The sequence below is a fragment of the Pararge aegeria genome, chromosome 9 (genome assembly GCF_905163445.1).
Source record: "Pararge aegeria chromosome 9, ilParAegt1.1, whole genome shotgun sequence".
Lineage (NCBI taxonomy): Eukaryota > Metazoa > Arthropoda > Insecta > Lepidoptera > Nymphalidae > Pararge > Pararge aegeria.
Window position 1 is genome coordinate 1,650,023 of NC_053188.1, and position 72,089 is coordinate 1,722,111.

At 36.4% G+C, this 72,089-nt stretch overlaps 1 protein-coding gene across 1 annotated transcript; it reads left to right on the forward strand.

The window, feature by feature from the left end:
* Nucleotides 1–11,121: 11,121 nt before the first annotated feature.
* LOC120626594 (zinc finger protein Elbow) lies at nt 11,122–15,461 on the forward strand. The gene is made up of 2 exons (XM_039894151.1): nt 11,122–11,374; nt 13,544–15,461. The coding sequence occupies exons 1-2, from the start codon at nt 11,315–11,317 to the stop codon at nt 14,726–14,728; spliced, it is 1,245 nt and encodes a 414-aa protein (XP_039750085.1). The 5' UTR covers nt 11,122–11,314; the 3' UTR covers nt 14,729–15,461.
* The last annotated feature ends 56,628 nt before the right edge of the window (nt 15,462–72,089 follow it).

A 72,089-nucleotide genomic window follows, 5' to 3' on the forward strand; every position in this document is an offset into this window, starting at 1 on the left:
ATACAGATAAAGACCAAGACACTGAAAACATCCATGTTTATCACACAAATACTTTCCAGTTGTAGGAATCGAACCCACGGCCTTGGACTCAGAAAGCAGGGTCGCTTCGCACTGCGCCAACCGGCTGTCAATGATACAAATTTACACAAAATCTTTGTGACAATAAAGACATCTTTCTTCTTTTCGTCATCATCAAGAGCCTATAACGGTCCACTGATAGACTAAAGGCCTCTGCCAACAAGAGAGTTTGCCCATAATCACTGTTACTGGGCAGAGGGGTGGATTATTGCAAAAGATGGAACTACTGGCCCAAAAGGCGTTGCTGCTCGCTCTACGTTATATTCGCTAAGTCGCCTCGTACGAATACCGCGGAAGAGGAGTGATAGCAATGTATACTCTCATTTGTCGTCTTTCTTCCTTGAAGCTAAACTTAAAATAATAGTTTGCCTTGCCTTAATAAGGCATGCTGGTAAAGGATTACCGTTTCGCGAGTGCGCGCTGCATCCTAAGTTGTTAGATTCTCAGTACGATCATGGGACGAGATTACAAACTGATCGCATCGTGTTGAATCGTTAAGTTCTGATGTAACATTTAGCGAAGGCTTTGTAAGATTGATTCCTAGTTTCGATTTCGAATGTTGCTTACAACACTGTCAATATTTGACATAAATAAAATTACTTTGCCGCACAAAGTCACTTGGCACCGAATTCAAAATTATCGATAGGTATAACATACAAATAAAAGTATAAAAGTTTTTTAGTAAGTATTAAAGGTTTGCATAAGAGGTGTATTAAATTAATTCTTTGTTAAGATATTTTATACTTTTGATGTCGGTTTTCTTTTACGTAGTTATTTTTATTAGAGGTTGGTTGGTTTTTTTTTTTTGAATAGTTAAGGGTAGGCCTCCAAAATGTGCCCGCGTTTTAAACTATAAAGATCCAAGGAAACGGGAACTGCTAGTAATCAATCCACGTTTTCGATTTTTGAAAATCTCAATAAAACAGTTAGTTTTTTTTAGGAATGTAAAGTCCTATTTATTTTTATATAATATCATCGAAACCAAAGCAGTGGCTGAGCAGAACGTCGATAGCAAACAAAGAAACATAATTTCGCATTTATAATATTCTAATAATATACTATGCAACTGCCTCGTTGATCTACTGGTTAGCATGTTCAACTGCAGGTCACGAGGTCTTAGGTTCGATCCCCGGATCTCGTCAAAGAATAGTATTGGGTTTTTTTTTGTGGTCAAGCGGTAGTCTATTATAGTTAAAAAAAAGGATGTGGTCATGAAAACTGTGTGTATGTGTGTATTACTAGAGATACCTATAAATGTCTAACGAGGCACGTTCTCACGGCCCATCGATCATCAACAGCATAACTGAATGTATTAGCTATTGTGAAGTGGCACTAACAATATAAACATGACAGTGCAAATTATTAAAAAGCAATCCCGTCGGCGGCTCTTTGAGCAGCGGCGGTAGCGGATAAACGTGACATGCCCGTCCGTACCGATTACGTCGGCTTGTTTGATTTCATAGGGCTGCCAACCAGCAAAGCGAAGGTCACAGTGGAATCTAACAAAACTCCATGGGCTTCTGATAGCTTATAAATATAAATACTACGAAAATACATAGGTACATCGCCATCTAGCCCCAAAGTTAACGTAGCTTCTAATCATTATCATTTACTTGCAAAAAAACATGTGAAACTATAGATATTAAAAAATTATACAGAAGAATGTTTTAGCCCATTTAAAGGCATGCAAATCTTAACTTCAACATAATTAAAAAAAAACAGAATTAGATTACGTCAATTATAATATAAATAAATTAATTACAATGTCAATTTTATGTCCGATGCTATATAATTACAATTAATTAAATTTAGGCCTTAAGTACCAGCAAAGTACTCATCTACGGAATAATAACATTTTTCAATAAGATATTGTTTTAATTTGTGTTTCAGCTTATATGGACTAAGATATTATCAGTCAGCTCTTCCGGTAATTTATTGTAAATCTTAGCAATGGCATAGCTTTCTTAAAAATATGGCACATATTAAAAATACTTTAAAGGTGCCATACTAAAAATATTTTAGTACTAAGATGATGATGTATATTTTTATGAATAATATGACGACCGAGTGGCACAGTGGGCAGCGACCCTGCTTTCTGAGTCCAAGGCCGTGGGTTCGATTCCCACAACTGGAAAATGTTTGTGTGATGAACATTAATGTTTTTCAGTGTCTGGGTGTTTATCAGTAAATTATAAGTATTAACTTGTGTTATATTCATAAAGATATTTATCAGCTATCTTAGTACCCATAACACAAGCTATGCTTACTTCGGGGCTAGATGGCGATGTGTGTATTGTCGTTAAAAAAAATATTTAAATATGTTTAAAAATATTGCACTATCGGTCTGGAGGAGATCGCTTAAAGCGATAAAGCCACCTTTGGGCATTTTTATTTTATCCCTTTATCCCTTAATTGTGTGCAATAATGAATTTATCTATATATCTATTTATAAATAAAAACTAAACTCTAAGGTACTAACGGTAATTCTAGAAGCTATTTTATGACCCTCACTCGATTGTTCATTCATACACCTAGAACGTCTTTCAAAATAGAATATTTATTTGCCAAACATGGGTAATGACGACATAGAAAACAGGTTTGAAGGCCCGCACATGTTTAACTCCAGTTAGGAGTAGAAATATTGTAGCTAATGCTAAAACCTAGGCGGTAGGCGGCCTGCTAAGCTTCTGGAGTGAGCTCGGCTGGCTCGAGTGATCCAGCGGAGAGCTGAACCAGCGGCCACACCTACAACGGACAGTTCCGGCAAACTAAGCACGGAGACAGGCCCGGGAACAGAACAAGAAGAAATATTGTAGCTTGCGATGAAATATTAAATACTTTCGTGAGCGCTGTCAGGCTCATTCTGACTCTTCATTTAATAGATAAATAAATAATAAAGCAAGCAAGTGTTCCAAATTTTAAAACACCTACTAGGTTTTAAAATATTTCGTAACGTAGTTAACATAATTATTGTGTTGATTGGACTAGCTTGGCAGGCTATAAACAGTCCGCATTATCATCTTATTTAGCATATTTTAATTTTAGGCCTATTTTTTTGTATAGAACTACCAGGGGAACAAAGCTTATGTGGAGTAATATAATGTTAGACATTAAATATACAAATCATTTACATAAGTCAGTGCGTGACGACGTTAACGTCAGAGACAACTGTTATAAATTCGACATTGATGAATAAAAATGTTATTAAAATTAGAATAATATTAACTAGCTGTTGGACACGACTACGTCCGCGATTGTTTTTGTTTTTAATAGTCTCATAAGAGCCGCTAAAAGTAAGTTTTGCAAGGGTTATGATTACGATCCGGACTGATTTTCCGGGATAAAAGTATCCTGTGCCTATCTCTAGGATAAACGCAAAATTTCCCAAGCGTTGGTTTCTTTTTTACTCCCCTACAAGTTAATCCTTGACTGCAATCTCTGGTAGGTGACTTACACTGGAAATAATTAATCAATCTAATCTAATTTTTTCAGATAACAGATTGAATTTATTAGTACTATCCCTTTTCTATTTTCATTTGTCGATAAGGATAGCTCTACTTAATTCTGGCTTAGTTCTTTTTTTCTTACTTAAATCAGACATATGTTAAATTTGGATTGGATTAAAAAAATAAACTTAGGGCTGGGCGTAAAAGAAAACGAAGATGAAAAAATGCTTTATTTGTCATAAAAGAAAAACAAGAACAGAATCAAATGTTTAAGTACTTTTACATAACACATATATTTATACAAACTTTGTTTTATTTTGCACAGGTAAAAAGTGTACCTGTTTTCCCAACTAGTGGAAACTGTGTCTCGGAAAACAGGGCTTACCCGTTCGATAACATAGCTTAATAATAAGAAATTAAGATCACTTGTATACCCTAGTACTCGTGATTGTGTTTGTAAGAGTCATAAGTTTTTATGTGTGCATGAGTGCGTATGTGTACGTGTGTGTGTGTGTGTGTGTGTTTGGCCATTTCGGAAAACCTGTTAGGAATATGGCAGTTAGATTAAACGCATCGCTCTAGACAGTTTCTAGGTGGTAAAGCACCAAATCGCTAGGATATCGTTGGGCGATACGTTTTCAGCGGTAGGGTGGTAACTACCCACACCGAATCCATAGCAGCTATTCTGTTAAAGATACCTTATAAATCAAGTTCGTTCGAAAGCTCAAGTTCGATCGTGCATGGATTACTGTTCCCATTTATGGGATGGCTCTGCCAAGTATCCGCTTGATGCCCTGGATTCGTTGGATCGCCGTGCTAGAAGGCTCATCGGTGATCTAGCAAATAAAAAACTTTAGAGTTTGGAACATCGTCGCAAGGTTACCTGCCTTTCGGTATTCTATAGGATATATTTCGGAGACTGCGTTCAAGAACTATATGATCTAGTTCCCCACTCGCCTTTGTACCATCGAACCGCGAGGCACCGTAAGGATCTGCATCCCTACGTGGTCGATATACCGCGGACGCGTACGAAGTGCTTCGCATCTTCGTTTCTGATCCGCACCGCTAGGATCTGGAATGCCCTTCCAGCTACCATTTTCCCCAGTGCCTACAATATCAAAAGTGAATAGGCATTTTATAGGCAAGCGCGCTCCACCTTAGGCTGTATCATCGCTAACCACCCGGTATGATTGCAGTCAAGCGCTCGTCTATAATAAAAAATAAAAAAATAACACAACCCTCAAATTTCCGGTCAAGTGTCAACCCTGACAGCTAGTGTAGTCGACGATTATACAGGTAGCGCGCAACGCTCCGCGAAGCGAGTAACTAGCCCAATTTTCGATGAAAACCATTACGAATTTACTGTACGCCCGTCGCATCAATGGTTTCTGATTGAAGTGTATTAAGCATAAGTATTTACTTTTCTTTTAGTTGAAGCGTTGATAGCGTAGTGGTTAGAACTTCGACTTTGCTTTCGGGGTGCCGAGTTCACATCCCAGCACGCATCTCTAACTTTTCAAGTTATTTTTGCGTTTTAATTACTGAAATCTCACTTGTTTCGACAATAAAGGAAAACAACGTTCGGAAACCTGCATGCCTGGTAGTTCTGTATAATGTTCTTAAAGGCGTGTGAAGTCAACACTTGCACTGTGTTGACTTCACACGCCATTTCCCGTTGAACTATATTTAAAAAACTATATTTAAAAAATGAAAATATTAGTTTAAAATGTTTAAGAAGAAGAAGTCTTTATTGCACATACAAATAGAAAGCAAGGTTAATAAAATAAGCGATACAGAACAATGAGTGTATAGCGTCTTGGCATTTAAGTTATGTACACTAATGTCTGGTAAGTGAGAAACCATCGCCTATTAGCAGCAGCTTCGCAGGGTATGCAATTAACACGTACAAAGCCCTGTGTCCACCAACCTGAAGCTTAGATGTTAATGCTCTATGTCCCTCTATATCCCCCATCATGTCAGACCGCAACAAAGCCATGCTGCTTCGCGGCAGAAATAAGCAGAGCGGTAGTATTTCCCGGACGAGCTCTGTCACAAGAAACTGCTACAATGATGAAACAACGCCAGATGTTGATGTTAACGCATTAGTGTGCACACATACTTTAGGTTGTATCGAAAGAGGTTGCTTCTTAAATATTTTCAAATGATAATGTGAGATGGTGATAACAAAAAGAACACCAGGCTAAGTTTGTTGTGGGCTTCTCCTCAGACCAGGACGCATTCGGAACCCTCGTAGCTTTAGTTTTAAGTTTACGAATGTAGTTTTCGCCATCACTACTCACTGCTATGTATACATTTTGTATATAATCTACGCATCAAAAGTGCCATCTATGTGCCTATTTGAATAAAGAAATATTTGTCTGTGACTTTGACTTTAATCCAATCTGACACATTCTTTTAAAAACCGAATAGTGTATTATCTCATATCTATTACCTTTAAAGTTATTAAAAAGGGATTTCAGGTTATTATAAACGTCCCTTTAGATAACTTAAGGAATAAAAAACGCTTAATTAAAGCTGTTCACACACCTGTCAGCAAGACCCGTGCCGCACTTAATTAAATACAATTTTCGTCACGGTTACATCCCATTCACATTATAACACTAGGTACTTCGTAAAATTAACAACACGAAACCAATAATTTTCAAAATTAAGTAGAAATAATAAGGATACTACAAAGTGAAAAATAAACGCAATATGCATTATTAGACCATCTTGCTATGTTTTCACATCTTTTTTCCACTGTTGCTATGGTAATTAATTTGTGAAGTTTACTTGAAATGAATGCTGGGTTACAAACACGCCATTTTTAAGAATGCTTTAATTTAATTTAATATGCCGTTGTACAATATAATATATCATTACTGAAAATGTGCTTCAGCAAAAAACTGTTGCGCACGGCTCGAATAAATGAACGGCCAGCTTTAAGGTGGTTATAATGTCCCCGGAGATAACTTTAAGAATAAATTAACGTTTAATTAAACCGCGTTATCTGAATCTTTTACGGGTTTTTAGTTTCCAAGATACGTTCGCCCGATACGGGGATATGGGTAGACAGATGCACCTACGTAAGAAATGCGATTTTAATTAGGTAATGTGGGAGCTTTTTGCTAACGAAACCTTATTAATACTATTGACGTTACGTTTAACGTTACCGAAGTTAAGCACATGTAGGTACCTAACCGAAAAAGTGAACCTAAAAGTTCACTTTTAGCCTATTAACGTCCCACTGCTGGACACAGGTTTCAGAGCGGGTTTTATATAGATAGGTATACATAGACCCACCTTCGACCTGTGGGCTTCAATAACTATTATCACAAGTAAGTGATAATAGCCGGGAACGACGACTTCACGTGTTCCCCGTGGCACGGGGGCTGACAACGCCAATTTCCAAACTCCGAGCACTGCGAATTCTTTCCCAGAAATCCTTATAACTAACACGCTTTTGGCCTGACCCGGGATTTGAACAAGGCTGAAAACCTAAAGGTTATCGCACTTCAAACTTAGCTCTTACTTAAGTACCTCAGTAAACTGATAAAAAATAATAATTTAATTAGTCAATCAAACGTATCAAAGGATATTGATACAGCCCATACAAAGAAACCGGCCCGATAGGAAAGGTAAAAAATAATGGTTTTTATTATATATATGTAATATCATTGGCTGCTATATAATATAAATAATATAAAACCCTATTTTTTCCTTCAGGTGACGTGGATTTAGTTTGTCACTCTGTATTTATTACATTATTTAAATGCATTTTAAACAAAACATATTTACTGACCTATATTTACTAAATCATAACATGTTCATTTATTTACTAAACTGTATCAAAAAACATTCATATTTTTTATTGCATATTAGCTGTCCCGGCGAACTTACGTAAGCGTAACACGGATAATTTTATTTTTGAATGTTGTATTTTAATACTTATCCTTTTCCGGTCTAAGAGAAATCCAAAAAATCAAATATCAAAAAATTGGCCCAGCCGTTCTTGAGTTATGAATGGTGTAACAAACACAACTTTCTTTTATATACTTATATAGAATTTTATTAAGATGGATGGAGATGTACCTAATCTCCAGATTAATCCTAATGGTTTCAACTTACAAATCTTTGAATATTTACTTGTGTATTTTAGAAAAATAAACTCTAGATTCTATACATAATGGAATTAAATTATAATTATTATTCATTTATGATAATTCATGTTTTTTATTATTATATTTCGAACTACACAATATGTAAAGACAACTACATTCTGCATCTAGCTTAAATCCCAAAGTTACAATGTCATATACAAAGGCTGCTATCATAATTAAAGTAACATAACAAACAGAAATATCCCGTGACTATTAAAAAACCAAAAGTCATTGTACACAATCGTTTTTGAGCACAAATAAAGGTTTTTTTGAGGGTTAATAATCGCAACCACTTTGTGTGCACAGCAAACAATGAAGGTGCGCTTTTAACCCCACGCCGGTGGTCTGAAAGACAGACAAATCCCTGGAAGACCTACCTGGGGCATTTCATATTCGAAATTATAATATTTTAGTGAAATTTCGTTTTTATTGGATTCAAAATCAACATTACTCGTACTGTCTCTTCACGTCGTACGTATCTTTCAATAAATAATAATAAATAAATATACTACGATAATACACACATCGCCTTCTAGTCTCAAAGTAGGCGTAGCTTTTGCTATGGGTACTAAGATGACTGATATTTTTATGAATAATATACATAAATACTTATAATATACAGATAAAAACCCAGACACTGAAAATTGTTCATCACACAAACATTTGCCAGTTGTGGGAATCGAACCCACGGCCTTAGACTCGGAAAGCAGGGTCGCTGCCCACTGCGCCAATCGGCCGTCGAGTCGGTTTTAAGGTTGACTTATACGCGGATGTATACGTGAGGGACCGCTATAAGTCAAAGTAAAAGTCAAAAATATCTTTATTTAGGTAGGTCCATAAGTGATACTTTTGATGCGAACATTACACGGTAGTGAGATGATGGCGATCACCTCGTAGGGTTTAGTTTTAAGTTTACGTAAACTTAAAACTAAACCCTACGAGGGGACGTCTTGGTCTAAGAAGAAGCCCACAACAAACTTAGCCGGGTTTTCTTTTTTAAACCATGTCACATTGTCATAAAAAATATTAGAAGAGCAACCTAGTTGGGGCAATAATTAACACCCAAGCTTTTTTATCGATTACGTAGTCCTTTATACTATAATAGGACTTTTCTATAAGCTTACGACACCCGCGGGAATAGGATGGGTGTGGACAACTGTATTCTGATCCAAAACCACTCCGCTAAAAATACTGGTATTGGTACGATGTAAAAATATAGAACTACCAACGCCATCTATGTTACTTTCCCGTAAACGAGTTTTTTTTCAACTGTAATTTTATTGTTACATTAATATATTCTTTATCACACCAAAGAATAACATTCACATATAACGAATTAAAGGGATATCCCATAGGAGCTCGACCTCACTTTCAGGGCGAGTTCGAATCCCATCACGCACCTCTAACTTTTAAAAGTTATGAGCGTTTAAAGTAACATCGTGAGGAAACCTGCATGCCTGAAATTTCTCAATAATGTTCACATAGGTGTGTGGAGTCCAGTCTACCAATCGGCCCTGGGCCAGCGTGATGGACTACGGCCTTAACCCCTTCTTATTGTGGGAGGAGACCTGTCCCTTTAGTGGGCCGGTAATGGGTTATATTATGATGATGATAACGGCATAAGTCGTCTGTGGACTAGTAGATAAGTTGAGGATTTAACATACTTTACATATATATTATGATTAAGTATTTATTGTTCCTTGTGTTGATATTTTAAATTTGTTCTGTAATTTTTTGATTGATGTGTAATACAAGTGTATTCATTCATTCATTCAAGAAAGGAAAGTCAAGAATGATAGAGTTATGCGCGTTTTTTCGCGACAAATCTCACCTGTTTTAATTTTGAAGCAAAACAATCCTGGGAAACTTGGCCAGCATGGTAGATGAAGCTCTAAACTCTTCTCATTCGGAGAAGAGTATACTGAGACCAGTGCGCTGTAAGTGACCCAGTAAGGTTACTATGATGACGAATATTCAATACTTTCCTCTCTCATTCATGTTGCAGTCAATTAGGAAAGCAACCAAGCTTAAAAGTCCCAGCGCAAAAAATTGTAAAGCGCATGAATCAACGTGCCAATGTCAATAATAAAGGACGCCGCTGAAAGATGACGCTAAAACTAAATTATTAGTCAGCGACCGTTTAACCGCTTTGTGGCTATTGAATTTTCCGCGCTATGCATCTCTGTCACCGCATCGCCTTTGACTGCGCTTTGCATATTTTATAACAGAGTGACGTTTCGGGAGCGGCCGGTGAGGAGACTTTGTCCTTTACTGTCCTTTACACCTTTAAACCGTATTTCTTTCTAAATCTGGTTAAAGTTGATCTGGAAAATCTTGATCGATAAATATGTAACTGAAAATATAAAATATGGTTTTTTTTATTCATCCAAATTTTGGGATAGAATAAAGAATACTGTTTAACCATACTAAATTATGGTTTTGTTTAATTTCGTTGTGTAAAGAAATTGCATCCTAAAATAATATTAAAACAGACATGTATAAATGCTGTTTTCCAATCAATTGTTAGCTACTAGTTTTCAATTAAATTTACAAAGGTATAGTAAAAGATGACATGGCGAACTGGAAATTCCTGTGCAAAAACAAACTCTAGAGTAGAAACCAATTAGGAGTATGGGTTTAAATTAATCTTCCATACTCCCTAATACGTTAACCCGCTACCATCTTAGACTTCATGCATCATCACTTATTATCATTTGGATTGCAGTCAAGGGCTAACTTGTAGTAGAATAAAAATAAAATAACAAGTGTGCCTTTGCACAGGGATTTAGGGTTAAGATTTTGTCATTACCAGTGTTTGTAAAATCTACAAAACTCTAGCAAGGTCCTATCAAGCAATCCACCGGTCATTCTTTAAATAATAATTCTAATTAGGCTGTTTATTGCGTTTTTTTTTACAAATCTCGAAGGAACTGTTTTTTTTCTGGAATATAAAGCCTGTTACCCTCCGTCCTTTCTATATTCCAAAAATCAAGTTGGTTGGATGCTTGGTTAAGGCGTGATGGAAGGACAGACAAACAAAAAAACACACTCTCACATTTGTAATACTACCTAGTTAGGATATAGTTCTTAACGCCATAGTCGCCAAATGTCTGTTTCTAAAGTCTTAAGTAAGGGATTTTGTGATAACAACCTTGTCACTGGCATTAATCTGTTAATCGAGGTACTCGACACCGTAACTAATCAGGCAAAAAGTTACGTCAGGGGCTCTGTTTACGCCTAACTGACCGCATCGAAAATCTCACCCCGCATAATCCTTTCATCAAAAACACCGCGGCTGGTGTGCGGCGGCGTTCTGGTAATTTTTCCCGCGCGCGAGCGAGACGCCACATGTAACAAACGGGGTGTCAAACGGCGGTGGGGATAAGACGGCAAAGCTCCCGCAAAGTACACAAAATGCAAAAATGGCGCGGCGACGAGTGACAACGTGTCAGAGAGGGGGGGCGCGTCAGAAACAAGCTCAGTTCAACGCCAACCATCGTGGGTGTTGCACGTGTGTTACCCCGCGCCCGTGTCTGTGACTTGTGAGTGATGTGCTGACAGGCTGGATCGTGAAGTGTTGTGTGACTAAAAGTTTTTAAGCTGGAGAAGGATACACTGTTGTGGAGCAATATGCTCACGTCCAGCAATCAGTATCTGCGACCGGATTACCTGTCGCCTTTACCTACCACGGTAAGTTTTTACTACATCGTCTTCTTAAACTTATTATCTACCACTCTTCAAACAAATTTTATTTAAAAAACATCTGATATAAGTGAGGTTAGTAAAACCCATTAAAATAATAAAGTATAATTTTAAAACAACTAGGTATTATGTGCAATCACTTTATCTAAAAATCGAAAACTTTTTAAAGATACATTTTTAACAACATAAAAATCTTTTTAAAACTTGTTTCATTGAAAACCTTTTCTAATTTAATCAAGCATTTTATTATGAAAACAAAACGCAAGCGACAGCTTGCGAACACTTAAATCAATAGATTTAAATGAGTATGAACAGAAAATCAAAACTAGATCAAATGAGTAAAAATACCTAAAAATAAACAAAATAAGAAACTAAAGAAAACAAAAGAATAACTAAGAAAACTTTTTTTTTTCTTAGTTATTTGTAGTCCACTTTATCATATCAATTATTTACACTTCGTATATTAATAAGGCAGCAAATTGTTATAACCGCTTAAAGTAAGAACTGGAAGTGGTCCAAGGAATTAATAAATGTGTAATTCAAAATCGAAAAACATGGCTATAAAACACGCAATGCTCCGAGTGAGACATTCAATTTAAAATGATGGATTGTAAACGAACCGTTCCTTTTGAAATAATAAATTACGTTGACGGCAATAAAAATTGGTAATATATATCTTACTCCCACGTATGTATTTTATTTTATATCAGCGATTCGTAAAAATATGAAATTAAACAAATAAAAAAACTTCCGTACACCATTTACGAATACTTCTTGCTCTTAGACTTTTAAATTAAGTTTTTCAGTTTTTAATAATAATATTTAGGTTTACCAATTCAACTTTATTTATCATTATTTTTTTTGTTAAAAACTGAGCGTTTCCTTTTAAAAGTGTAGGCACATATTTTATAGATGCTCCGAAAGTATTTCTTTAATATGAAGTCATTATTTATTCTTGCATTACGCTACAAAACCATTAGCTCAAACGCATAAATAAATATATATTAAGGTTTCATTTAAAAAGATAGTGATATATAATATTATCTTTTTATATATCATAAATAATAATTATATAAAATATAAATTAAGCAGACAAATATAGTACAAATATGGTATTATTGATGAGGCGAAAGGTAAATTAATATACTTTGCCATTTTCTATATATTATTCAATCAACTAAATTTATCACTTTATTTACTTACTGATGCAGTTATGTTATTAACTTAATATCAGTTTAATTTTAATTTGTACTTTCAAATAATCATAAGAATGAGACTCTTTCCCAAACTATCGACTTTGACTTTGACTTGCAGTAGTACCTAGTGAAATAACTATAATTCACACAAATGTATAAATTCTTTTGGTAGTTAATGTTCTTTAAAAAGAAACTTACCAAATAATACCACAGTGATAGTAATAAATTAGTAAATATTATATTTAAGATGATCAAATTTTTATTTAAAAAATGATTGATTTTGTTTTTTAACTTAAAATTTCAACACTCCTAATTTAAATCTATAGTAGAATAAATGTATATTTTCATAAAATCATATCTATTCAACAATTATATGTCACATTGTTTCCGTTATTGAAAGGCAGTTTTGATATTAATATTCATTCGATGACTTAATTCTGAACCGGCGATGATTCCTAACGTGGAAGAAGCTTATGAGAAATTCAGTTCAATGTTCAATGTTCAATATTGTAATCAGCGAATACAATGAATAGTTCAGCAAATTGATTAAGTTACTAGGTCTTTGTCAATACTAGGTCTTATACGATTCATATAGGAATATTACGAAAGTTAACGGGCCCACACAAAGTGCGAAGTAGAGTTGACATGCTCATAACATAAAACAAAATCCTCCCCCGAATGCTCGTTCAAACTAACGCCGCGCCGTGATAATAGACGTGACAGCGCGGCAAGTACAGGCGCGCCGCAAATTCAGCGGCACAAATTGGCCTTTTCACTGCGAGATTACATCATGCGGGAACCGAGTGAAATGTCAAGCGGGGCCGAGGGCTGCCAGACGCGCGGATAATGGCGCGTCGGCTGCGTGATTGCACTCCCACCCGCCCCTCGCCCCCGGCACCCTCGCTCCCTTTGTGCCGTCACTCGCAACCGACGTTTCATTTCATAAACCTCTTTGTTGCAGCTCGACGCGAAGAAAAGCCCCCTGGCACTCCTGGCGCAGACCTGCAGCGCGATCGGCGCCGACACGCCTAACCCGAAACTCATCTCCGCCGCGGAGAAGGCCAGCAAGAAATACGACGATAAACCTATTCATATGGACAACAAACCGAGCTTTAAGCCTTACGAGTCGTGCCTGACGAGAGAAAAGACTAGAACGCCTGAAGATAGAGCTTCGTCCGTGAATGCGCACTCCAAAACACCTTCGTCGAAAGGAAGTGCTTCGACGACACCGGTCCAGGCGCGATGTAATAGCAACCAAAGTTCATCTTCTCAGAGGACACCCCCACCGACGCAACGTAAATCACCGTCGGAAAAATCGGACGAAAGATCCAGCCCTCTACACTCACCCGCTCAAGCCAAATCGTCAGATTCTTCTAGTTCAGCGTCCAAGTTACCATACCCACCAAGTTCATTATCATCATCTATAGATACCAAAGAATCGTCCAGTTATAAGCATAACGTACCTGTTTCTTCGTCAGCATTTCTCGGAGGGTTGCCTCCTACTGGATTTCCGCTACCTATGGATTTAATGACAAGCAGTCTTATGGCAGCGCAACATCATGCGTTGAAAAACGGACTTAATCCGTATCTTGCGTACGCAAGAATGAAAGCTCCGGGAAGTGATTTAGGTATCTGTAGAGACCCTTACTGCACTGGATGCTCTTTAAGTTCGCACTTGCTCAAATCAGCAGTGTGCCCTGCTGGCTGTTCTCAGTGTGACCACGCAAAGACGCCTTTTCATTTACCGGCTGGTCACCCTGCTGCGGCTGCGTACGCCCACGCTCAACTGGCTGCTTTGGCCGCCGCATCACAACTGCCTTTTGTATGCAGTTGGATGGCTGGTGACTCTGCTTATTGCGGGAAGAGATTCGGAACATCGGAGGAATTACTACAGCATTTAAGATCGCATACTGCAAGTGGTGAATCGAGTCCTAGCTTATCAATGTTGAGTGCAACTCATCCGCTCCTTCAGAGGACGTATCCTACTCCACCACTGTCGCCATTGACGCCTCGTTTCCATCCATACAGCAAGCCTTCTCACATGATGTCATCACCTCCTTTGCCATTCCACCTAGCACCTCACCCATCGCTAGCGGCGTACTTCCCTTCGTATCCGTTGTTCGGACCGCGGCCCCTGCACCCTTGAGGACCGTCGGCGCTCCACGCTCACAAGAAAGGGGGCGCCGACCACTAACGCCCATGCAACAGGACATTCGGAACTGAAGAAAGTGTAAATATAAGTTAGTGTTCTTCATGTTTCTAGTCGGCTCATATCAACGACGGACTTGAACCCCAGCGGGGTGCGACAGCTGTGATCTCTAACTTGTAATATTCGTAGCGTTATTTGCACCGCATCGGGAATGCTATCGCTTCGTCCCGCGACTGCGGCTTTTATTTTCTAGTTAGATTAACTGAATTTTTATGTACCAAATCTATAGTAATTTAATTTAATTAGTTTTCTAACTTAAGTTGTTGCAATTAATTAGTGAGGATTGTTAATTGTGTTTGTATTTTTTTTTTATTAATCGACTGTATATTTTTAATATTCACTCTGCAAAATATTAAACATATCTTTGAAGTAATGGTATCCGCTAAAAATTGCCTTGAATTTAAATTGAGTATAATAATTCATATACTCGTATTTACTAAAGTGATAAAATCTTGATTGTTCAAACTCATTTTGAATTCAGAATTTTAACATAAAAGCTTCAGCAAAGTAGCACTGGTCTGCTGGAAATGTTAATAAGATAAAAGTATCATCGTTAAATGTAAATTTTAAACAGAAAATTGGATTAAATTGAGTGTAGTAGAATATAAATCACTGTAATAGCTGCAATGAGTACCTATCTGTTAACAAAAAAATGTTGTTATAAAGTGCATAAAAATGAAAAAATATACGTAAATATTTAATTTCAACTGTCGTTTCACTTGCGTTCCGAGCATACTTCCTCGCGGCCAACTCTGGCTGTTTTTTTTTATTGCAGATACTTCCACTTACGGTAGATAAAATATATATTCTTAATGTTCCATAAAATATTTTTCCATAATTCAATTAAGAAACATTTATAAGCGCTCTTGTATAACGAACATTTCTAAATAAAACGTGAGAATTTACATTTCTTATTTACAACATAGTTATAGCAACAGCTTGTTAAAACATTTATATGTGTTACTGAAAATAATATTTCCTAAAGCATATTTTAGTACACTACAATTACAATATATTAGTTAGTTATAATAATTAGTTTGTTTTAAGACAAATTTTTGTCGCTTTTTGAGTTCTACACACTGTGGCTGTTTTTTTTAACAAGTTTTCTGCTTTCTGTAATAGAATTACGCGATAAATATATCTAACCTTATATATGACAACTGAATAGTTTTGTTTACAGAAACTACTACATTCGTTGATCATTATTTAACCAATGCAGTTTTATATAAAATTTAGCAAAAAAAAATAGCTTCTGTTTCAATTAATGGTTATGTTTTGTGTGTTAAAAGTATTGACTATAACTTATAATATTTTGCGTCCTCACCTAAAATAGGATTATCTGTCAATTTGATGAACTTCTATTAATTCTCAATTACAAACTAAGGTTATGTGCTACAAAATGGCTTTTAATTCGTAGGTAAGAAATTACTTTTCCCGGACACATTGACGAATAGCAATATTATAAGTGGTCGAAGATTTCGGAATTAAATTTCTATATCTTTTCGCTAGCCCCTTAAACATAAAAGGCCACAGTTATTAGTATTATGTCTATTTCAAGAATTAATAATATAAAAAACAAAGAAAAAACCAAAGAAAAAATTAAAATGAACGTAAAGCTGAAGATAACAAAACCAGCCAAAGTTCGTAGAAAGATTCAAATTTTACAAGTATGTCGAACAATGTCAACTTTCAGAATTGCTCCGGTATTAGAATTGCCTTTGTGTTGTTTTCTTTAACAACTTCGAGCCGGTGTATGTTGTTGAAACTCTTCAAAGAATATTGTATTGCAGTTTTATGTTGCACAGCAAACATGGTCTGAAGTGTTACGTTATATAGAAGGAAAAATTATGAAAAATGGATTTGTTTTATTCAAAAACTTGTTATTGTGTATCATAGGTCTCCTCTCAATAATAATCACTTATTATTCAAATAAAATATAGGTAGAGAAAGGCAAAATTACTCTAATTCGAAAGGTCGGTTTAAGAAATAACTTTATACAAAACTTTCTAAGTCGTAGATATATATTTTTTTCACTTATTTGATAATTATAAATTTTGTTACCTTAAACAATCAAAGCTTGTTCAAAAGTGAATAAGCCTCAATAAACTTAGCTCAAAAAGCAATCAAAACAAAAGTAGCACTAAACAAAATATACTACGTAGATGACCTAAAATAACTTCTGTTATTTTTGGTGTTTTATACTGTTGATTTAGGTGGAATATAGAAGACCGATAACTTAAATTCAAAAGATGCACTATATACACCGAATAACTGAGGTGTCCCTCGGTTACTTATCAGAACTTGCTGGTTAAGTGGGAGTCGATTTCCGACATTATGTATGATTTGGAATATGTACAATAATTTCTATATTGTCTCAGGACTGGTTAGTTAGGAAACTCCAGATTATTCTGTTTACAAACATACTATTCTGTTAGCAAACTTGGATTTGGCCAGCATTTAAGGATCTATACGGTCATGGTGCTGCAATATCTGAAGGATCTGCGAAGTTGTTCTACTAAGTCTGCTGTTTCGATTTTCAAAATTCTTCGGAAATGTATTAGGTAGACGTCCTAGAGTCTTTAGACCCTACGCAATAATCCACTAACGCCCCTACGCCAATATCACGAGCGAAGAGGAGAGCATGTGTAATAGAAATTACGTTAGAGGCTCCAAGTATAAGTATAGGATTTCAAAAATTGGTGTTAGAGTGAAAACGCTTTGGCACATGTACATGTTCAAAGGACGCTTGATAGGAATACACTGCTATACAGGTTATCACGCTTCCATAGACTACATCATCAGATGAGGTTTGACCTCAAGCTCAAGCGGGAACTTTTCATTGAATAATCCGTTTTGCATTTATGACAATGTTCTTAGGTTTTTGAAATGAAAAATATGCTATGCAAGCGTGAATCAAAAATCAATACTTTAGAACCAAATTTCATCAAAGTCTTCTATTAATAGTAGTATACAGGTAGAAACGGTATTGCAATTAAAAATCTATGCTATAAAAACCTTGCATTTTTGGGTTAAATGGTAGTACTAAATTAAAAATCAATCTAATCCAAAATGTTCAGAAATCAGTTTGAATTTAGTAGTGCTGTCCTTTTAATACTACCTATTTTAGCTAAAGAAAGCACTATTAAAGTCAATCTGCCATCTTTAGATTTTGGATTCGATCGATTATAATTTAAATAAAATAATTAAATAATTTTATTATGACAATGCACACATCGCCATCTAGCGCCAAAAAATCGTAGCTTATGTTATGGGTACAGATAGCTGATGAATATTTTATGAATTTAATACTTATAATATACACATAAACACCCAGACACTAGAAAATCGAACCCACAGCCTTAAACTCAGAAACTAGGCTCACTGCCCACTGCTCAATCGTTCGTCATATTAGTTTAGCATCGGATGCTAGTAACTCTTAAAAACTAAAAAATGTCATCAGTGGGTGCTCTGTTGCCGAGTGAAAGTAGGGCAAACCAACAAACAATTTTGAATTTGTAATATTAGAATACCAATGTAACATGCAATACAAAATCCCAGATATATAAGATCCCACTTCTGCAACTATATTACACAAATATGAAGGCATCAACAAATTGCGCCTCCGACTGTACCAGCTCATAATATTTCAACGCCGGCGAGTGCAGCGCGCAACATGATGTATGGTGACAGACGGACAGATAAATTGCTCATAATTTATTGTATGGAAGCCGCTGCGAGCCTAATTACGAGTGTTGCGAACCTGACTCACACTGCTGAGGAGAGAAATGATTTGTGATTATTGTCTTTAGCTCGAGGCGGTCAAGTCATTACGGGTATCGGTTTAGCTGGGGATTTCAGCTTTTTATTTTTTTACCATAACCACATTTAATTTATAAATTTAACATGCATATAAAAATTTCGGAACTGCATAATTTTAAGATCTTGAACCATTAGGTTAAACACTTTGGCCTGAACCGGGAATCTTACCTAAGACATCTTGATTTGTAGTCAAACATGCTAACTACTAAACCAACGAGCGGTATATAGCAATTTGTTGATATGTATGTCTGGTAAATAACGCTATTAATAGTTAGATTATATACATATATATAGTTATATAATACCATATTTTAGAAATATGCCAAAGAATATTTAAGTTTGTTCGCTCAAATAGTGCGCACGATTGGTTAAGAAACAACGTGGCCACTGCCTCGCATCGAAAAAACAGCGTCGGCTACTTCAAGGACTCCGCACTTGCTGTACACCCGCACCCGTGTAGATACATAAATGTATCTCGCTGAACTGCTAAACTTTTATAATAAAGAATCAAAATGAGTAGATACCTAAGTAGTAATTTCCATTGTTTTGGTATTACAAATGTAAAAAAAAGGTTCCATAATAGCCTTTACTTACTTTGTACTGCAAGCGCAAACAGGCTGTGAGTTGATGGCAGATCAGACTACACTTGTCACACTCTCTCCCGCGCGTGTCGTGTGAGGCGACTAAGGAGATATCGGAGAACGCCCGGCAGCGTCTTCTGTGCTACGACTACTAATATCTACTGCGATCACCAACGCGTCTGCCAAGATTGGTGATTAGGTGAATACCCTCTCGTTAGAAGAGGTTTTTAGTTTAGCAGTGGACAAGCGTGAACCTAGCTCATGTTTAATTAATCAACTTAATATAATTATTAAAATTAACACTGTCTGCTTTAGTTTAAATAACTTATGATTGATGTGGTAATGATATCTGTAAATGAAGTAAACAAATACAGTGTGTTGACAGGATAGTCTTTCAATACCATTATTTAAAATTTGAAAAGAAACCCCGATTCTCAATATCGTGTAAATAGTTCTACAAGACACGCCGTTTCATTTGATACCCATTTTGAGGAAATTGTGAAAAAATATGTAAACTGCCATTTTGTGGCGGCTGCCATCTTGGAGCGATTTTCATCGTACATATCTAAGAACACTCCTGACTAAATCACCTTTTAAAAAAAATACGAAATACGAAATCAAAATCGGTTCTTTATAATATGAATATGTAGCTTAATTTGCTATATTTACTTAACAATTATTCACTGTAAAGTCAACATCTTCTGAGGATGCTCCGGTTTCGGAGCGAAACGTGCGTAGCGGGTACATTGCCGAAGTTCTGTTTGATGTGGAGTATAAGGATGGAAGAAATTATAAATTACACCACATACAGATTCTCCTGCTTTTCGCGGAGAATACAAATTAAGCAAAATTTTCATAATATATCATGGATTTCCGCAAAGAAAATCCATTCGTGCGCTACAATGCCACAGACAGACACACACAGAGAAACGTCAAACTTATAACAACCCGTCATTTTTGAGATACGGAACTAAAACCAGCTGGTTTTATAGGTGTCAGTGACGTCACCGTTTTAATGTAACGTAATAATTTACTCAGATAATTATGCGGCACTGGAGTTGTAGTGACATTGATTGCTTTGTTTACAAACTCATTCATACAAACATTGTATGTGTAGTTTGTATGACTCAATGGCGCTATAACAGTGTGATATGGGTCAATAATATGTTCAATAATAGATGCCCGTCTGTCGTTATCTAACCTTAGTTCTAAACAGTGTTTGGCGACAGTCTGGAAGATCAGGGGTTTAATCCCACGTTTATTGATATACAATTTTAAACAAAAAAGTGTTTTCTGGTTAAAGAGCTCTCAAGAAGAGGTTTCAAAGTAGAATTTCTCACTGAGTTAGATATCAATGTAATTCAGTAAAAGAGCCTCGATTGCTTTTGCGACAAGACCGCCTTTGCACGCCCCATTGTCTATTCTAAGTTTCTTCTGTGTGTGTGTTTAATTTGTATAAAATATGTGTGTGCAATAAAGTTTACAAACAAACAAAGTACTTGGGTACCCTTATACCAGCAATACATTTTTATGTATATGTTCTTAAGTATTTATGTATATAATATGATATATGAAATAGCAATAGTGGATAGTGCGGATGTTTAGTTCCATTTCGAGCTACATTCATTTGTACACCTGATATTAACTAATTTGAGTAAAGCCAGAAGGAAAAAACATAGTATCTTAGCATTAATTGTAGGTATACTTAGATCAGCGTCCTTCCTACGTCGGAAGCTACTAGCCGAAATCTAGTCTGGCATTCATAGCTTTGTTTTAAAAATCTCTCCTAATTAACATTCAAAACCGTAACGTTTATAACATTCTAATGAATTCAAACAGTCACTTAACACTTCCCATTTGCAAAGGATATGGACGATAAATTTTTGGTGGAATAGTTATTTTTGAATGTTGTGGAAACATTTATATTTAGATGGTAATAATTTATAACTTTCCTAAACATTTAGATAAGATCAGTTTACAGCAGTAATATGCCTAAAAAATATATTATTTAATTTTATAATATCTCTTTAAACATATATGTACTTACTTACTCTTACAAAAGATATTAATATATGAAGACAATCTTTTTATTCCACTTTTGTATTAGGTAATCAAAAATGAATAGAAAGTCGGGGATATTTTAAATTTTTAATTGAATTTTAACTTATTTATTTAGGTATAGGCTTTTATTCTTCACATATTGATTAAATTCTTATGTACGAAAATAAATAAACTAAACTAAATTTACATGACATCTATAATGGCACGTCGTGTTATTCGCGAAAATGGAAAGTCCTTCTTCTACAATTGTCAATTCAGTTTAGTTAAGATTGGCACAAGTTAAATTCAGTTTGTTAACCGAGATTCAAGCGTTGAGTTACTTATTAGCGAGAATGCTCATGTTTGTAGGTACTACTACTTTGTGAAATGAAAACGTAAAATCGATTAGATACTACGGTTTCTCTAAGATTTCTAAACCAATTATATACAATTAGGTACCTACCTAGGTAATTATTTTACTGATAGACTCGAATTTGTTTTATTCCATTTCGTTTTAAAGAAGGTCCAATTTTAGACACTATGGAACAGTTTCTACATACTTACCTAAGAATACAAATTAGTTTCGAAAACAGCAACAGAAAATAAAATCATCGGTATTCTAAAAATATTTTTACAGTGTGTTCAACGAATTTTCCCAAAGCAACAGTTTTTTTACGAATAAAACCACACGTTTAACTAGTATATCAAAATTTAAGCCGGAGCCACATCCTGACTACCGACGCAGCTTCTTGATACTTGAGAGCCGGCACATCAAAGGCGACGCCGCTTTGATGTGCCGCACGCATCGAGCAACACGAAGGGAGCTGACACCGCACTCTCGCCTGATACAAAAAGGTTTAGTTTATTTTGCGGGGCGACTATGGAATTCAACTGATTCATTCGCAAATATACAAATTTTTCTTTAGATCCTTATATTATGATATGCATATATAAAACTATGTTATTTTATCTGTTGAGTCTGTTACAGTTTTTTGGAGTAGATCTATTTATGCATAATCACGCAACAGTTGGAAGTAACAGAGTTGGTACTTCGTATGGTACCTGTTTTGAGACGAAATAGTAAACCATACTGACATCTTAAGAGCTGACAAGTTAATTATTATAATACGTCGAATGGTATTTTAGCAGGAAATGTTACTGCATTAAGGTATTTTTGCTTATTTCACAGCTAAAATTAAGACATAGTCCTAGGTAAATGTCATGAAGTGACTGGGCACTGTATCAAATGAAATAGCTTGAGGACAGAGTCGAAGGAGGATAATACAAAATAATAAAAAATGTGAAATAAATATTATTAAACGATATAAAAACAAGTTAATCGTTGTTTCCGGATTATCAATAACATTATGTTACTGATAAATATTGTGTCAATCAGAGACGAAGAGGTTTTTAGAGCAGCGTCAGCTCTAAAACTATCTCTCCTGTGAGAGAGTAGGTCTGTGCCTAGCTATGGATCCTTAACAAGCTAATGATGCCTTCATTTATTTAATTGACCCAAAGGTCTTGCACTACGGTAAAGAAGTATGATGCGTTACAGCTCTCCTCCCTCGAAGACCTCCTTGATCTTAAGAGTTTTTTTAAAGTGTCTCTTTATATCCATTTTTATTTTATTTATGTGTCACTCGGAGCGGGTCCTGGCGAGATAATCGCTTTTAAAGAGATGTTTTGTCAGAATACACGTGATAAAATTGAAATGAATTGTGCCTATTTTGTATGGTGGTTGATGTGTCACGCTTTAACTTTTAATTCGTCATTCATTCTGACGTTCATGAAATTCTTTATTTTTTTTAATTTACAAGATAATTAAGTCTTGTTGGAATTTATAAAAAACGCCTCAGCCGGCCACATGCCTTTTCCGTCATTGGAGGTAGGAATACATAATTAAAAGTCATTATTACTAGTGCGTTAATTATCAGTTATTAGTACAGATAATAAACGGGACCGAATGGATTATTTCTTTGACCCAAATTATTGATAAAGTTGTCAATAAGATTTTATTCACCGACGCGAAAAAACAGAGTTGTTTGTATAACAATTATAGAGCTGTTGAAACAGAACTTTTCTCAGCTAACTTAACTGTCCTGTGGTCATCGTCATCATCAATATGACACCAATGAACGTCCACTGCTGGACATATGTAATTTGGGAGTATCAAATTCCACGGTTGTGTGCCGCATGCGTGCAGCGGATGATGTCCATCCTGTCCCGCCTTTTGGGGGGTCTACCAACGTTGCGTTAACCAGTGCGAGGTCTTTACCAACCAGGGCCAGGGCGAACGAGGCCAATTAGGGACAACTACTACTTTACCTATAATTACGCATTAATCATAAATGAGAAAAGCATTTCGACGGAGATAATACGTCATAAATCCATTCGTGCCGAATTTAAAGAAATAAGTATAATTACAGTAGCTTCGCAATATATTTCTAGAAACGGACATAAGATCAGAAGTCCTTTGTGGAGATGGGTGTATGCTTTTATAACATGATACCGAAGGTAATACTAGATCTACCTTTTTACCTAAGTAATGTATTAAAACCACAAAACACATTTAATCAATCACAAATCGTGTGGTGAAAACGTACACGATTGATAAACGACTTTAAACGACAAGGCTGCCAGGATAAATACTAAAGATTGTTAAACTGTAAAATATAGTTGAAAAAGACCAATCTGTGTGCTCTTCTTGGTAAAATCTGCATTCCGAACCGATGGTAGAGTCAATACAAACAGACTAACTTGACTTTAAAAAGTTGCTTATAAACCAGGCTTCCTTAAAATGAAAAAATTTTGAATTTGAATTTTGAATTAGAATTAACACGACGGGATAAAAACCACGCGTCGAAACAATAACATCCTCCTATTGGCAGCCAGTTGAAAACGGGGGCTACTTCAAGTGGATGTAATAATATCCGAGGGCCCGTCAGAGTCAATATAATTTGATGCACAGCTACACACGAGGCAGATAAGCATCGCACAGTGGCGCGGAACAGTGATTATAGCCGGCTCTTTGAAGCCGCCACGCGGTGTCGGCGCGACTTAGCCGCCGACTCACTGCATCCTTGCTCTTTTTACAAGAGTCTTGTCAACGACGCTTTTCAATACCCGAGTGAGTTCTCATCAGTTCATATTTGGCTATGAAATGCGGAACGCCTGCGAAAGAAACAGTTTTTCTTATGATACAAAGGACGATCAATGCTTTCTTTCATGCCGCCCGCGCCACGCGGTGTCGGCGCGACTTAGCCGCCGACTCACTGCTTCCTTGCGTCGTCGGCCGATTGGCGCATTGGGCAGCGACCCTGCTTTCTGAGTCCAAGGCCGTGGGCTCAATTCCCACAACTGGAAAATGTTTATGTGTTGAACACAAATTTCCAGTTAACAGTTTTTCAGTGTTTGGGTGTTTCTATGTATATTTTAAGTATTTATGTACGATTTTCATAAAAATATTCATCAGCTATCTTAGTACCCATAACGATGTGTTTATTGTGGTAGTATATTTATTTATTTATTTATATATTTATCTTATTACAAAAGTCTTGTCAACATCGCTTTTCAATACCCGAGTGAGTTCTCATCAGTTCATATTTTGCTATGAAATGCGGCACGCCTGCGAAAGAAACAGTTTTCTTATGATACAAAGGACGACCAACGCTTTCTTTCAGGCCGCCCGCGACACGCGGTGTCTGCGCGACTTAGCTGCCGACTCACTGCTTCCTTGCTCTTTTTACAAGAGTCTTGTCAACGACGCTTTTCAATTCCCGAGTGAGTTCTCATCAGTTTATATTTGGTTTTGAAATGCGGCGGTGGACTTTGCGAACATGCGTATTTTAATAACTTAAACTATAAAGCTCTTTGAAGTCGCCATGCGTCGTCGGCGCAACTTATTACTGACCAACTTACTACTTCCTCGCTCTTTTGTAGAGCCTTGTCAACGATGTTTTGAACGCTTTTCGGTACCTTAGTGACTATTTCTCATCAGTTCAAATTCGATCATCAAATATGGCACCCCTGCGAAAAGAACCAACACAGCCAACCAAGCTTATCAAGCAGTTATGCTCTGGAACAATCTGCCTGCTGAAATCCGTGGAAGTAGTTCCCTTCCGATATTTAAGAGTCGTCTGAAGGACTACTACCTCTCTTTGAGTGATGAAATTTGAAGTAGATTCTTTATATTCTTTTTTTTTTTTTTAACTTATATATATTATGGTTGTTATATTTTTATATATATTATGTATATTTTCTATTTATATATCATGTAGGTATATTTTATATATTACGTATATTTATTTAAATTATATATGTATTTGTATCTTTACATTTTGGTATTTATGTATATCTATCAACACTCTTGGCACTATCCCGTTCTCTTACTGTAAGTCCTATCTACAAAGGTTGCCTGTAAGAGATTGCTTGCAGCAATAAGGCCGCCTTTGCATGTCTACATTGTGTACTGTATACTCCTTACTGTTTCTTTTCCTGTATGTTATACGTGCAATAAAGTGTTTCTTCTTCTTCTTCTTATCGACTTGTTAGAACTGTTACTGTGCTGTCATGTAAAGTGTAAGTTACACTCCAGGAATGTAAGGATTGAGGAGATGGTAAATTGCACCATACAGATGATCCTGCTTTTCTCGGAGTATAGCTAATTAAGCTTGGTTTTCATGGTTTATTCATCATATTACATTCAAACTTTTAACTAAACTAATTACTGAACAACTCATGCCAAATAGAATGCTGCAAAGAATGCTATCTGCATTTCGGCGCCGAACAGTCAGGCTGATCTTTTACAAAACTGCGTCCTCTGTCACAATATTTACTTATGTAGAGTAAGTGTATATGTATGTTTATGGCTGAGATACCGCTAATGTAAAATTTCATTGATATATCGCCAACCTGCATTGAATCATTGTGGTGAGTCAAAGCTTTGTAGGTCGCTCTCTTTTAAATAAGAGGAGTGCCCTGATTTAAGACAACAATGTTATGTTATCGCAGGTTCTAAAAAATAAGATTTGCAGTCTAGCCAGCTTTTTATTCTATTCAATAACACAAAATTACACAACATTTTGGCAAACAAAAATATTATTTTAACGTTATTGAAGACCAAAATGTATCTTGCGATTTTATCAGTCAAATGTTCCAGACAAAATTTCTCATCAGAACAGCATTCACGCTGACAAGCTTGTTTGTCAGTCTGTCTGTCACAGTGGAGGCCGTCTTCATCTAATGGATTTGGCCTGTGAAATGTTTACATAACATCATCAAGTTTCTTTGAATAAAGCGAAGGACTTTTAAAAATATGTTTTCTTAAAATCACGGCTTCTCGTTCAGTAGTACTATGTTAAGTACCTACTAATCTAAGTTTATGAAAAACTTAGTTGTAACGATAATGGAATACTCGTATAAGTTTGTAATGAGCTTTTTTTATAGAAAAAGACGTACTTGCATGTTATGTTAGTTAGTCTTAAGCCAGGGGAAGGAAAAGGGTGTGATTTCTGAAGGAGTCATTTACCACATTTCCTTAACAAAATTGGCAACCATAACTAATCCGCATGACATCACCTTTACACGTACATGTGTGTGAATAATTCTTTTAATATAATCCATATCATACTGTTGTCGTAGTAATTCGTGACCCCATTTGCTCTTAAAAGTGAGCTCATCTGATGTTATGGTTTTCACCGCGTATGTTTTTTACAAACCTAGGTTTCTTTTTCAAGTATTGATCCGTGGAAAAAGAATATAAAAAATGTTTAATTGTTGTACTTTTTATAAGGTTTTAGAATACTATAACTCTTTCTCGACTATCGATTTAAACTAAAATGCGGCAGAAAATAGAGAATAATTAAAAGATGGCACGTGATAAGGATGATGATGATAACTCTTGTAATTAGTATATTATCTTTCAATAAAGTTGGTTATTAAAGTATATCTCTTGCTTATAGCTAAGTATAGTAAGTTTATTTTACAAAAGTTGTTTTAAAAATCAAACTAATCCTCATAATTCCGAGCTTTTGGCGGAATAGGTTTTTACTCAAGCGTGATAGAAATATTATCAGCATAAATTTATAATGTAGGTTACAGTAATCTACACGAATATCTCATGGCAGGTATGACTATTTTTTTAGAGTTGGTTAAAAAAGTAAACTGTATCTCTTGCTCTTAGTACAGTAACTTTTATTGAAGTTGTTTTAAACAATAATCTATATATATCATGATATTAATAAAGTATCTGTTATTGATGTTGTGTAAAACAGTAAAAGTAATCTCTTGCTATTAGTACAATATCTTATATTGAAGTTGTTTAAAAAAGCAAGCTATATCTCATACTATATGTATAGTATATTTTGTTGCAATTAGTTAAAAAAGTATATATCTTGCTATTAGTAAAGCTCACACTAAAGAAATACGCTTATCACTTGTAAATAAAAAAAGAAAAAAAAGGAAACAAAGCGGTATAAAGTGCCCTATACAGGGTGAAGCATAAAGGAAGTCGGAAGCACATAAACCCCGCTGTTTACGAGCTGCTTGCGCTGATAAGGAGCATCCTTTATAGTCGAGTTCATGATAGCGCGGCGAATCAGAAAGGTAAGGGCTGAGACGTCCTTTCAAGAGTTACTTGGTGACGTTTTGTTTGTTTACACACGCTTTTATTAAAAATCGCGTTTTGTCATCCATTATTTATGCAACTGCTGGTGTCGGAATGAGTTGAAATTAATCACAGCTGCCTTGTTGGTCTAGCGGTAAGCATGCAACGGACAACGAGAGCCTGGGTTCGAATACCGGATTTCATTAATCATCGTCATATCAACCCATTACCGGCCCACTACAAAGCACGGGTCTCCTCCCACAATGGGAAAGGGTTAAGGCCATAGTCCACCACCCTGGCCCAGTACGGATTGGTGGACTCTACACACCTTTGAGCAGACAACATTAACAGAACAGAAGAAAGAAAAGAGGCGAAACTGAAGTTGAGCTCCTACCTAAAACGCTATCGCCGCTTCTTCATCGGGTTTCATTCGTGTTTTTTTTTTGTATATAGATTGGCGCTTGTCTGCAATCATATTAAGTTTGATAGTAAGTGATGATGCAGCCTAAGATAGGCGCGCTTGTCTAGAAGATGCCTATTCACTCTTTATTAGAAGTTACCTAAACTGTAGCTATAGGGGAAGACAGAAGATAGAAGGGCATTCCTTTGCGGTGCGTAAAAGAAAGGACAAAGCAAAGCCGTTGGAACGCATTGTTGGTACTTCACCGACGTGACGGTGCAGATTCTTTCGGTGCCTCGGAGTTCGATGGTAGAAAGGAAATGGTTCAACCAAATCGAATAGCTCCTTTCTCTTAAGAATGTTTGCCTTCACATTAAACTCCAAAAAGTTAATGGTGCGATCGAACTTGATCACGCTAAAGGGAGGCGAAACTCTTATCCATCGCTCGCTATTAAAAAAAACATCCAACAAAATGTCTGACTTTTCGGCTTACCGAACCTCATCGTACGTGTATTTACAGGAATTTCTTGAACAAACTCCATTAGGCGCATTAAATCGTTGATTAAACGCGAATGCCCGTCATTATGAGTAAACGAGCCGTCCGTCCGTCCGTCACGTCGCGAGTGGGAACGTGGAAAGAAACAGATCAGTTCGGATGTTGTTTTAATTCAAATTATTACTGTTTTCGCAATTCAGATAAGCAATGTAGTGTAAACCCATATATTTTCATTTTTATTGAACTTCTAGCTGTGCCTACCCGAGGATATATATAGTAATATTAGCGGTCGCCGGCGACTTCGGCCGCGTTTGAGTCAACTTTTAAAAATAGCCATATGGTGTTGTGGATTTTTAAGAACCCTTAAAAATATACAACTGTATGATACATTACTTAACTAGAGCTCAGTGGGTGGGAGCTCAACTTCACTTTCGGGGAGCCGAGTTCGAATCTCAGCAAGTAACTCTAACTTTTCTAAGTTATGTGCGTTTTATGCAATTAAAATATCACTTGCTTCAGTGAAGGGAAACATAGTGAGGAAACCACCTGAGACTACATAATGTTTTCAAAGGTGATTGGAGTCTACCAATCCGCACTGGGCCTGTACGGTGGACTATGGCATTAACCCCTTCTCATTGTGGGAGGAGGCCCGTGCCCTTTAGTGGGTCGGTAATAGGTTAATATCATGACCGCTCCTATCTTTTTGTAGAATAATGTTATATAGCTTAGCTTAGCTAGCTATAGTCTTATTTTATTATGGTTTTTAACAAATGCCATGAACCTTGATTTTACTGGGATAAAAAGTAGCCTCCCTGCCCTTCCAACTGACTCCATGCCAATCAAGTTGATTGGTTGCTAACTTAGGGCGTAAGGAGAGGACAAACAAATAAACACAGTTTCTCGTTTATAATATTATTCCTTACTAAGTAAGTAACGATAGCCTTACTCGATAAATTGCCTATCCAACACAAAAAGTTTTTTTTCCAATTCGAAATATTTCCATATATTTCGAATTGGAAAATATAGATAGATTAGATTCCAATAGTTCCTGAGATTAGCGCATTTAACCAAAGCTTATAATATAAGTAAAGATTTCAGCTTTATAATGTTCACCATCATCATCATCATTTTAACCAAGTGATGCCCACTGCTGGACATTGGTCTTTAGTCGGGAGTTCCACAATACACGGTCCTGGGCCGCTTGCCTCCAGCGGCTCCCAGCGACTCGCCTGATGTCATCTGTCCACCTCGTTGGGGGCCGAACTACGCTGCGTTTATCGGTGCGTCGTCGCCATTCCAGCACCTTAAAACCCCAACGTCTATCGGTTAATAAATGTAATGTTAGTAAAGATTATCTGTTTTTTAACCGTCTATCAAAAATGTTGAATTTTCTTTTGTTAAACTACAAGTTAGTCCTTCAGCGATCGCCTGGTGGTAAGTGAAGATGCAGTTTAGCACGGTGTCGGGCTAACTTGTTACGTGTGTACAGTGGCGTGCACAGAGGGTATGCACAGGGTATGCAGATGATATAAAATGAAGAAAATCCTGAGTACGACTTATTAATACTTAAAGGTAGGCTTTTTTTAACTCTTACAATGCCTATCCTTAAGTTTTTGATAACTCTTACTGGAGATTTTCTTCATTTTATATCATCTGCATACCCTGTGCATACACTCTATGCACTCCACTGCGTGTGTAACAGTTATATAAAACGCATATCCATAATCCGCACCGTATACGAACGCGTTTTAGCTAAGACGCAAACAGTGTGCGGTGTAAATAAAAATTCGTACCGTAGTCGTTATAATGGACAGGAAAGACAGACAGACAGTTTATTATTTAAAAATGACACGCGCTCGTGTTAAATCAACGTCTCAACCTAATGGAGTCTTGATGAATGAAACCTGCGGGTATTTCTTAAAAATGAGTTGTACAAACAAATATAATAATTTCTGCTAACTAACCAGTCAGTTTTAAACAAGGGTTGTCGCATCGCGTTGTTATAGATTTCATAGACTTATTTCGCTGTTTTTTTTAATTGGAGGTCCCGGGTTCTATCTCCGGCAGGGGCAATTTGGAAATTTATAATTTCTGAATTTTCTCTGGTCTGGCCTGGTGGGCTTAATAATAAATAAATATAAATGTACTACGACAATACACATATCGCCATCTAGCCCCAAAGTAAGCGTAGCTTGTGTTATGGGTACTAAAATGACTGACGAATATGTTTTTAAATAAATACTTAGAATATACATATAAACACCCAGACACTGAAAAACATTCATGCTCATCAACAATCACACAAACATTTTCCAGCTGTGGGAATCAAACCCACAGCCTTGGGCTCAGAAAGTAGGGTGGCTGCAAACTGCGCCAATCGGCCGTTACGACCCTACCGACAATGTCGTGCCGCTAAGCGATATTGCATTCGGTAAGATGTCGCGTCGAACCGCAGTCCAAAATGGTAACGGGTTAGCCCGTTACCATTTTGGACTGCGAAATCACTGACCAATAGGTGAGATTGCAGTGAAGGGCAAACTTGTAGTGGAAAATCCCTATCCCTACTAATATTATAAATGAGAATGTAAGTTTGTTTGTTACGCTTTCACGCAAAAACTACTTAACCGATCCTCATGAAACTTTGTACTCATACTTCTAAAGGTATAAGAATTAATATAGGATGCTTTTTATCCCGAAATTAAGCTCAGTTCTTTTGGGAGAAGGGTAGAAGGTTTTTGACGATTTTTCACCATGACGCCGTCAAATGATAACCGATTTAAATAATTACTTTTTTACTATAGAGGGTATAATATGTATTTTATTTTGCCAGAGCACTGTGTAGATCTGATGAATGTTGTTGGAGATAGAGGACAGAACTCCTCAGCGGACAGCAGCAAACCCCTTATTAAGGCTTAGCGATACTTAGCGAATACTTTTTTTAGAACTAATACTAAATTAAATGCTACATCAAAAAACCAAATCAAACGCAGACGAAGTCGTGGGCAATAGCTAGTTATTCATATATTGCAACTGTAACTTGTCACTATTTTTTTTAATTATTTGAATGGATTGACATTCCATTTTCAAAATCAACTCACTCAACTCTTTTATTAAATAACAGAAAAAAGATAACCGTTTATCCAAAAGAAGATTACTTAAACTGATGGAACAAATGTTACTGTAATGAATAAAATCAAAGTCGTAAAAAAAACCACAGAAATGATTATATACACCTATTAATTTTGAAGTCAACTCAACCTGTATTAGGTTTTACCTAAATAATAATAAATTAACATACTACGACAATACACAAATCGCCATCTAGCCTCAAAGTAAGCGTAGCTTGTGTTATGGGTACTCAGATAACTTATGAATATTTTTATGAATATAATACACATACATACTTATAATATACAGATAAATACCCAGACGCTGAAAAACATTAATGTTTATCAAACACACACATTTTTCCAGTTGTGGGAATCCAACCCACGGCCTTGGACTCAGAAAGCAGGTTCGCTGCCCACTGCACCAGTCGGCCGTCAGAGCAAGACTGAAATGGCAAGAGCAAACTGTGTTTAATAAAATGAGAACCATAAAACAACAGTACTCATTTGTAGTCTTTAACGTTACTTGGCTTGTTCTCTTTTTTTAACTTTAGTTTCCAATTACGTCAAAAAACGCTCGAACGTTCCTACGTCAAGAAAGTTTCGCTTCAAGCTCCCATAAAAAAGCAATAAACATTTAACCGTCAGTCAAAACATAAATTCGTTAACCAAACATATTGTACTTGGTAAGTATACAGTTGAACCGATGGCCAATCGAACGAAAATACCCGTCACAGAACCGCTATCAAAACAAATGGATACACTTCGGAGAGTCGTTACTCCGTGAGTTTAACGCCGGTTAATAAGCTAGGCTCCTAATTGGTGTCATAAACTCTGTATGTAAAACAAACAGCTTGTCCGTCCGCGGCGCAAAGAGTATCACTTCGGAAACAGACGCGACAACACTCGCGACCTTATGACCTATTCAGTGACTTTTCTGGCAGTATACACAAATAGCGAATTAAAACGTGATTCGTATATATTAAAAATATGTACGAATCACGTTCGTCTAGAAGATAGTTTTGACCGCGATCTCATCTGCTGCTAATTATGCCGTTTAAAATAGTGAGTGGCTAAAGGTTGGCAAGGTACATAGCCCAGGGTAACTGTCCTCGGAACGAATCATTAAGGAATTCTACGATCACCTTTCAAAAATGAAAATAGCTTTCATTGGAACAATTGCCAAACTATAAAATAACGCAATTTCTTTTACTTGGATGACATATTTATTTAAAACAAACTATTATAAATTAATTCAAGAGGCGGATAAATTCCTTGAAAGCCGGCAACGCATTGGTGGCTCCGCTAATGCTACAGATGTTTATTGTCAGCGGTGATCACCTAACATTAGGTCACCCACTTGCTCGCTTATCGTTATTTATTAAAAAAAAAACTACGGAACCGCACTTGATGACATTTCTATGAGAAAATTAGAAAGTAAATTCTTTAACTCGAGGTCACACGCTATATTATTTGCATTTAAAAATTGTCATCTTGATCTTAAAAATATGGTTCATATTCTTAATATCTATAAAGCACAAGAAATTCAAATTACAATAATGCATTAATTATTGTGCACGATATATTTACCAATATGGAAATGGTAAGCATATTAATGTCAGCTATTAAATGACCCATTAAAGCATATATATTTTAATGATTAGCTATTATTATATGATGTACTCGATATACAGAATGAGTGTTTTAATCAATAATCTCTACAAGCACGTTGGCTTTAAGATGTTTTAAACATAAGACGAAAACAATGAATGTTTTTTTTATGTTGTCAAAACATAATATTATATTATTGACATGGAACATAGCTTTTATGAGTCGGAGTTTGTTTACGCATTAGACCAAGCTATGAGTTGGGTTTTATCTTTATACTAGCGTTGCCTCGCGACTTTTTCCGCGTATAAGTTAACCTTAAAAGATAAAAATATACCGTCGCAGACTTTTTTATACCTTTTAAAGCGGAACAACTATCATACAAGTGATACCTACATGATTTTAACGAAACGTTAACCGTTTACCGCAAGCAGCCGAAGCTCTCGAAAGGAGAAACCCCGATTTTAAATTGGTGCTTTGCTCCTATTGGTCTGAACATGACAATATATAAACAATAGCCATCCTCGATAAATGGGCTATCCAACAGTAAAATTATTTTTTGAAATCGGACCACTAGTTCCTGAGATTATGGTGTTCAAGTAAACAAACTCTTTGGCTTTATATATTATATATATGTTAATAAGGTTTCGTGCTAACAGTAGCATATCACGTTGCTATACCTCTTATTCCTTACTGCTTGAATCTCCTCGAGACCTAATGAGGATGGTGATAAGAACGAAGAGGGAAGTCTACTAAATATTTTTAATCTATGATAGGATCAGAGGCGGGCGATGTGTGGACGAAATATGCTCTTCTTTTTAACGATAATCGTAAACACGTGATGCTGACGGCTTTGTACTAATATATGTTTCACCTCACGTTGAGATGCTGTCGGAGACGACCTAATCGCGACTGAATAATATATTATTAACACATGTCAGAATTTCATGGATTAGGCTGACTTTGCACCTTGGTCTTTTAGTGGTAACCATCTGTTTTCTATTTCTTTTATTCAATTCATTATTGAATTCACTTTCTGTTTGATCTGCTCTACCACTGCTTTGGAAGAGATTTTTTCCGAGTACTAGAAACTCATTAGTTGCTATTAAAAAAAAACATTCAATAATCATATATATATATATCTATAGCATGATACACGCTCAATAAAACTATGTAATAAATTAAATTTTTCAAAAAATATTGACATTGTCACCAAGAGGGAAATAACAGAAACTCCCTTTTTTCTATTAAATGAATGATTTTTTTATATATATATATAAATATAAAGAAAGAAAGAAAAAATATTTTTTACATTGCGCCACACATTAGAATATTCCCAACACCACATGTTATGTGTGGCACAACCTAGAAAAAAGGTGCCAGCTCAGCATTGTGCTGCATGCGCCATATATCCACTGACCACATTTAAATATTTTAATTTCAAAATAAAGTAAGAAAAAAAAACTAAAAAAAACGAATACTATTAAACTAACTAAATAAATCCACAATCGCTAATAAGCATTGTCGCAATGCTTTTTAATCTGAGGGGCGTGGTTGCCGGTGTTATTACAGGCTTAGGAGGCTTAACAACAAGGCCTCGTGTTGATGGACACAGTGCAATTCTCTGCAGGATGTGTTCCTTGATGACCTGGGAACTGCTCTGTTTATAGGCGATGGTTTTCCAATTACCAGAACGTGGGCTTTTTGCGTGCTCAATTAATAGTTATTTAAAAAAGAACTTACAACACAGGTCTTTTATCCTAGGGAAATCCAGCCACCGTTCCACGAAAAATACGCTGATTCTCGTACTCACTATAACCCCATGTTATCGACTGATCGTCTGGTCGTTGGCTTACCGCAGCGGATCCTCCATTCAGGCTTCAGGGTTCAGCGACGGCCGACTGGCGTAGTTTGCAGTGCTTTCTGAGCCAAACGCCGTCGTTTTTATTCCCACTACTGGAAAATGTCTGTGTGATGAACATGAATGTTTTTTAGTGTCTGGTGTTTATATGTATATTCTAAGTATTTATGTATATTATTCATAAAAATATTTATCAGTCATCTTAGTATCCATAACACAAGCTACTCTTACTTTTAAGCTAGATGGGGATGTGTATATTGTCGTAGTACATTTATTTATTTATTTTATTTATTTATTCCACGGTTTCTCATGCCACCAGAAACACGGGTTCCAACTTTCGATTCGAGAACTCAACTCTAATGTACGTCAAATTAATGTTCAGTATCCATCAATCAAAGATTCTTCTACAGAGGACAACAAAAGCCTTTTGTGCCAACACTCCACATTAGACCCGATTTAATAAGAAGCATAGAAAAGTTTATACTGCGCTTAAAATGCTTTTAGAGTAAAACTTAACAACAAATAGTTATCGAAAAAACATGTAGTTTTTTACAAAACCAACACTCTCGAGCAACATATATCTACCGCTTGATATACGCAATTCGTCCATAAAACGCGTGTTTTACGACGACCCGCCGTTATATATGTTTAGTTTACAACAATGTTTCCATTCAACTACTCAGTATATCTCGGTTATTCATAAATCTCGATTTAAACTGTGTTTACGATCATCACGCCGTCATATATCAGATGTCTATTTCTATTCCACAATCTCTGTACAGACCAATTTTTCAAGCGAGTTAGTGAGTGGCAAAGATTATTTATCGATGCCGCGTTTGTAGATGCGGCAGACATGATCAACTGACATGAACTGTCTTTAAAATCTTCAATAGTCTATGGCAGTCCTCTCCAACGAAAATATCTGTATTAGCTTCAATAACGCCATAACTATTTTGACTGACCGACTATTTGTAAAATACATGAATAAATTATGCAGTTAAAGAAAGTTTCCAATGACAACTAAGTATAAGGGGCGTCCATTTGTCAATAAAATTTCGAATAAAAAGTATTGAAAATTGTAAAAGTGACAAAACTAGTCTCTGTTTTTAGCCGAAGCTCTTTAAATCTATCTTGTTTTAAGAACTTCATTCTTTTGAAAAAGAAGATCTGAACATCAACAATATTAATTAAAATATACTGCACCATATTACCACCGCTTAGACCGAAAAGTTAGATTTCAGAATAGTTTTAATAATATTTTAATTAATTTAGAACATGTAAATATAAATAACCGGTAGGTCTGAAACAGTCTACTTATGGACTAAAGGCATCTCCCAACATAGAGCGTTTGCCCACAATCACCTCGCGGAGCAGACGGGTAGAAGATCGCAGAAGATGGTAGTACGAACAAAGAAGACGCTGCTGCTGTAAATATACTGTGGCTGAAAAATCTATATGACTCCCGTTTTTAAAACTTACAAATTAAGTTAATAACACCTCTCTTTTTCTCCAGTCGTGTAGTAAAGGTAATAACACCGTTTGTTTGAATCCCTCTTCTTTGCCCCAAACATCTCAAGTAGCCGACCCCAACCAGCGTCTTTCGATAAATCGTCGTATCGCGATACAAGTCGAACATAAACCACGCGCGTGGTAGCGGCTATCGACACGATCTCACGATATTTACGCGCTGCTCTGTCGATTATTATCGACAGCGGTTTGTTTCTGCCTCAGTTTGGGATGGGGGTACACTGGGTACAAAGTTTATTTATTACATCCTCCATATTTTAATGATATATAAACCAGAATTGCTCATAAAATATCATGCATTTGAAATGAAAGGAAACGGAAATAAAATTTATTATTGATGCAACCTAATGTATTTCTTTTCTATTCCTTACATAATTCTTTTTAGTAAATGCAAATTAGGTATTAACTGTACGTTAATTTAAAATTAGCTTAATAAATACAGAGCTATTTATTTGCTACATTTATTTTATTTCATACCAAGAAATATAATTAATTTTACAGTACCTTCCAGTGTGCTTTAGGAGTCGTGGAAGGGTAAAAGTTTTAAACGAAAATATAGTATCCGTCATTAAAGTAAAGCAGTAGGTTAACCTTTATCTTAAAATAACTGCTTTAAATTTTTTTGGTAAAAACTCGATAAAATAGCAGGATTGCTGCTGAGGCAAATATTTGTATGAAGGATTGAAATCTCGACACAATTTTATGAAGACGATATAAATTTTATTCCAGTGTATCGCCATCACAAACCAGTGAGGTGTCAGTTTACATGACAAAGTTGGTAATAGTTTTCAAACTTTTTACTGTGAGAAAATGAACACCGATACGATCTGATACATTGAGCTATTCCATCGATACTTTACACTCACAGCCCTATCGGTAGCACACAATATAACATATAATTTTATACTTTATTTTTATATCCATAGAGACCAAATTACTTTACAGTTTTTATAGACATAGTGATGACAGATAGATAAAATTTGATAGGTGTTAAATGTTAAGAATCTACTGTGATATATGAGATTTTTAAAAGGCAGTAGAGAAATTCAGATTTAGATTCTACGATAGCTTTTTAATGTTTCCAAATATTTTAAGTTGTTTTTAGTGATTAAGCTTTTTTAATGGGCCAATAATTTTGGTTTATTTTACTTTTATTGGTCGAAATACTCTTTTATTCTAACGATTAATATATTTAATTGTCTAGAAGATGGATTGAGAACGAGGTATAAATTTTGATTCTGTGTTTAATTTAATATATATATCCTACCTACTTTTGATTGTTTTGGTTGGCGGGCTCAGGATCCCATAATGGGTAAGTCTTATTATCAGCAGCGGCGTGCACAGGGGGTGAGAGTGGGTTTGCACAGGGTAAGCAAATGATATAAAATCAAGAAAATTTCCAGTACGAGTTTAAAAAACTTAAGGATAGGCATTGTAAGGTTCGTAGGGTTAAAAGCCTACCCTTAAATATTTATAGCTCGTACTGGAAATTTTCTTCATTTTATATAAATAATAATAAATAAATAAATATACTACGACAATACACACATCGCCATCTAGCCCCAAATTAAGCGTAGTTTGTGTTATGGGTACTAAGATGACTGATGAATACCCAGACACTGAAAAACATTCATGCTCATCACACAAACATTTTCCAGTTGTGGGAATCGAACCCACGGCCTTGGACTCAGAAAGCAGGGTCGCTGCAAACTGCGCCAATCGGCCGTCAGTCAGTCATATCATCTGCATGCACCCTGTGCAAACCCTCTCTCACTGATCATCAGGTCTAAGAGATTACCCCGATTTAGGACGTAGGGTTAACGGAATCTCTGGGGCGAAGTAGGAAAGTAAATATTAGATAGAAGCAGGCGTTACTTTGCGGAAATCCATGATAAATCATGAAAATAAGCTTTTAATCCGCTATACTCCGCGAAAGCTAGAGAATCTGTATGTCTTAACAATTATTGTCTATATTTCTTAATAATTATTCATTGTAAAGTCAACATCGAAAGAACGAAACGTGCGTAAAAATTCAAGAAATTATAAATGACACCACACAGATTCTCCTGCTTTTCGCGGAGTATAGCGGATTAAGCTTAATTTTCATAATACGAAAGTAAAGGCTAAATTAGACCATTTTATCGTTACCTAAAGAGTAGAAATTCTTAAAAGTGGCTTCTATTCTAGACTTTAAATAATGCAGATCACGAAGAACGATCTATGATGAGAATATAAGTATTTATTTAGTACCAGCCCGGAGTTTGATTTCATCACCGTGCCTCGGAGAGCGAGTTAAGCTGTCTTGTGCCTGATCTCTTTTTGGTCGTTTGCGTTCCATAAGACTATGAGCGTGAGGGAATACAGAGTGCACTTGTATTTGCGCACCAAAGCACGATAAATAATAATAATTTCCCGCGTAGTTAGAAAATCTCTTTAACATTGGCCACCGTAGCCGAAAGCGGACAGGGAAACAGTTTTTGTTACATATAATACAAAACACTGTCCCAATAAAAGGACAGAACATTAATTGACACAAACACGCCACGAAAACATAAAAACCACATGTATAAGACAGCCCGACTAACTATAACGCCGTAAAACAATTCATAACAATAAAAACTTCAATGCCAAAGCCTGCCTTGACAGAAACGGAGCAATCAAGTGGAAATTAAATAGAGCACTATCTATAAACGCAATTAGGTATCGAGTCGCTTTTACGAGCAAAACATTGACTCCGCTACCCGGACTTGACAAACTTAAATAGAAACTCAAAAACACAAAAATACTCAAAACTACACCTTATTTCATCGACCAATAAAGATCATCAAATGTTGTTTGTAGTGCAAAGTTTTAATTGTCTTCCTGTATGGCGATATAAAAATACCAATGCAGTTAAGTGAATAAAACTCAAACGATTATCAGCTATACAGCGTCTGAGTTAAAGGTTAAATGAACTAGAGTTGGCTGTAACAGTAAAGCTGCGAGCACACTAAGGAGGAGTTGACACGGTCGTATAAAACAGTGGATATGAGCACATAAAAATTCTCGTAGCGCTTTCAGCGGCCCCTCTATCGCCATTACATTTGTCAACTGTCAACTCGTAACGTGGTGGGTACAATTTAAATGATAATTATAACGTGCCGAGTCCACGACTGCGTTGCGAGCGTTTTGAAGCAGCCATTTTATGTGTGACTTTTTTAACACGATTGATGTTTGTTTATATTATTGCTACCACCGCTTTTGAAAGGAAAGGAAATGAGAATTTAAAGGACAGGTTCAGAAGTCTCGAGAAAAATACAGAGCAGTAGAATTCTGTTTTAGTTTCTCCGTTATTTTGGAAAATAACTTCTGAATTACATGCGCAGTTAAATCCTGTTCATGACAGTCAGTCCGTAATTTAGTTCTAAAGTGAGTTGCTGAAAATAAAAATACCTGGATGAGTTTATTGCAACTTTTTTATAATACCAAGGTGTGTAACGAACCCTCAAAGAATTCGTTTTAAATGGATAACTGTATATCATCATCAGTTCGAAATAATGAAAAAACAAAATTAAGTACTTTGAAAATCCAGTTTGAATAAATAAGCAACATATAAAATTAATCATAAACCGTTTGAAATACACAGACATATTGACAGTGGGATACAGAACAATATAACTGAAATTAAATGATTTTCATTAGACTTATAATCAAAAGAAAATATACTGCTATATTAACGGTGAATAAATAACCATAAAAGTTATTACTGCATATTACAATCCAATTATACGATCAATTTTAAGACAGTTATTATAAAATTCCAATTTTAGTAAGTCACCTTGTAGAGATCAAGCAATGTAAAACCATATATGCATAATTTTTAAATATTGGATAGTAGCAGGCGTTACTTTGCCGAATTCCTTGATACACTGAATATTAAGCTACATTTGCTATTATCCGCGAAAACTAACTAACCAAATTTGCACAATGCAGTTATAATTTTGATGAAATTGTCTTATCATCACAATCACTTCAATCTATAAAGATTGAAGAAATTATAACAGTATGACAACTATTTTAGTATTTATGTAATAATATAAATTATAACATAAATACTGAAACTCACTCTCTCCGCATGTTTCGCTCCGATATCGGAGTGTCCTGAGGAGATGTGGACTTTTTAGCACAATTTCTCATTCAAAAAATCAGACTGCTTTTAAGTCTGTCCAATTACGCTGCCTTGCTAGTGGTGCAGAGTTGACATTCGGAAGAACACCTCGGAAGATCATGCATAAGTTCTTGCCTGCCTCATTGCCAATTGAGCTTACCAATTTTTTGAACTATGTCGTTAACTCTACCTTCTCTATGGATCTACTTATTTCTGAGTCAGACAAGTCAAACAAAATCAAAGCATCTTTGCTCTAAAAGGCCTATCACGTGCTTTTTTAATAAGTTAATTAACCCCCGACGCAAATAGATTATAAGCTTGAATTGTACTTGCTATGTTTAATGAAAACGACGGCCGATTGGCGCAGTGGGCAGCGACCTTTCTTTCTGAGTCCAAGGCCGTTCGATTCCCACAACTGGAAAATGTTTGTGTTATGAACATGAATGTTTTTCAGTGTCTGGGTGTTTATATGTATAGTATAAGTATTTATGAATGTTATTCATAAATTATTCATCAGTCACCTTAGTACCCATAACACAAGCTACGCTTACTTTGGGGCTAAATGGCGGTGTGTGTATTGTCGTAGTATATTTTTTATTTATTATTTATAAATTGGTCCAAGATGGCCACCTACCCAAAATCTCGGAACATATTTTTACACAATATGGGTATCAAATGAAAGGGCTTGACTAGTAGAATAATGTACACTATATTGAAAGACGAGGGTTTTTTTTTTAATTTTAAATGTATATATAATAATAGCTTCTACCCGCGACTTCGTCGTCGTGGACTTTAGAAATGGGTAAAGCTTCGCTCGTTAATAATTTGCAATCATATCCAGGGTACTATTTGAGTGATCGGTATAGAAATTACATGTCCTTTTCAATAGCACAGGTGACATGCATACCAAATTTCAAAGCTGTCTGCCTGTAGCTTAGCTCGTAGACAATTTTCAATATTCCCTTGGGAACTATTTAAGGAATCGGGGATAAATGGTAGCCTATGTTCTTTCCATGTCCAAGGCTACATGCACGCCAAATTTCATCGAAATTCATTCAGCCGTGTTTGGGTGATTGCGTAAAAAACATCCACACTTTCACATTTATAATATACTAGCGGAACCCAGCGCCATCTGTCGGGCTGATTTGTGAATCTAAACCATGCAGGGTGCCACCCAAACGCATACCAAAAAATTCATTCAAATCGGTCCAGCCGTTTAGGACTAGTTCAGTGACATACACACGCACACAAGAAATATATATATAAAGATAAATGTGAAAGTGTGGATTTTTTTTAATGAAATTAAAATTGGTTTGTTCAAATGTTTTTAGATTTAGATTTTAACCTGGGTATCTTTAAAGCCAACGTGAATAGGCATCTTCTAGGCAAGCGCGTCCCATCTGAGGCTGCATCTACACTTTCCATTAGGTGAGATTGTGGTCAAGCGCTAGTCTATTATAGTTGAAAAAAAAAAAACATATAATAATAGCAGATAAGGCGGAGAACTTCTGTCAAGTTTAAAACCTGTGCCAGAAGATCTTGCTCTTCCCTTACAAAACACATTCCCTTATATCAAGAAGGATTATATTTATATTTAATTCCTGCTGCAGCAAAGTCGCATGTAACGATAAAATAAGATATCTCTAATGTACACGGAGCCTTACACAAAAGCATCGCATTAATATGCCCCGACACATTACTTTGACAATAAACAGAGATAGCATCTGATGATGTAGTCGGCAGGTCGTAAAGAAGCCTTCTTAAAATAAATAAGCGCTCGAGATTGCATCGGCTCCCGGATGACTGGGACGATATTGGTGGCATTTTATACATTTTAACTTTATCAAATGGCTTGGTTTTTATACAATATAATTAACATTGGATAGAAGTAGGCGTTACTTTGCAGAAATCCATGATATATTATGAAAATTAAGCTTAATTTGCTGTACACCAGTTGAACAATATTTTGACTTTATAAACTACTTACAAACCAGCAAAAAAATGAAATCTTTCCTCTTTTTTTTTTAATTTAATCGTTTGAGTTTATTTATTTCTTTCACATTTGTTTTATTAATATAACCTAAAATAAACTATGTAAAACTAAATAAAATCTAAATCGTAAACAATTATTCATCGTAAAGTGAACATCTCCTGACGATGCTCCGGTTTAGGAGCGAAACGTGCGTAGAGGGTACATTGCCGAAGATCTGTTTGGTGTCGAGTAGGTATGAGGATTGAAGAAATGATAAATTACGCCGTACAGATTCTCCTGCTTTTCGCGGATTATAGCAAATTAAGCTTAATTTTCATAATATAATTATATTTAACGAATACATTTTTATTTATAGTAGATCAATAATAGTCTTTAATATCCCACAGCTGGACTAAAGACGTTATGTAAAACTCTCAGGCAGGTTTCCTGACTATGTTTTCCTTCGCCGTTAAAAACAAGTGATATTTTTTGAATTCTAACCATTAGTTCCCGGTTTTAGTGGGTTCGACCAAATGAACTCTTCAGCTGTATAATGACAAGGTTGCTTGGAAGCATCCGGCTCCGCTTTCAGCTCACACAATATAGAAAAATGAATGTTAAAATGCAAAATGTAAATTGTTGATGTTGGAAAAGAGCAACTGCTGAGTTTCTTGCCGGCTTCTTTTCGGTAGAATCTGCAATCCGAACCGGTGGTAGAATCACTACAAACGGACATACTTGACGTTTCAAAGGTGCTTATATTAGGCCTACTTGAAATAAATGAATTTTGAATTTGAATTTAATATTAGTAGATAACAATATTTTCTTTCAACCGGTTAAGGGTTAACCCAACTCCAGCGTATTACAATCTAAATAGCACGATTCTTTCGTCAAATACTTGGTTTACGGTCTATAATATGTACGGATCAAGTCATGTACGACGTACAGGACGGCATATGTTTATTTCACTTATCCAAATTATATATACCGAAGGGCTCTTGGCATAACTAGCTTGTGAACAAAGTTTAGAAGCTATAATGATAGGAGTTCTTATAAAGGGTTTTTGGCTCGTTGGTCCATCGGTAATTAGCGGTGTCCACCTCCATGCTCTGGAAAGCACGTTATGTCACCAGTCCTGGATATTAACATTAACTAGTTACATTTATCGCTAAAGTCCGCCAGCCCACATTGAAGCAGCGTCGTGGATCTAGACTCTGAAGCCCACATTTCTATAAGAGACGTGCTATATGTGTAAAGAGTATAAAAGTCAACTTCTTTATATACTCATTGAGAGTGCCGAAGCAAAGCCAAAACTGCGTACCGCACTCATTCGTTGCCCTTTTTCCGAGGGAAATCGAGGCACAGTAGTTGTATCAGACTCTTACTGACTGAAATCCCGCTCTGCTGCTACTCACTGCTTAATGACAGAGTTACGAGAACAATTTGGCACAAAACCGCGATTCCAGACGCCAGACGTCCATCGAGGCAGACCCAACTTGGGCACTATGTACCCTACTGTGAGTAGTGGAAATGGGGTTGTTCATCACTCAGGTCTTCACACCCAAGAGACACCCTCCAGCTTCCTGCCTTTTTTTAAGAATCTCCGGCAGAGATTCCGCTGTCTACCCCGACGAAACATGGTCGCTAACTATGGGTCTCATAAGTCATAAGAAGGCTCAGAGTGACTCAGCGGGTGATGGAGACAGCTATGTTCGGAGTATCTACGATCAAATCAGAAATGTGGAGATTAGTTTCCAGGGTGCACCACAATAAATAAGCACCAAGTCCTAAAGTAAACGGCTAATAAAGCACCGGAGCTTTCCGTACAAATAAAATTAATATGAGTATTATTGACCAATGGAAGGTAACGCAAAAAGTTGTCTCCACCCTCCCCTTTATCAGCAGCATGCGAGGCACGTTGGATATTATCATACAAACAGCGCCACGGCCCATTACATCGCTGAAGGCATTACGGCATATTTATAAATGCTAAGCGCACCTTAAATGGAGAATGTCGGACATACATTGTCGGCAGGCGAGATGTGGGAGCGAAGGAAAGTGATGGATACGGCATATCGTCAGGACACGACATGGCTGTAGGGACGAGTGAGGTTGTTCATGGATCGTAAGAACGTATAATGTTTTTGGAGACCACTCTAGCTCAGTTGTAGGTCTATGGTAAGTCATGGTCTCTATCATCGACAGGGGTAAATAGGGTATTTATAATTCCTGAATTAGGTCCAGTCTAGTGGAAAACTTCAGCCACGACTAATTCCGACAAAGACGTGTCGCCAAGCAATTTTGCGCTCGGATACGATATCGGGTAGAAATCTATTACGGGTATGGATTTAATATGACTGCCCTAAAATGTTAGTCCACTGCTATCTTAGACATCATCACTTAGATGCAATTGCATTCAAAAGCTAACTTGTAGTGGAGTAAAAAATAGTACTTAACGATATCGCTAGACACAGATAAAGCCTCCCACCAGATAAGAACAAAGATTATTTTCCTTTTCCGCCAAGGATTGCGTTAGAACCTCCTAATTATAAGACTACTGTGCCAGGGAGGTCGTCTATTGTGCTTGGGAGGTCGTCAAGAACCACATCCATCGTTTCTCGCCGCTCGGGTTCCAGCAAGTTCCCCGCGAGGCCGAGCCGTGCGATCGCCGGCTGCTATTTTAATTGATATGTCTCGGCGTTTCACAGCCAATACCAATTAGGCCTAGCGCTTGTTCGACATTCGTGCCGGACTCGGAGAAATCCGATAGCTTATCGGTGTAAGGGCTTCCGTGAAAACTGCACCAATTGTGTTGCCTTTTAAAAGTGATGCTTTTCTTTATAGTCTACGGGAGCTATGGTGATACGCTTGTCCGTAGTAGTATTAAGATCTTCCTCCTAGCTGGTGCTTTGATAGAGGACCGCGGTATTTTCACATCAAGTGATACGAGTTCATCTATGGCGGAGGGCAAATCTAATTGTTGGCGTGGCGACACTTCGCCACGCTGTATGATGGAATATATGTACTAGACGCAGTCTATAGGTAATAATGTGTTAGACATGGCGCTAATAGGGTATTTATAATATGTATGATTGAATATATGTACTAGACGCAGTCTATAGGTAATAACGTGTTAAACATGGCGCAGTGGCCGCAATGCCATATCCAAAAATAAATAAATAAATAAATATACTACGGCACACACATCGTCATATAGCCCCAAAGAAAGCGTTGCTCGAGTCATAGGTACTAAATTAACTGATAAATATTTTATTAATAATATATATTAATATTTAGAATATGCATACAAACACCCAGACACAATAAAACATTCATGCTCATCACACAAACCTTTACCATGATCGCGCGATGTGTGATCTTGTGGTGCCATGTATACTTGTAATAAAACTGTAACTGGAAGAATTCTGTATATTTAATATATTTTGAAAATTTTTACCGGGTGACGCTTATAATCAATACTGGACTCAGTATCGATTATAAAGCGTCACCCGGTTTTGGGATGGGAAAAACTGATTTTTGGGATGGAATGTAATTTTTTATCAATTTTACTTCATATCTCTGTTTAATTTGCACCGATTTTAATCATTCTTTTTTTACTTGACAGTGTATACTAATGTATTTTAATTAGGATCTGATGAAATCAATGACATAATTCTTCACAGGTAGCAGCAAGTCACAAGGCACTACCTGGTCCTACTAATATTATAAATGTGAAAGTTTGTGAGGATAGATGTATGGATGGATGGATAGATGGATGGATGTTTCGCGGACGAAGTCGAGCGGGTTCGCTAGTCTAATATATAATTCTATATAATATATTTGTTCTATAAAAAACCATACCATAATTTACTTGTTCCTTGTAAAAGCATATTATAGACTCTTCAATAGTACGTTATGATACTAGTGTACTTTGTGGTCCTTACATTCGAGTCAATATTACGTTTTTCATCACTCCTGCGAGGAAAAGATAGAATTGTGACTTGTGCTTGTCAAAGACGTAGTAAAAGTCGTAACTTATAATTCTCAAAGTAATATTACTGTGTTTTATAGTAATGTTATTTAAATAGTTTCATTATTTCTCTATGTCACGACAAACATACAGAAAGATAGACGGACGGACCGTCAGAGAGGGTTAAATTAAAATGTACGGAATACGGATAGCTTGTTTACTAAAGTTTAATAATTCAACTTGTACGTATACACGGTGACGTTTAAACAAACCAAGCAATCCACATAGCTGCACCTCGCCCGGGGTTAACGCAACGAAAACGCCAAACTGGCGTTCCATTTCCCGCGGAGTAAATCATAAACCGCCATAAACCGCCATAAACGCGTATCGCCCGCCCGACGCGCATAAATCAACGACTGTAAATTCAATTTTATTCCACAATTAAACCGGCGGGCTTTCTCGCCGGCCGTAAATATACGTAAATACACATAAATACTCGTAAATGCGTATTATCGTTAAAACGTCAGTTGAGTTGTAAATCTAACGGAATGGCACGGCTGTCTTACTTCGCGGCCATAGATTAACTAATTTATAAAGACACGTAAGACAGTTCACAGTAAACACAACACACATGTTAGCTGTTGGGACAATATAATGATAGGTAAAAAAGGATTTGAAGTTCAGACGGGAAACATCCAACATTTTAAAGTTAACTGATTTTATTACTAACTTAACTGCATACAGATATATAAACTGTTTATTGCACATAATTAAAATTAAATAAATATGAGAACAACAAAAAACAGCAAAACGTATTATACAGTAAATATACAGCTATTATGGAGAAGATGAAGGCAATAATGTAAGCGGACCATGGTAGACACTAGAGTTAAGATTCTTATTTCGTGGCCAATGTAAATATTTTTTTTTCACTTGCTACGTTGGTCGTCATTGTTAATTTTGTAATATTATCACTCTAGTTTTTGCTCATTTTATATTTTTTAGAGAAATTTTGTGTAATTAGGTTTAGGTACTCTAGAAGAATTTTCACCGATTTTATTATGCATAAAAAGTGTGTTGAACATAAATATTCTTTAGTGTCTGGGTATTTATCTGCTTATTATAAGTATTTATTTATCATCATCATCATCATCATTTAAATTGAAGTCCACTGCTGGGCATAGTTCTTATCATCATTTCAATTGACGTCCACTGTTGGGCATTAATCTATTGTAGGGAGTTCCACAATCCACGGTCCTGGGCCGCTTGCCTCCAGCGGCGAGTCAGTTTAGACGAGTCGCTGGGAGCCGCTGGAGGCATTTATGTCTATAAAATATTCTTCAGTCCTCTTAGTACCCATAACACAAGCTATGCTTACTTTTGGGCTAGATGGCGATATGTGTATTGTAGTTCTATTAATATTTAAAAAAAAACGTTCAAAAATATTACGAACAGACAATCCGTTTTTCTTCCTTTCGTATTATTTAAACATACTTTAGATTGTTTACATATTAAGAAAAATTTGAAAAGATTGAGTTTACGATACTTTATTTTAAAGTATGGTTAAAGGCTCTGTCAGTATTTTATGTTCTTTGACACATAAACGGCTTTGGTCTTAAAATATTAGTTTCACTTTTTTTGTAAACTGTACTAATTGCGAATAAAAATGTCCTTTCCATAGCTTTATAGACTAATGACGTACAAATTATACGCCGATTAATATTAATTGATATTGGTATTTGAAGTTATTGATGACGAAATACTGCAACTGTACCTACTGGTATATCGGAACATGTTTATAGGAAAACTACCCATTGCCGCGACTTTGTTCGGCATATTTCTGCTTTATTTATACTTATTTCTTTGTGTGTTCTTCTTTAACGCAACCTTGTTAAGCAATAATTTAATGGATAGACGTAGGTGAAATAGGCTAATTTTATTCCTTGAAAAAAAGACTGCTGCCAGGGAATTTGTAAAAAAATCCGTCATAATCGGGAATCAAGAAAGTGGGCAACAGCTAGTGAATATATTCACTTTTACTGTACACAACAGAAAAAATAGCAGAAAACAAGAAGACATAGAGCAAGTTAGATAGAACTACAATTTGGTGACCTTATAGTTAAAGAGCAATTTTCTCGCAGCAACCAAAAGCGTAAAATAAAATAGATGTAGATGCAAGTTAGGTGCTGCGAAGTGACTAATCTCTATATATAATGATATTATCTATAATTCTAAGTTATGTGCGTTTTAAGCAATTAAAATATTACTTGCTTCAGCGGTGTCAATACTATATTTATAACAATATAGTATTTGTAAGACAACATATTAGTCTTTATAAACAAAAAGTGGATATAAACAGTCGACTTACAAGAAATGGTCATAAATTAGTGACATCTGCATATCGTCTGCGAAAGGTGCAGAAGTAATTTGTGAGATTGAGTATACGCTTTTATAATATGATTCCTAAGGTAATTTTGGACCTACCAATGCATAAGTTTAAAGAATTTGTTAAAACACATTTATTACAGCGAGGTTATTATACAATTGATGAGTTTCCTAATGACAAGGTTGCTTGGAAGCATCCGGCTCCGCTTTCATCTCTCACAAGATAGAAAAATGAATGTTAAAATATAAAATGTAAATTTTTGATGTTGGAAAAGAGCAACTGCTGAGTTTCTTGCCGGCTTCTTCTCGGTAGAATCTGCCTTCCGAACCGGTGGTAGAGTCACTACACACGGACAGACTTGACGTTTCAAAAGTGCTTGTATTAGGCCTACTTGAAATAAATGAATTTTGAATTTTGAATTTTTTTGAATTTTGGCGAAGGAAAACATCGTGAGGAAACCTGCATACCATTCTTAAAAATGTTCTCAAAGGTGTAGTCCACCAATCCGCACTGGGTCAGCATTCTGCGCGGTGGACCACTGCCTTAACCCCGTCTCATTGTGGAAGGAGACCCGTGCCCTTTTAGTGGGCCGGTAATGGATTGATATGATGAAGGTGGTCTATAATACAATGAATATTCCCAATAGTTGTAGACTAGATACAGGACAAGGTGGTCTGAACGGAAGCCAACAACTCAAACCGGCAATGAACAAAAATATAACAACTTGATTACAGTGCAGACGATAATATTAAAACATAAAGCAGCATAAATATTGAAACTTGAAAAACGTATTATACCCACGTATTTATTGAATAACATTCTGATAAATTTAATAAACACTCGTTTACACCTGCGTCCATTACTGTAACAACTGCATAGATAACACTGTGAATTCATGTTTATATTACAATTTGAAATCAATGAATTTGTAATAAACTATACAAGTTAATACATGTTTTTATTGTTTATGGTATTGTCAACATAGTTATGTCGTATCCACAGATATTTAACCGTTATATTGATTGTTCCAGATGGGACAAAGCAACAAAAGTGTTAAATTAAACTTTTGAAACGATAACTTGCCATGTGCCAGATCTGTAACTAAATTGATTAGCATTTTTTATAATAATAATAATAATAAAATGTTATTTCAAGCATAGCCATCCATTTACAGTGCACATTAACATTTAAAAAATAACATAAAAAGAAGTACAATTAATTCAATTAAAAAGAATAATATAAAAAAAAAATTAAAAATAATAATTATAATAATAATAATGATAATTAAACACGAAAAATAAATGTGTTAATAACTGTTTTTACATTCATTAAATAGTATTTAAGAAATAATTGGAATTTTATATAATTTTGACTCACGCGTGACTGAAGTGCAGTCTTGTTGAGAGACTCAGACGACGCAATGACACAATTTACAGCCGATTGGCGCAGTGGGCAGCGACCCTGCTTTCTGATTCCTAGGCCGTGGAAACACAACACGCAACTGGAAAATGCTTGTGTGAAGAACATGAATGTTTTTCAGTGTCTGGGTGTTTATCTGTATATTATATTCATGAAAATATTCATCAGCTATCTTAGCACCCATAACACAACACACTTTGGGGCTAGATGGCGATGTATGTATTTTCGTAGTATATTTATTATTTTATTATACCTCCCGCAATCGTTAGCAAAAGTATTACTTATAATAAAAAAATAGTACTTATGACTGGTTGAAGATCAGCAATATCCGTCTATTGAACAGTGGGTCACCTATTTCTCATAGTAGGGGGTTTCAGAGACAACACTCACCACACTTCTCTAGTTTGATTTGGCGGGTTTTATGGACTGCTGTCACACGCCAGTGGTGATAAACGGGAGCGATACGGCTTAGCAAGCAACAAACAAAATTGTTGATGTTGGAAAAGAGCAACTGCTGAGTTTCTTGCCTGCTTCTTCTCGGTAGAATCTGCCTTCCGAACCGGTGGTAGAATCACTACAAACAGACAGACTTGACGTTTCAAAAGTGCTTGTATTAGGCCTACTTGAAATAAATGAATTTTGAATTTGAATTTGAATTTGAATTTGTCAAACTGATGAAAGCGATTTCTATCTGAAATTGCAAGATACTCTTTTGTACCTTATGTGCCTTACTTATAGTTAAACCTTTATTTTGAAATATTTATGAATTCAAATTATTGTCAGCAGCGGCTCTACTCGATTAAATCTCTGTGAAGTTAATATATGCTTATGATATTGTCAACATTGTTATGTCGCAGTGCAATTTGATTATCATTGTACGGTCGACAGAAAAAGTGGATTCAATTAAGCCGTTAAAATTGACGCTGGAAATAAATATATTGCACATTTACAACAATGTTGTCTTGCCTGTTGTAAATTTTAAATGTTAAATTGTATTAAATATTACAGTATTTATTTTGTATACACTCTTGACCAAGGCTTAACTTTATGATAAGTTTGTTGAGTTCAAAATTCAAAATTCATTTATTTAAAGTAGGCCTAATATAAGCTCTTTTGAAACGTCAAGTCTGTCTGTTTGTAGTGATTCTACCACCGGTTCGGAAGGCAGATTCTACCGAGAAGAAGCGGGCAAAAAACTCAGCAGTTCACGAGGTATCTAAGAGCTATCTAGATACCTCGTAAATATAAAGAAACCTTTAGCAAAGAATTGGTTCTTTGAATAGCCAAATTCAAATTTCTTTATCACGAATTTGGGTGGTCAGAAGAAAAAACAATGATATGTACATTCAAATTCCAAATTATTCAATTTGCCAATATAAGGTATATAAGCCATGGCCCGTATTAAACAATAAACTACCGGTTGATATCTTGGAGATGCCTTTTTAAAAAGTTTTTATTAAACTATATATAATGGCGCTTCCATTATACATAGTTTAATACATTACGTAAACGATAAAAACGGTTTGGTGGAAATTATTGCTCCAACCAGGTTGCTCTTTAGATAATTTCAAATGAAATTGTTAGATGGGGGTGGAAAACAAACGCATATATTGATTAATTTGAGGGTAGATAAATAATTAACAGACTGTGAATCTGTTTTCTCTCCAATTAGCATTCGCTCCTTCTCACTCTTATATGTTCAATCATACGTCTAGTACCTCATTCCCTCATTCTCTTCCACGCAAAACATTTTTCAAACCTAGAATCCATTCAAAACCCACAAACGGCGAGCCCCGTGTTTGTTCCTTCTAAGTGAAAGACGTTTTGTATTGTGAACGCGTGCATTTGACATATCGAAGTGTAATCCGAACTAATAATTCTTAAATTTACAAAAATATTATTATTATTATTATAAATAAACTCTAAAATAGCATTTTGACATTAGATACATCTCGGCCGAGTTCCAAGTGAAGTTTAAAGGCGCTATATTGTGACTCAACGTTGGTGTAAAGGAACCGTGTTATAGAAGAACTTTTGTAAGCAGTGGCAGGTGAGTCCTTTCTCCATTTTCCTTTTCATATTATCCTGAACTGAATGCTAATTCGTAGAGACAACCTACGAGAAAATACAGTCCACTAATCACAATATCAATTCAATTACAAAACGCATCAGGAAGTATTGTGTGTTTCACTGTCATGTCACAACAGTTTTACCTACCAGACGATGATAACAAAAAGTACAGCCGACTGTTTGACGTGGCCTTCTATATAAGACTAGGGCGCGATTTTGATACTTTATTTAGTAATTCATTATGAATTTAAATTGTTACGTATTTCTATTTTAATTTAGGGTTATGATCGCCTTTGCGCATTTAATAATTATATTATATATACTTTTAATAAACTATACAAATATAAAATTCTTAAAGTAAGTTTGTTTGTATTAGTGCTACAAAACACTAATTCTACAAAACACAGTCGGTTTTACTTTGTTTTTAGGTAGATTTAGTTTTTATATTATTCGTATAATTGTATGAATAATATTAAAAACTAAATTAAGGTTTTTTTTTTATAAGTAAGTTATATAGTTTATATTTATATTTATTTTGTTATTTCTTGTTTTCACTTTTAATTTGTGCAATAAAGACTTTATCTATCTTTAAGACTCTAGAACACTTTAAGTTGAATGCAATCTCCGCTGGTAGTATAAAAGCCTAAGATGGTAGCGGGCTATCAAGCTACCAAGTATGGCAGTTAAGCCCATACCCCTTTTTGCGTGGTGAAAAAGCTTTATTGCTACCTCCGACGCTTTGCAGGAGTGAGGTACTCCCCCCTCTAAAGGGGCATACCCAAACTAAAACCACCACGGCATGTCCATCTTGCTGGCTTTGATAGACGCCTAGGGAACCCGTTGTATACCAACCGCCCCAACCGATTGTTGGAGAAGCCCATACCTCTATGGTTTCGACACGGCATTGTACCGAACCGCTAAATCGCTAAGCGGCACGTCTTTTTCAGCAGGGTAATAACTATCCACAGCCGAAGCCTGCCACAAGACCGGACTGTGAAAATTCGAGGGATAGGAAATAGAACCCGGGGCCTCCCACTTGTAAGAAGAAACGTTGATTGGTAAATTCACTTACAACACACGGACGGATCCGCGGACAGGTAATAAACTATTAACATGCTATCTGTACTCAAATAACGACTATATTGCAGTCTCAATCGGCTATTCACGTCAAACGCCGCGGCCCTATGGCAGCCATTATGATGCTGTACAAATACGAATTCCATACGTCCACGTGATTATGTGGCTTTTCATTTCAATTTGTATTCCTGTATTCAGATTGTATTGGTCGAGCAATGGCTGGTTCATTTATTGCAGACTGCCGCGTTTGCCGCACGTCGTCGAAGCCGAATGTATTACATTAGCGAACGACTGCAACAAAAATAATGAAACGATGAACAGTTAAATAAACAGTATACTTATAAATAATTATCTCGAACTAAAAATGTGTCACGTCAGCAGCAAGTTAACGTGACAGTGTTGAGATGCCGATACGGTTGATTTGTGCTTATAGTAGTTATGATGTTCATCCATATCATCATCATATCGACTGATTACCCTCCCACTGCAGGGCACGGGTATCCTCCTACAATGAAAAGGAGTTAAGGCCATAGACCACTACGCTGGCGCAGTGCTGATTTGTGGACTCCACACACCCTTGAGAACATTATGGAGAATGCTCAGGCATGCAGGTTTTCTCACGATGTTTTCCTTCACCGTTGAAGCAAGTTTTAATTGCTTAAAACGCACGTGACTTATAGGTAAGAGAGCTGGCTCCGTTATAATGTTTACAAGTCTGTTGTTAAAATTGTGTTATGTCGTGCACATTTCTACACTGTTGCTAAGAAAGGAAAGTTAAAAGCTTTTGCCATATTGGCAATGGTTGAGACTCGTAAATACATCGGTTTTTTAGTTACTATCAAAGTTGATAGCGGATCATGCGGGGTTTGAAATTCAATAAATAATTTCAAAAGCTATAATGAAAAAAATCCAAGTAAAGTCGAATTTTCAGCACGCGTACATAATTCGAAAACAGAAAATATCCAGTCCCGTGTCTTTGAAGGTCCCAGATAATATTATGTGGCTAACAAGAGATTTTAAGCTCACCAATCCATATGTCAGCAGCCTGAAGAGTTCCAACCCTCTAATCTCAAATTTTTTAAGACAGGTGGCCCGTCGGTGGGACGATGATAAGCTAAGGATGATTGGGCGTGCGAAATGTTTGTGTTTTCGTACTCAAAGATACATTGCGTTGCAAGGTAATGTTTTGTCTCTTGCACCTTTTGGGACTCCTATATCTCTTGCGTTTCTAGCAGCAATATGCGATAAACTGTAGACCTGTATTTTGACGACCTTTCTGATACCGACGTACGTGCTGTGGTGTTTTTATAAGCGTTAAGAGCTGAGTTCATGCTTATTTATAAGCGTTAAGGGCTGAGTTCAAACTTTTTTATCAGCTTGCTCGGTTGGGGTTTCTTTTAATAACATTTTTTATCATAGTTTTCGATGTATAAAAGATGTTATTTTGTGAATATAAAAGGCGCCGGTTACTGTCTAATTTATCAACGGAGAACTCGAATCACTGGATGAAAGGACTATTTATCCATCGGATATAGAATGGTATAGGAAATAAAGAAGAGAGAGAGTTATTGAAAACTAACGGTTTTAATTATCCGTGGAAACTGGTTTTTTTTCCTGGAATAAAAATTAGTCTATGTTACTCTCCGTCCTTTAAATAACTCTATCCCAAAAATCTAGTTGATTTATTACTCAGTTAAAGGCGTAAAGTAAGGACAAACAAACACACTTTCGTATTTATAGTATTAGTGTGGAAACCTCTAAAGGGCCAAAATAGGAATGTTTGAAAGTTTTGTATGACAATTTAACTAGTGAGCGTTGTCAGGTGCCATAGTTTTGCAAGGGCTACCATCGCTAAAGGTGGTAGGATGGTACGAGGCATCGATAACGGCAGGGTGTCTGCCCGGGCTCATATTGGCATGTCTCAGCAGCTGCGCGCGACAGCGGCACTTGTTACTGCCTTAACAAGCCTGCGGTGTGTTCAAAGCTCGCCAAGTGTGGAGCACGCTTTAAACTGGTCTATTATCTAGATACCATGATGAGGTGGGACACCCCCTAATGACGAGGGGATAACCATAACTGATTTGACGGCCGAGTGGCGCAGTGGGCAGCGACCCTGCTTTCTGAGTCCAAGGTCGTGGGGTTCGATTCCCCCAACTGGAAAACGTTTGTGTGATGGACATGAATGTTTTTCAGTGTCTGGGTGTTTATCTGTATATTATAAGTATTTATGTGTATAATATTAATAAAAAAGAAATATTCATCAGCTATCTCAGTACCCATAACACAAGCTACACTTACTTTGGGGCTAGATGGCGATGTGTGTATTGTCGTAGTATATTTATTATTTATTTATTTATTTATTATCACCTACAACCAGAAACACGTCCTGTAACGTATCTACCATCCTGTTTCTATAAACCTGGGGCGTAAGTGTTAAGCCTCATTTGCCTGCAATTATGATGTGATCCAAACCTTATGATTATATTCAAATTCACATTAATTTATTTGCATAAAACATGACAAAATATTATACATGTTTAGTCGCAGTCTACGACATGCAAATCTTAAAGTACCTATCTAAGTATGTTAATTTATTACACACCACCACTCAATTGCAAATATATTAAAAATAATGCAAATTTAAATTATAAGGATGTCATATGTACTCTATTATAGAATTGTAAGGTGTATTAGTTGTAGTATGTCTTAATCAAAACTAAGAAAGAAATAAAAAATAAATAATAGGTCTGAATTATTCGTGGCAAAGAATTCTTTTACAGAATAATAACACTTATCCACCAACCAGTCTTGTAATTTAGCTTTGTAGTCCAAGAACGATAACTGTTTTAAAGTTGTCGGTAATTTATTATAAATCATTATCTGACCATGATTACAACTTTTGGAACAGAGCTTGTTAATTACTTGTCATTATATCACGTAATTCGGTGATGCCCCAGTGGTTAGGACTTCGACTTCACTTTCGGGGGTCGAGTCCGAATCCCAGCAAGCACCTCTAACTTTTCTAAGTTATGTGGGTTTTAAGCTAATAAAATGTCACTTGTTTCAACGTTGTAGGAAAACATCGTGAGGAAACCTGCATGCCTGAGAATTCTCCATAATGTTCTCAACGGTGTGTGAAGTCCAACAATCCACACTGGGCCATCGTAGTCGGCCTGAACCCCTTTTTATTGTGGGAGGAGACCCGTGGGCCGTGCCCTGTAGTGGGCCGGTAATGAGTTGATATGATGATGATGAAATCACGAAATTCATCTATTGTGTTTGATTGTGGACAGTTTAGATGACGATGGTGATGATGGAACTATTTACACACATAAAGGTAGCCTGCTAAAATCATAGCCCTTAAGTAACCGTAGTAATAACGACTAAGACACCGAGGTGTCTTTGCATCATTCGAATCCATACACGACTTGAGTTTATCGATAATGCAGTCGTATTTATATCGAAATACCCACCAACTTAATGTCATGAACATTGGTTGTCAATCAAATATGATTTTTTGTTGAAATCTATTTAGTTATTAAATAATAATTGTGAGCGTATATATATGAATTTATAGTAATAAAAAAGAATCCATCTCCCTACATTTGAAGTAACCCCGTTTCACAAAGACGCTTGTTACGGTGGCTCTAGTTTGCATTCAATCCGCACTGCGATCGCAATGTCAACAGGACCTCCCCCCACACCCGCCGCGCCCCCCAGCGGACAGGCGGACAATATGGGTGATTGTACGACAGATATCTATTTTTCTTGTAGATAAGATGTTTACCTGCTTGATAACGATATCAAAATATGATGAATTTAAACAAGAAATGGGTGAGGATGGCTTGTTAGGGTGGTTTGTTATAGCGTACTACTAGCTGTCTGCTGTGACTTTTTCTACGTTTCTTTTCAGTTATTCAATAATTCCGCCGGAACTTTTAATGTCCCGGGCTAGAAAGACAATGGTGCAACATTGAGCGCTATGAATTTAAGTAGGAAGTCCCGGTTTCGATTCCCGGCAAGCCAATTTAGAAATTTATAATTTCTGAATTTAGTCTCGTCGAATTGGTTATCATGGATTCCCGTGAAATATCGCCTGCTTTTACGTTAGATATGTCATTAAAAGTCTGCGAATTATATTAGATAATAAATTATTTTATTTTAAGATGTGACATTAAGGTATATTTAAGGACAGTGGCGTGCATAGAGGATATGCGCAGGGTATGCAGAAAGGAAAAAATGAAGGAAATCTCCAGTACGAGTTATAAAAAACTTGAAGATAAGATTTAAAAAAAGCCTACCCTTAAGTATTTATAACCCTTACTGGAGATTTTCTTCATTTTATACCATTTGCATAACTTGCGCATACCCTCTATGCACACCACTGTTTAAGGATGCAATTTGTAAATGTTTGTGATTGCAACAAATAAATAAATAAATTTACTTTTTAGATCTGGCAAATAAACCTTTCCATTAGTATTCTTAAAAATATCAATGAAATCGTGGGAAAATAAGGATTAAAAAGTCCAGAACACTTCTCCGTGTTTGAAATGGGTTTAAAATAGTAAGAAATCCGCACATATGTAATAGCGTACGTATTCACGGATTTGCTGTACGGAATGCAAACCTGTCAGTCGGCGTGCATGCAAACATTGTTAGTCGGTGTTAGGTCGCGCGCTGCTGTCTCCTCGCTACGGATTCTAGCGATTTGTCAGCGACGGGAACAGTCAAATCCGAATATAAGGAAAATATTGGGAGCTTTGAAGATAAATGGAGAGAGTACGTGACCTAGTTACGGGCGGATTAGTCGATTGCGCTGGCTAGGCCAGTCCTAATTCTGCAACTATCACCTTGGTCTAATAGTTAGGTTCGACTGCTTCACAAGGGTCTGGGTTCAGAACTTTTGAAGCCCGATTGGCGCAGTGGGCAGCGGCTGCCCTCTAAATCCAAAGCCGTGGGTTCGATTTATTTCCACAACTGGAAAATGTTTGTGTGATGAACAGGAATGTTTTTCAGTATCTGGGTTTTCATAAGTATTTAATGGTATTATTCATATAAAAAAATATTCATCAGTCATCTTAGCTCCCATAACACAAGCTACGCTTACTTTGGGCCTGATGGCGATGTGTGTATTGTCGAAGTATATTTTTTTTTACTTTTAATCCCTTTAAATCTAATTTAATTGAGTTCGGTACTGTGTATTTCCTCTTAAAGAATTTTGAGCACCAGCCCGGAGTTAGGGAATTGGTTTCAACCCCTGTGCCTTGGTGAGCACATTGAGCCGGTTATTATCACTTACTTGTGATAAGCCCACAAACCCGCATTGGAGTAGCGTGGTGTGTCTATCCTCCTAAACCCTCTCTTATATGAGAGATGAGGCATATGCCCAGCTGTGGGACGTTAGGCTGCGGATGATGATTAGGAGCTTTGAAGATAAATGGAGAAAGTGTGCGATCTATTTAATAATCTAATTGAATATTGTCGAAGTTCAATATTCATTTATTACATATATTCTAAGGTCTTAAAGTGCTTTTTTTCACTTTTATTTTTTCAATTAAAAATATCTTGATTCAAGTAGGTAGCACTTTTGAAGCGTAGGTACATTACATGAGTATTACACGGAAGTGATCTCACTACCGTGTAATGGCGATGGCGATAACCAAACGACAAAAGAAAAACTAAAGCTACGAGGGTTCCAAACGCGTCCTGGTCTAAGAAGAAGCCCACAACAAACTTAGCCGGAGGTTTTTTTTTGTTATCACCATCTCACATTGTCATTTTAATTCACACCCAAGCTTTTTTATCGATTACGTAGTCCTTTATACTATAATAGGACTTTACTATAAGCTTACGTTTAATGCAAACTTTGAACTTTTTAAAAGACATCTCCGAGATGTCAATGGGTGTTTATATGAAGTATATCACTATAAGTATTTATGTATATTATTAATAAAAATGTTCATCAGTCATCTTAGAACCCGAACACAAGTTACGCTTAATTTGGGACTAGATGGCGATGTGTGTATTGTCGTAGTATATTTATTTATTTATTACCTATTTATTTATTGTAGCATTGTATGCAATTTCCTTTAAACGAATTATGAATTTTATGTAACCTAGTATATTGCACTTTTGTTTATTATAAAGTCTAATGTTTAAATTATTGTAGTCTCATTTAATACTTAGGTACATGACATTCTTTTGGAATGTAAAGTCCGTCTGAATGTATTTGATCCACCACCGGTTTGAAAGGAATTCTACTAAGAAGAATTTGGCAAGAAACTCAGCAATTGCTTTGTTCAAACATCAACGATGCATGTCCAGTCAATTAATAAAACTTATTATTAACAAATTTAACAGGAATTGCTAGAACCCAATACCTTTTGGGTTATAGTATACCCCTTTACATAGAGCTTTTGAAGCTATAAATACAGAGGCATTGAATAACACTTCCCTTTTGTGTACACAAAAAATAAAACATCATCAAAGTCTGAACGTATATTTTATTACGTTAATCCCTCTTCAGCTGCATACAAATAAGCTCTACAAACAAAAGTTTGTCAAGCCCATCGTTCGTCACTGCAATACATTACGCGAAAACATTGGTATGAAATACCAAAGATACACAGCTTTATAGAAAAGTCATTCCAAAATTTCTACCCTTTTTATCATTACGATTTCATACAAGTGAATTCATGAGTCCAACATTGTTATGAAGCGCCATGAGTTATTATTACATGTAAAATATGAAGCGTGTTGAAGAAAAAGAAAAAACGCTATTCACAATTAAAGTATACGCTTTATTTAAGTTTCTTAGTATCCCTAGTAGCCAAGGTTCTTTAAAAGTAAATTTATCCACCATTTTTGTAAATATCAGAAAACAAAGCTGAAGCTGGCAAATGAATATCCATATGACGTATTAATATTGTTGTGTTATAACATAAAATCGTGCATAATTTTAAAGCCGAAAGTGAAGCCGATCTCCTACCCACAGCGCTATCACCGCTTCAGAGTGATGGCGCAGTGCACTTAATATGAAGTGCCACAATTTTACCTCTTTATAGCAAATTTGAAACCAACCAAACCTCAATATAGCCAACAAATGTTAACTGGTTCTCAATATAAACAACATCCTTAAATTCTGATTAAAACTACACAAACTATAAAATAAAACTCTTGTTAATAAATGACCAATGCCTAAGAATAATTATAATTTTTGTTTGAAATTTTGTTTATGTATCAACTAATCGAAAAAATCTTTTTTGCTTTCTTTACGTAATCGAAAAGTATCTTTGGTTATATATATCTACGCAGCAAAAACATAACCCAATCAGAGCTGTCACGCCATTTGTCGCGCGCATCTGTCGCGAATCCATCGCGCCGGAGCGACGATCGCGACACGTTTACGACGGCGACGACGAAAATATCGCGCCCGGATCGCGCCGAGAGAATTATTACTACCCCTTTCTGACTAATTTATTGTACCGACGAGTGAGAGGGACAAGTGAGATGGGGTTATTGGATTGTTTATTGTAGCGACCTACTGGCAGATTTGTTTGGAGAATTAAAGGATTGACAATGTTTGTTATGCAAACTTACGGATTAATGGAGTTAGTGCTTTTATGTTCGCGACGAACAGATCCCCTAGTGTAAACTAACGAGTTAACAAACTTAACTTTGTAGTAACGTAATACTCTCTTTGTTGATTGTTGTTAGAACTGTTAGTCCGCCTTATAAAAAGACATATTTTAGCCCGAAGAAGGAGAAAGGTAGAAGTGACATTCTAATATTACGTTACGTCCCAAAGGTGCCGATCGATTGTCGATTGGAGGTGATCGATTGCCGGTGATCAGCTAAATTCAAATTATTTTATTTGCATAAAACATTGTAGGTATAAATGTTTAGTTTAATAAATGACATGCAAATCTTAATTTAAACAAATTCATTTATGTAATAACTAAAAAAAACATCAAAATAATCAAAATAGTCGGCTGAATATAATAAAATTTCATTAATTTTACTGTATGGAATAATAAACATGGAATGTCAATTAAAAATAACTAAACTAATAATTATATTTTATTATCCAAGAACTCCCTTACCGAGTAATAGCATTTATTAACCAAACAGTCACGTAATTTTGCCTTGAATTTCAAAAATGGCAAATCTTTAATAGCTATAGGCAATTTGTTGTAAATCAAAATCATATTATGATAACAACTTTTAGAACCCAGTGCTGTTTTACATGGTGGTTAGAATATATTGTTTGTATCACTCATTCGGGGAAAGTAGTATCTTGACGCTCGCTGTTGCGGTTGAAAAAGAACCGTTTGCCCATTTTAAAATTTGAGTGCGACAAGAATAATTTGAGTGCGACAAGTAAACTTGAGGCACTCAAATTTTAAAATGGGCAAACGGTTCTTTTTCAACCGCAACAGCGAGCGTCAAGATACTTTCCCTGCATGAGTAATACAAAATAGTATGTGCAACAAGTGCGACATCGATTACCCACTCAAGCGAGTGACCGCACTCGCTTCTCTCGTGCGTTCAACTTCGCTTTCGTGGGCAATCGACAACTTGTCGCACTAGTTGCACAATATACTATTCGGTAACGGGTATTGAAAGGTACAAAATTTCCGGATAATTATATATATTATTTCCTAATAAAGAAAAGTAGAGAATTATCAATAACTATTACAAACTACATCATCTTCATCATGTCGTTTTGGGCGACCTCCCTGGCACAACGGAGTCCGCTGTAAAGTTAAGCAGAAGACAGGTTCGATTCCTGGCAGAGCAATTTGGGAATTTATAATTTCTGAATTCCCTCTGATCTGCTCTTGTGAGAGGCTTTGGCCGTGGCTAGTTACTATCCTGCCGAAAAAGACGGGCCGCGAAACGATTAAGAGTTCCGGTGCGATTTCGCGTAGAAACTGATCCTAACAGGTTAGTCCGATACCATCTTAGACTGCATCATCACTTACCACCAGGTGAGATTACAATCAAAGGCTAACTTGTAGAGGAATACAAATGACAACCCGTTTAGGCCGTAGTCCGCTTGTTGGCCCAATGCGGATTGGTGGACTCCAACTTAGAGGTCGCGCGGATTAGAACTCGGCCCCCCGAACACTAGGCTATCACCGATTCCAAACTACAAGTCAGTGTAATTTGTAGTGTCTGGAACATGAAGTTGTAACGAATAAAGTAACGCCACAGTTTCGCTTTTACTATTTTGGTGAAATGGCCTAAAACCAATCGGATCGGATACCCCAGCAAAAGAAAAAAAAGAGTTTCAAAAAATATTACTTCATCAGCAATGCGTGTTAAAATTTTAAAATAAGTTTACTAAGGATTCACCATATCAAACCATTATTGGCCCACGACAGGGCACGGGTCTCCTCCCACAATAGGAAAGGGGCTAAGGCCGTAGCCACCACGCTGGCCCAGTGCGGATTGGTGGACTCCGCACACCTTTGAGAACATTATGTAGAAATCTCAGGCATGCAGGTTTTCTCACGATGTTTTCATTCACCGTTGATGCAAGTGAATTTTTTTATTTACTTAAAACGCACATAACTTAGAAAAGTTAGACGTGCGTGCTGGGATTCGAACCCCAAAAGTAAAGCCGAGCTATCACCGGTTCAGTACCTATTCAAATAGAAAATAAATTGTATAAATTTAAAAAGTCGTTTACCCTTTAACATGTTTCAAGTGAACGCAAATTCAGTTTTTTTCAATTACTCACCCGCCACGTTTAGAGGTTTACTGCGTTTAAACAGACAAACAGATTATTTAAATTTATGGATATATAAAAACCCGCACGCCGTGCAATAAAAACTTTAATTACCCACTGTTCCCTTGCTATCGGGTTACAGATGTATAAAATATACAACCGACCGAACGAACAAATACTTTTACTGTAACCATTCAAGCGAATCTCAGCTCTACCTATCATAACAATATGATGCATTTCTGTTTCAACCATTTAACAACAAACCTGGTCCATCGCTGTACTGTAAATATGTAAACACTTTTTATTACTATTTCATTAACTACGTACATAATCTTTATTGTAGTTCAGGGCTGTACATGTAGAGGCCCCTGTATAATATTATATTTGGATTCTGCGATCAAAGAAGAAGTCAGTCAGTATATCACAGAAGTTAAAACGTAGTAAAATCCTATTATAATATTAAGGATTATATGTATGAAAAAAAAGCTTGGGTATGAATTGCTCTTACTTCAAAGCTCAACATTAACTGGACTGTGAGATGGTGATACCAAAAAAAAAGCCTTGTTAAGTTTGTTGTGGGCTCTTCTTAGATCAGGGCGCGTTTGGAACCCTCCTAGCTTTATTTTTAAGATACCGAATGCAGTTATCACCATCACTAACATTAGTGTAACATGTTAAATGTATGAACGCTTCATAAATGCCTGTAAGAAGGTCTACATGAATAAAACATTTTTGAATTTGAACTTTGAAACATTATTGTACAGCTCAAATTTCCGAATTCCTCCTTTAATTACATTATGGAAAGTAGGATGAATCACAAAATTTACTTGCCTTCTGACATCTTTTCGTCCAAAATCTCTTAGTGCCTGAATACCAAAGTCTTCGAACACTGCGTGTTGCCAGTAATGAATTACGAATCTGAGAGGTGCTCGCTAACTATGGACCTCATAAGGCTCAGAGTCACTCAGCGAGCGATGGAAAGAGCTATGTTAAGAGTATCTCTAATCAAATCAGAAATGAGGAGAACCGTAGAAGAACTAGAGTTACCAACATAGCTCAACGAGTCGCGAAGCTGAAGTGGCAATGGGCGGGCACATAGCTCGGAGAACAGTTGGACGTTGTGTTCCAAGGCGTGGCAACCCCGCACCGGTTAACGCAGCGTTAGTCGATCCCAAACCAGATGGACAGACGACATCAAACAAGTCGCGGGAGCCGCTGGATACAAGCGCCCCAGACTCGTGGAGTTTGGAACGCCACAAAAGACAGCATTTTGAGAGCAATGGACGTCAATCGGTTGATTTGATGACTTGCCTTTAACGCCCGAACAAAACTAGAATTTAATCAACGTCTCAGTTTGTAGAAACGCTAGAAACTCGTCCTACATAGTGCTGTATTGTGTTATGGCAACCTGAGACGTAGGCCAAGCTCTACAGACTGGAACACAGCAATGTTGCTGTGACGCAGAAATAAGCATGACGGTAGTATTTCCTCGAACTAGAACTGTCACAAAAAATTAACTACTACTTAAAACAACTTCTATTTATATATTACACAGCACAAAAAAGGTTTAGTCTTTATTTAATTTTGTACACATTTAATAATAATTTATTTAATTCAGCACTCTCAGAAAGAATAATATTATTATAATACATCAAATACTTGCATAAGCAAAGTAGTTTTAATTGCGCAATAATTTCATCAGCATTTATATTTCGGGTTAAAGTTATTAAAGTTTTTATGTTCACCTGTACCAGTATAAAATAGCTGAAGAGCTGGCGATAACAAAATGATCTAGTTTTTGTCACATCGACAAGAATGAGATATGAATCCTGTGGTCATCTTTGTTATTAAATTCGGAAGTCTTCAACATCATCGTTATCTACCTAATTCTGACCCATTTTAAGGCACGACACTCTTTTTAGAATGAGAAGAGTTTAAACACTGGTTCACCAGCGCGGAAAAGTGCGGATTGGTAGATTTCACTCGCTTTTGAGACGACCGAACTCTCACGTTTTCGACCTTTTCCTGTACCGTTACAAGTGATAGCTAATAAAAGACTTGAAACGCACATCACTCAAAAAAGTTTGTTTGTTCGTTTTTGTACAAAGTTTAGTCTACCGAATATCGTGATCGATTTATAAAGAATGACTCTAAATATATATTACGCAAACAAGAAGTAATATTTTAAATTGTCTCTTTACGTGGTTTTTATAAAAAGATAACAGATTTATAAATTGTATCCTGTAAGAAAATATTAAATTTTCTGAATATCATTAAACATGAAATCTTTACTTATATTATGTAGAAAGTTTGGATGGATGTTTGTTACTCAATCAAACAAGAATGAACGGATCTGGGTGAAATTTAGCACAGAAATAGATTATAGTTTGAAATAGCACATATGCTACTTTTAACTCTGGAATTATGTACGGCTCCCGCAGTATATATTTGTTATTTTTATTCACATAATGAGCACTCGACAAGTGTTTTTGCATTGACGTATTTCATGGGTCCGAAAATAACACAGGCAAGAACAAGCAAGCTTAAATTTTAGCAAAAGTCATCAAAATGCATACTACTAGATTTTAATGATTTTTAAGACGAAGAAGAAAATGATTAGCTCTTAGTCTATAAAGTATACTCGGAACGCGATTTACGCGAGCAATTTGTAACGTATAACCGTGTAAATACATTCCGCGAACAATAAAGTCACATTTAATACAATTACTTGAGGATATATCGATGTTTATTTTGCGAGGCGCAAGTGTTTGACCCCGCATGTTTTAAATCGCTTGCCACAAGCCATAAGCTGAGAGGTTGATAACTTGCAGGCCTAATGAGTACTAACAGCCAGACGTATTACGTACATATGACACCGACGAACTTGCGGTTAGCCATAACCGATAGTGTTCTAGGTAGGTGGTCTGTAGAGCGTGGTTGCGGGTGTAATTATAAGAAAATGAGATTTAACATTTACAACTCTGGGTGGACACAGGGAGGCACTTCGTAGGACAGGTTCCTTGCGTACCCTGTTAAGAGTTGCTATGGTTTATTGGATATTCATTCGACACCTTTTATCTTGTGATAACTTGCAATATCATCCAGCACGGCTAGCATGGGCAGGAGACACTTATTTCCCCGGGGAAAGCATAAATATTTGTCTTCTCCCACAGCTTTATCAACTATCAGAGCACTGGCGCACAAGTGGAAATAATATCCAAATAATATATGTGTAATAATAAACTACTCATATTCCATGTTCCCGAGCTTTAGCAGGTGGACACGTTAATTATATACCCTGACAAGTGATAATTAAAGTGCCCACCTGCTAAATCACTGGAACATGGAATAGGAGAAGTTTACCCCCGTTTATTAATACACATATATTATTTGGATATTATTTCCATATTCCATATTTGTGCGCCAGTGCTCTGAGAGTTTACAAAGCTGTGAAAGAAGATCAATTTTTATCCATTTCCCAGGGATATAATTGTCGCGCGCCCATGCTAGCCGTGCTGATAGCTTCGCGACAGGTACGACGTTATACCCCTAACAGGTTAGCCCGCTGCCCAATCTTGAATGCATCATCACTTACCATCTGGTAAGATTGCAGTCAAGGCCTAACTTATAATGGAAAAAAATGTTAACCATGCCACGGGTAGCGGCGACCAGCGATGCAGCATGCGGTGGTTCTACCCATATTCATATCGTGAGAAAAATCACGCAGTGCAAGAACCATTGTTGTAATGCCTGTGTTTGAATCTAAAGAGCTTGGCTGCCGGTGTCTTAACACGCTGATTGATGGACACATGGTTGCACTATGCATGCCGTTTTGGTCGCATGCCTTGCGAAGTGTTGGACTGTTCATAGGTGATGGTTTTCAACTTACCATCAGTTGGGCAATCTACTTAATCTGTCAATTATTACTATTAAAATAAATTTGAGTTTTCACCATCTGTCCCGAACCCGTCACCATGCCCGCTAGCTCCCACCTCTTGGACCGCACACCAAAACGTCGCTATTAACGTACATCAATGTTATTTGTGGCAGTCGTTCGGTGCGCGAGCGACGGCTACTGAGAGGCTAAGTGCGTGCCTTTGCTTGCCGCGATTTGTGTGCCACTTGTCTTACGCTTTACGACGATATGACGTGTACGACGATACGGCGCTTATCTCTGTTTTTTTCATAATATTGATAAGAAATGACCGTTTTAACTATACTAACGACAAACACTGCTTAAATAAGCTACGCGTAATCTAGTCTAGGAGATTCCTAGGCATACATCAAACGTTCACCAAAAATTGTCACCTAAGAGTTGGTGAAACGTTTTTCTACAGACGTCGCCTAAATCATCAGCCATTTAGTTGATGCCTTGGTTTTTTGTCTCGGGTTATTGGATGATTCGGTTTAGTGTCTTAAAACTTAGTCGCTAACTATGGGTCCTGTTCGGTGTCACTCAACGGGCGATGAAGAGAGCTATGGTTGGAGTATCTCTACGTTATCAAAGCGGGAGTGAGGAGATCCTTAGAAGAACCTGAGGAACAACATAGCTCAAAGACTAGCGAAGCTAAAGTGACAGTGGAGTGGAATGTACAAAGTAACTTTACTTTGTCAGACTTCATTTTAGACTTAAACTAGAAACTTCTTTATTATAGCGTGAAAGTTTCATATTAATAATGAGTGCGACTACATCTCCGACCGACACTGGTGACCTCTCACTGGTTAAACGCAGACGCAGAGAGTCGGTAGACCCCCACAAGTTGGATGGATGACATGAACCTTGTCGCAGGGAGCCGCTGGATCCAAGAGGCTCAAGACCATGTTATTTGGAACTCCCTACAAAATAATTGCATATGTCCATTGGTTGAGATGACGATGCTGATAATGATTTAAATAACTTGTGCTCTTTCTTTTTGATGGCCGATTGACGGTTTCGATTCCCACAACTGGGAAATGATGAACATGAATGTTTATCAGTAGCTGGGTGTTTATCTATATATTATAAGTATTAATGTGTATTATTCACAAAAATATTCATCTTAGTATACTTATAACACAAGCTACGCTCGCTTTGGGGCTAGACAGCGAAGTGTGTATGGCGTAGTATATTTTTTTATTTTCGCGCAGAGGCATGAGGGCGGTAAACCAACGAGATAATTTAGCTGATACAGGTACCTAATTAAAAAGACTATAAAACACTGCCTCCGAATAGCCTCTAGACTCCGAATTCCCAATCGCACCTTACAGCTGCTATATGATTTTTTCAAACATGTTATATCCAGTGTATTCGTACTTCAGGCTGGTGTGAGGATTCCAAAGGTCCCTCATACATTCAAATCTTTTCAGGCTTACATATATATACAGAAAAGAGACAAAGAAAATCTCCAGTACGAGTTAAAAAAACTTAGGGATAGGCCTTTGTAAGAGTTATTTTAAGACTACCCTTAAGTTTTTATAACTCGTACAGGAGATTTACTTCATTTTATATCATCTGCATACCCTGTGCATACCCTCTATGCACGCCACTTAATACAGGACATCTGAAAACGTAACACTCCCTATTTGAGCATTCGAGTAAAAGCATTCGTTAGAGGTACTACGAAATGTAAAGAGTCGATTCATTCATCAAACTCGCAGCGTTTATGAATGCGCCGTCAAATTAAGGCGGAAAATTTAATAGAAAAAGTTTGACAGTGTCGGGACGCGGCCCGGCGTGACACTCCCAAATCTAATATTCATCACGGGACAGTGACAAGATGGCTTAATGAGTGACAGAGACTTTGTTTTCGTTATTTTTTTTTAATATAAAAACTCTCGACATCAAACATTCATATGTTTGAAGTGAATAAGTTTTATAATAAATAGTGTAAAATATGTAATTAATCGATTAGATTTCAGGATAGGGTCAAAAATATTGTATATTTTACCAATAGTTTTTATTTTTAATTATAGAAACACCAACAGTAATTCGTTTTCCATACACATTGTGAAAATTGTATACTTATTTTATATGCTTTACGCACCTATCCTATTATTTGATAGTATATTGCGTTATTTTAAACTAATTACTTAACTAAAAAGAAAATTAATGTACAATAAATTTAAAAATAAGTACGAAATAAAATTGTTAGTACTTCTGTTTCATATTTGCAATAAAAGGTAGCAGTGTTTTTAGGTAATGTAGAGGTTTCCAATAAGAAATTGTCAGCAACTAGTACAAAGTGAGAAGATTGAAATTGTCCAACCCCGTGCCTCTGAGATCACAGAAAGCCACTATTCTTGGTTTATCATCATCACATCAACCCATTACCGGGCTTCTACAGAGCACAGGTCTCCTCCTACAATAAGAAGTTGGTCTAGGCCATAGTCTACCACGCTGCGGATTGGTGGACTCCACACACCTTTAAGAACATTATGTAGAACTCTTAGGAGTGCTGGTTTCCTCACAATGTTTTACTTCACCGTTGAAGCAAGTGATATTTTAATTACTTAAAACGCACATAACTTAGAAAAGTTAGAGATACGCTCTGGGATTCGAACTCGGCCCCCCGAAAGTTAAGTAGAGCTCCTACCCAATGCGCTATCACCGCTATAATAATATATTTATATATTTCCAGGCTGCGTTTACTACTTATCAACCAAAATAAAATGCGCCCTTTTATAATTGCAAAAGTAAATTATCCTTACAATCACCAGATACATTTGCAGAGTTAGTAACTATTAGACAGTTCTGACTAATAAAATAAAAATACATACTTCAAGATGGATAAGAATATATTTTGGACTTTATACTCTACTGAATTACAAGTTTATTGTTACAACACTGATTTATAACTGTTTTCCCGATCAACAGATTGTGCGCCTGCGCATAAAATAGAGCTGTCCATAATGCTTCATTAAAAAAATGAAAGATGCGCATCTTTTGTTGAAGCAACCATATCACTCGTCTATTCGTTCAAATGTTTAGAAGAAGATTGGAGCTCAATTAGACATCCGTACACAGTAAGTATAAGTCAATCAGTCGATATATATAACTCAAAACGGTAAATGGACGATCATTAACTTCAGAAGTGTGTACTCTTCCAGAGGCACGGAGAAAGTTAAACTTAATAAAACCTTAAACTTTTTTTGCCAAGAAAATTGTATTTCACACCGGAACGAGAGAACCGGTGCTTAGAAGCGCGTCATTAATTAGGCTGACAAAAATGATGTATGGACCGGAAGGCTTGCTTGCTAGTCTAGTGGGTACGACGTACGCTATTCAGCCCTTCCATAAATTGAACTGTTCGAAAGAGCCAAATGAAAAAAAAAACAAGCAGGCAAAAAAAAATTAAGAATTATTGTGAATGTTATTAAAAGTACAGTGGTAATAAATCCACCGCACCAATGTACCTTAGTGTCTGAGGTGAACCATTTCGCGAGTAACACGTAATGATGTCCGTAACTCCCAAGTCGACTACTCAAGTCTAGCATAAAATTATTATGCTCTCTTTGATTGATTGACGACTTTCTAAATAGAATTTATTGCTCGGAGCAAATAAAAATCGATCGAGAAATAAAAAACTGGAGATAAATTCGATAAAACCATTCGTTTCCGCTTGTAACCACGCGGATGAAGGCTGAAGTAAATAAGTTTTTTATTGGCCCTCTGTAACGATAAGAGTGGAGGCCTCGGCCCAGCTGTTAATATTCCTTAATCAATGACTATGATTGGAAATTGCGGAAAAAAAACATACCACACAATCATTAGTTTATTTATGATATTTTCAACCGACTTAAAAAAAGGAAGAGGTTCTGAATTCGACTCTTTTTTTGCAACATAGCTCAACGAGTCGCGAAGCTGAAGTGGCAATGGGCGGGGCACATAGCTCGGAGAACCGATGGACGTTGGGGTTCCAAGGTGTGGAGTGACAATCGCGCACCGGTAATCGCAGCGTTGGTCGACCCCCAGCCAGGTGGACAGACGACATCAAGCGAGTCGCGGGGAGCCGCTGAATACAAGCGGCCCAGAATTGTGGAGTTTGGAACACCCTACAAAAGACCTATGTCCAGCAGTGGACGTCAATCGGTTGTTTTGATGATGATTTGTTACGCGATTACTACGCCAATTATACACCGATTTGGATTATTCTTTTTTGTTTTGTATGTCATGTCTCAGTACAAGCAAATATATAATAATAAGCTGAGAAACCATGTAAACACAGGCGGCTAATTCTACTCTCTCATGGTTATTCTTGGGCAGACTAAAAAACAAAATAAATTGACATAAAATTATGATTCGATAAGATAAGATTGTTTATTTGTCAAAATACGTTAATTTATGTTGTAATACGCAGTCCATCAAATTTACCTTTAATTTTAAGTTGATTCTACCGTTTCCGGTGTACTAATATTTTAAATGAAAGTTGAAATCAATTTACAATTAAATAAATTTAATAAACTACAATTGAGACTAAAAACATTATGGTATTAATTACT

Coding starts and splice junctions, on each gene's coding strand:
- LOC120626594 (XM_039894151.1), top strand. CDS start 11,315: ATGCTCACGTCCAGCAATCAGTATCTGCGACCGGATTACCTGTCGCCT. Junction 11,375..13,543: donor TGTCGCCTTTACCTACCACG/GTAAGTTTTTAC, acceptor TCTTTGTTGCAG/CTCGACGCGAAGAAAAGCCC.